Source organism: Magnolia sinica, chromosome 15 (assembly GCF_029962835.1).
Source record: "Magnolia sinica isolate HGM2019 chromosome 15, MsV1, whole genome shotgun sequence".
Taxonomy (NCBI): Eukaryota; Viridiplantae; Streptophyta; class Magnoliopsida; order Magnoliales; family Magnoliaceae; genus Magnolia; species Magnolia sinica.
Window position 1 is genome coordinate 56,706,121 of NC_080587.1, and position 72,089 is coordinate 56,778,209.

A 72,089-nucleotide genomic window follows, 5' to 3' on the forward strand; every position below is an offset into this window, starting at 1 on the left:
ATGTACACACATATATTTCTTTAAGTCTTTCGCTTGCTTTCTTCACTTATCCCTGAATTATATTTGCACTTTGGCTTATACTAGAATCACATATGAGATAAACATGCCACTCCAAATCAAGCCCAATCATGTTTAAGAACAAATAACTAACACTTAACCATTTCATGGGATTTAGAGGGACCTATCATGTAGAGTTTTGGCTAGGTCCTCTCTAGATTACTCAAGCACATCATCCTAACATTCATAATCATTAAACTCATGGTAGAATTGGTGTTAGGCCACCTAAGGATAATAGTCCGCACCTTTAAGAAGGAATCTCCGATTTTGAGCTCCTAGGGTTAGGTTTTTAGAAAAATTTGTTGAAAGACCTAAACAAACATACAAGCTTATGAGATTTAGGATAAACAACTATTGAAATCCTAAATCATATTTGAGATTTAATATGTACCTCCAACCATTGTCGGGAAAGCTCCAATGACGACACCGGCTACGGTGAGGCGGCTAAAGAGGGGATGATAGGGCAGAGGTACACCAACACCCACACCCCAAGGTCTCTCTCTTATCCTTTCTCCTCTTTTTCTTCTCCCTTTCTCCTTTTTTTCTCTTGCTCTAGGGCATGAAATTCGTATGGGAGGAGGGGGTGCCCAAATAAGGCCTTTATATAGTGCCAGATTTTGTGTAAATAGCCCTAAGGGTTGAGTTTTTACTATACTAGCCCTATAGGAGGGTTTTTCTAGCCTCTAGGGCCCACTACGGGGTGTACATATTGATATACACCATAGGATAGTTAGCCCTAATGATGATCTACGTATGGACATGTTCGGCCCGCCATTTGGATGCGCTGATCGACAGATATGATTAAAAGTATATTCAACGGTGACCGATGGTAGATCAGGGCTGCAGCTATACGGATATGGCCGATCGATAGAAATATCCTTATTCCACATGTGTAAAATCCTCAACTTTGCATAAGAGTGGACGACCCAATTCACTTAAGTTTCAACTTCTTCCTTTAGGGTATTTGCACTTCTCATGCACTCGTCCTTTGGCTCAAGTTGAGCGGTTCTGGACAGTACCTAGGTCCGACTCCCACGATGGACGTCAAGCCCAGTAAGACGGACATTATTCTATAGTTTTGGAACTAGTGGCCCACCAACGAGCGGTCTAAAGCTTGTTTGGAAAATCAGGACATTTTTGGAATGAATTAGGTATTGAGATTTCTCATGGGCAATGATTAGGGTTTGGATTAACTATGTTCATAGTGTGGCCTATTTATAGCTAGTGAAAGTGGAGATTTGGTCATGATTACTCTAAACCGTCAGTTTTAGGCTAAAAGAGTAACGGGGTTGATTTGGTCTATTAGTCAAGATCTAGGCCTTATCCGACTCGGATTCGGTTAGATCTTTTATTTAGTTATGATTGCATTGATTAGTTAGTGATGGATCGATTAGATTTGGGTTCTATATGAGTAAATCATGAGGCTAAACTTGATGTTCAAGTGATCGGACGGATTTGTTGGCTTCCTACGGTTGATTAATCGGACTTATGCAATTCTTTACTGGTACCACCCAATTATAAACTAATATTGAGTGTTAATGGTCAGTAAGTGATATTATTAGTTAATTAAAAAAATTCAAAGAAATCCAAAACAGTGAGAATCCAGGACGTTACACTAAGCCAGAAGAGGGGGTAAAAACATGAGATCTAAACCCTAATCTACACTATCAAGATCATCATCTACAAGCCTAACTTAGGCATCGAAGGGTCCATAGTCCCCCCCCCCTCTCTCTCTCTCTCTCTCTCTCTCTGCTCTGTACATATCTTCTCTATCTCTCATAAATCCATAGGAGGGCATAGTTCCACATCGATCTGTATCTATGTTGGCCGAAATTCGACAATAACAAGCTAGAATCCGACAACAACAGATTGGCATCGTCTGTAAAAATTTGACAAAGTCGTCTTTTCACTGTCTCCAGCTATAACTATCCATAATCGTCCATTCGATGGCAAAAAGAAAAGGGAAGGCCCCGACCGCGGCCGAGTCCTCCCACCGGGTCCCATCCGACGAGGATCAATCTTCATAGTCACCGCCTCAATCCCAGCCACCCTCATAAGTGGTGGTGCGAAAATCCCGAAATCGAGGAAGCCAACTCATTTCCCTTGAGAACCAAGTTGGAACCCTGGCCAGTAACGTAGATCGCATCATGAGGTTACTGGAGAGACAATAAGCGTCCCTAGCCAACCAATGAGAAGCAACAGAGGTGACGACCAAACAATCCCACCCAAAACAATCGTGCCCCGAGTAGCATCACGGGCAAGTATGGGTTTAGGGAAGCCTCGTCACCCTAGTGCATATGCGGGTGACCACAGACCTCGTTGAATCTAACATGCGCCATACCCTCGACGAGAGGCAACTGGCTCGAGGGAAAAACCCCATAAGCCATGGCGGAGAGCAAGGTCCCTTGAGGGTGAAAATCAGAGACATTCGGGACCAGCTTGGTAACAACGAGCATGATTACTGAGCAAAGGCCTTGGTATTTGTTTATGCCATCCTCAAATAGACTAAACCACTATTCACTGACGACATTATACATGCTCAGTTACCACCCAGATTTAGAATGCCCCAAATACAACACAACCCTATTTGGGTTCGAGTGACACGATCGATCACTTAAAGTCATTTAGAGCATGTATGGAGCTTCATGGTGCTTTCAAACCCGTGATGTGCAGGATATTCTCCCTTACACTCATTGGGGTAGCTTGAAAGTTGTACAAAAACCTGAAGGCAAAATCCATCGGCTCTTTTGCCCAAATCAACAGGGCCTTTGCCACACAGTTCACTGGAGGCAAAGATATATGCAAGCCAACGACCCACCTTCTCACAATAACTCAGAAGGATGATGATTCACTGAAGTATTACATCATTCGGTTCAACGCCAAGGCTGTCGAGGTTGAGGACTACTCCGACGAGGTAGCCCTCACGGCAATGTAATACCCTGTTTCTTTTAAACGGTGGGTTCCACCGTTAAACTGTCGTTACATATGATGTGGCCCACATAAGCTTTGGATGGCCCTCATTTTTTGGCTCATGCCGTAACCCTGTCTGGCAAAACTGATGAATGGTGTGGATTTATCACATCATAGAAGTGGGGCCCACTCTTCAAAATAATAATAATAAAAAAAACAAAAGCAAAGCAAGTGACGTGCGTCAAGTAACCCCCTCTCCTCCACGACTCCCTCTCTTTCCACTACTCCGCGGTATGGTTGCGGATGGGAACCCATCCATCATGATTACTACCATCATGGTGGGACCCAGTCCTCAATTTAAACCGTTCATTAAACTCCCAACCCACTAACTCACCTGACATTATTTTGTTATACCCTATTTTCTCATGCTATCTAGAGGAAACGAGAGAGAAAATCATAAAAGAAAGATTGTGAGAAGAAAAAGAACGATCAGGAGAAGGAAGAGTATCCGTGAGGGTTCAACATCGAGTTCGTGACTCACTGACTCAATCCCCAATGATGCGTTGTTGGTTTTTTTCCTCCCATCACGCAATTTTTCCATAACAGGTAGGTGATCTTTTCCGATTTAAAAAATTCATAAGAAATTGCCTTATATAATCTAGACATTGAAATATTCATAAGGCATTCCCTATTGAAGAATATTCTTTATGTGACTACTAAACCAATGCAAATATTAGTATTATTATTATTATTATTATTATTATTCTTTTTTTTTTGCATTTGATATTATCTAGTGGGATGATGAATATTTATGTGATCAATTATTTTTTTTATGCAATGATTCTTACGGGTGCTCTGATATTATTTGTTACAATGTTTCCTTGTAAGTTAGACGCACCTTATGTGAACAATTATTTATTTTATACAATAATTCTTACGGGTGCTCTGCCCAGGGTCATTCCTGAAATGATCAGCACGACACGGGTGCTCTGCTCAGGGTCATTCCCAAAAGGATCGGCACGGGTGCTCTGCCCTGGGTGATTCCCTAAAAGGATCAGTACACACAGGTGCACTGCCCTAGGCTTTTGTCTCTAAAAGGTTATACCGGTGCTCTACCAAGGGTCATACCCTGAAAGGATCAACACCGGTGCTCTATCGTGGGTCATCCCCTAAAAGGATCAGCACACATGAGTGTTTTGCCCACTCCAAATCTTAGTATTTTTAGAAAAGCTATGTTAAATAATTTATTCATTTCATATTCATGAATATTAAATTATTTATTATACATCCAATGTTCGTCTTATTTTGATTAAAATTATTTATTATACATCCAATGTTCGTCTTATTTTGATTAATATGTCTAGATTAAATTTGGTAATATTTGTGAGATTTTCAACTCGGGATTGATGTGATCTTATTGAGTTGTCAACTCATTATATTTTAACCGTTTCAGGTTATGAATATTTCGAAGATGCAGGGTACTGCTATTAGTAGTGGAGCATAAAATGTGGTTGGATGCACATGGCATGTCATTCTACATAGGATAAATTTTATTTTATTTTAGAACTCTGAATGTAGTAATGTTTGATTTGATTTTCTTATTTCAAATTAAGTTAAATAAGTATGCATCGATGAAATAATAAATTATGTAATTAGTTATCTTAGTTTGTGTTTGGATTTTAAAGTTTTGGGCTATGGTGGAAAAAAAAATGAAATGCATATGAAATGGACATACTTTATCTTTTTATTTTTATTATTTTTATTATATATATATATATATATATATATGTCACGGGTCTGGAATTTGGGTCCTGGACACCCTATTCGGGTACCCGAATTTTGGGGCGTGACAGCCATGATGGCCAGGCTTAAACGTAGGAGGTTTCTCTTCTCGCTCAGCAATAACCCTGGAATACTCTAGTTGACCTAATGAACCATGCCTAAAAATAAACCGACGTTCAAGAATTGTTCGGTGCCCGCAAGGACGCCAAGGGCAAGAGCAGCTCGGCGAAAGACAAAAAGAGAAAGGAGGCCAAGGAGGTACCTATTGCCAACCCTAAAAGAAAGAGAGACGATGACTAGCGTAGCGCTCCCCTGGCTTCTCAAATTCCAGACAGCTAGTTTCATCGATATACTCCATTAAACAACATTCCAGAGCATGTGCTTATGGAGGTCAAAAAGAAGAGAATCTCAAAGTGCCCGAATAAGATAAGGACCACTCTAGAAAAAGAGACGGGTCGAAATATTGTCAAATTCATCGCAATCATGCCCACAACACGACTGATTTCTTCGATCTTAAGGAAGAGATCTAGTCCCTCATCCAGAGGGGCTACATGCGCAAGTTAATCGCTAGGCACAAAGAAGATTGACTAGCTCCTTGGTAGGAGCAATGAGAGGAGCACAATGATAATGAGCCGGTTGGAGAAATCCACACCATCTTCAGTGGACCTGTCGAAGGAGGTGACTCGAACCGAGCATGCCAAGCTCATGCTCGGAGTGCGAAGCTCACCAATGAGGTCCATCAACTAAACCTTGCCAGTTGTCCTCGGAAGGAGTCCGAGATAGAATCATGCACGATCGCCTTCACTGAGGAGGATCTAGCACTCCCATGATGATGCACTCGTGGTCACCATGTTTGTGGCCAACCATAAAGTGCACCGGATTCTAGTCGACACTGGGAGCTTGGTAGACATCCTATTTGCATCTATCTTTGAAAAGATAAGGATAGGGAGGTCAAGATTACATCCCGTACGAACCCCTCTGATCAATTTTGCAGGAGAGAGCGTGACCTCCGAAGGGAGCATCTTGCTACCAATGGCAATTGAAGAGGGCTCTAACCAAGTCACCACCATGATAGACTTCCTTGTGGTGGACTACCCCTCAGTGTACAAAGCAATTTTGGACAAACCATCCTTGGACGTCATGCGGGTTGTAGTCTCCATCTATCACATGTCCATGAAATTTTCAACTAAGCATGTGGTTGGTAGAGTCAAGGGTGACCTGCATAGATCCTAGGAAGAGCACGATAACAACGAACAATTCAGATCACCTCCCTAAATCCCAGGGAGAACGTTACAGAAAGAGGATTGCCCGTGGAAGGTATTGTCCCTATACAACTCTTTGGGATAAACCCAACGAGGATAATTTAGATTGGGTCATTGCTCGAGTCTCAACTTTGAGACAAAGTGACAAACCTCTTGAGAGAGCATGGCAACGTGTTTGCATGGTCCCATCAGGACATGCCTGGGATAGATCCAAAAACCATGGTCCAACACCTAAACGTGGATCCCGACCACAAACCCATCCAACATAAGAGAAGTTTTTTACAAAGATGTATGCCACAATCAATGAAGAGGTCGGTAAGCTTCTTTTAAGTTGATTTTGTTGAAGAAGTCCACTACCCCGATTCACTCGCCAATGTAGTGTTGGTGAAGAAGGCCAATGGAAAATGGTGGGTTTATGTCGACTACACAGACTTGAACAAAGCTTGCTCCAAAGACATTTTTTCACTACTAAGGATCGGCCAGCTGGTGGACGCTATCGCTAGGTACACACTGCTGAGTTTCATGGATGCTATATCAGCATGCATGAGCACGACAATAAGAAGACTGCTATCATCATAGACAGAGGTCTATACTCCTATTAGGTTATACTGCTTGGCTTGAAGACCGCCAGAGTAACATATCAAAGATTGGTGAACTATATGTTCACTAAGCAGATTGGAAAGACTATGGAGGTCTATGTTGACAACATGCTCGTCAAAAGAGTTGAGGCCACAGACCACATATTCGACCCGAGAAAGATGTTCGTATCATGAGGATATACCAAATGAAGCTCAACCCGAATAAATGCACCTTTAATGTTAGCTTGGGAAAATTTTTGGGTTTCATGGTCCACCAGAGAGGGATTGAGGCAAAGCCCGACAAGATTCGAGCTCTCATAGAGATGAGCTCGACTAGTTCGACAAATGAGATTCATCGCTTCACGGGCAAAGTGGCAGCACTAAATAGGTTCGTCCCAAGCTCACAGATAAGTGTCTGCCCTTCTTCAAACAACTAAATGGGAGTAATAAGCCGACCTGGATAGAAGAGTGCAAGTAGGCATTTCAGTAGCTCAAAGCCTCCCTAGGGTCTCCATCCCTACTCTCGAAACCTGTGCAAGGGGAGGAGCTACTGTTATACTTGGTTATCTAGCCAATAGTAGTTAGCTCGACCCTAATTAGGGAGGATAGGCATGCTCAGTGACCTATTTATTACATAAGTAGAGCAATGGATGATACTGAGACATGCTACCCTGAAATTGAGAAGCTAGCCCTGGTCTTAGTCACATTGTCCCGATGACTCAAGCCCTACTTCCAGGCTCACACCATCATCGTCCTGACCAATCAACCCCTTCCACTAGTGCTACAAAAGCCAAAAGCTTCATGTCAGCTCGCTAAGTGGGCGATCGAGCTTGGTGAGTTCAACATCTAATATCGACCCCAGACGGCCATCAGGGGCAGGCTGTCGCCGACTTCATCACGAAGTTCACCTACTCTCTAAGCATTCCCCCTACAGATAAGGGGAAAGAGAAAAGCTCGATAACATTGACGCAAATCCTCTATGTAGATGAAAATCCTCTATGTATATGGGTCCTTGAATGCACATCGGAGTAGGGAGAGGTTAATTCTGACCTTCAGGTCGAGGTCGAGTATGCACTACGATTCAGCTTCCGAGCTTCCAAGAATGTGGCTGAGTACGAGGCACTCTTAGCAAGCTCGTGACTACCCAAGGCAATGAGAGCACAAAAGCTAAAAATATACATCGACTCGCAATTGGTGGTCAACTAAGTGACCACCGAGTACCAAGCTAAAGGAGAGAAGATGATTGCCCACCTAAGCAAGGTCCACGACCTGCTCGAGAAATTTGAAGGGTATGAAATTATATAAGTCTCGAGATTTGAGAATGCCAATGCAGATGCCTCGGCCATTGATACCAACATTGCCAGAACTGTCACTGAAAATTCACACATGGTGTGAGATTATCACAGCTACTCTACAGGCTATGAAATGAAGGCTATGTCCTAAAGGGAGTAATTAGGACCAATTAAAATTTATGTCTTTTAAACCCAATGACCTAATTAATCTAATATGCAAATTAAGTTAAGCAAGACAATTAAGTTTAAGGCTTCCAAGCCAATAGAGGGTCCAATCATATAGATTGCAATTGATGTGCCAATTAAGAATGTAGTCTATAAACATGATAGTTTACATGTGTGTGTGATGTGCTAACTATCGACTCCTAACATTCATCTAATTATGCATACATATAATTAAACATTCATCACATAAACATAATTAAATAAATACTCAAATAAATCATAAACACAAGCATATATAGTAGTTTGATTTTCCTACTCCACTCCCGGCAAACACATTCAACCCATGAGTATACCAAATTTCACTATCGGAGGTTTTAAATCAGGTGCACCTCTAACTTTTATAATCCTACATAAGGACCGGCTCCCGCAAGAGACTTTATGTGGTTTTTCATAGGCTCACCACAAACCTCGATCCTGCAAAAGAACTTATCCAGACCAATTTAAGATCTCACTTCTAGGCTCGTATCAGCCAAGCTTGGAAGTGGGGAACAACTATTGTGGGGAAAACTGAACTAGTCCCTCATATAGGAAGATTGACAGTTATCTACATGTGATATGTCTTCGAGCTGAGGTAGACCCTGAGCTGAGGTGACCAAGGTCCAAGCAGAAGGGCCATCAACACAGGATGAGTAGTTCCTCCAGCTTATAGATGAGCCGTTGAGCTAAGCTGTTAGAAGCTCGATAGGAAAGGACTTGCCTCGCTAGAAATATTTACAAGGAACTCATGGGGAAGGAGCTCAAGCCTCGAGCTCCCCAGCATCCTCAACTGATCAGGTCAACCACCATCAGAGGCGGTACGAGAAACCTAGAGAGAACCTCACTCTAAACTCGGAAGAGAATGATCTGACTTAATCTCGGGGAAAGATTACTCAGACATGTGGGCTCAGCAATGTCTTTGGAGACATGTCCACAGTAAGTTTTTCGTCAAAACAAAGACCCCCGTGTATCACATTAATGCATAACAGTTCAGAGCGGTCTCATAAAGGCTATATATATATATATATATACACACACACACACACACACTAAACGTTCTTGGCCATCTATCGAATACGTACGAACTTTTTTGAGAACCCATCATAAGTGATGTGGATCCAAAATCTGAACCGTTCATGTAAAGCAGCACCTCCTGAAACCCCCCAGGTTCAAGTTTTACTTTGATCTAAAACTTTGATGAGCCATGAAAAATGAAAACAGTTTCCTCCCTTGATTTGCATTTCTCTTTGCTATGGCCCACCAGAATATTAGATCAGGGTGAAAATTTGTCAATTGGGGTTTTATGGGATTCCACATCACATGGACCATTCAGATTAGACACTCATGGCACGTGTGCAAAAGTGCACACGTGCGTAGGTGCGCAGGGGAGCATGACTCTATATATATATACACCACCCTAAACCAAAAGAAGAGAGAGAAATAGTGAGATCCAAGCCCTAATCTGCACCTTTAATATCATCGGTAAGCCTGACTTGGGAATAGGAAGATCTACAGCCAGCCACTAACACCCCCGCAGTTGATATCTTCTCCGTCTCTTGCACGTTCATGTAAGAGCCTGATGGCCAGAATCCGGTGACACCGAGCCAGGATCCGACGACAACAATATAAAATTATTCCCTTTTATTCATTTCATTGACATTGTGTGCCCCACATGATACACGCTTTGTACGTTCAACATCCTGTCAAGATTGGCATACGATGCTGCGTGTAGTAGTGTATCTCAAGCGTGCGGTGGATCCAGGTGGGACCCCTGACTGTGGAGCCCACCATGATGTATGTGACTACATCCATGCCATCCATCGCTATTAAAAAGCTCGTTTCAGGCATGATACAAAAAATGAAGCAGATCCAACTCAGCTCAACCATAGTACAGGAAAAAAGTGGTAATTGACCGTTAAAAACTTCTTGCGAGCCACGAAAGTGTGTGGTCTCTTCGTGCAAGTCTTTGTGACCTTATCAACAGGTTGGATGGCAAATAAACATTCCGGTGGAATAGATGATGTTTTTAATGGTGAGGATTCAATGACGACTGTTTCCTGTGGTGTGGTCCACCTAAGATTTAAGTCAGCTTCATTTTTAGGATGATGCCCTAAAATAGCTGTCAAAATGGTTGGATGGTGTGGATGTAAGGCACGTATATCACGGTGAGCCCTACAACCATGTGATAATCCAGAACGTTCAACTGACTGCAACCGACAATGGGGACTACTGTATGAATGGCCTGGATCATGACGAGAGAGTGATCACCTATGGTACTGTTATGCAAACCTATCATTCCTGTTAAATTGCCACTCATGTAGAACATCCTCACCGTGCAACTGGTGGGCCCAGTAATGAAGATCGCTCATCTAAAAAATCAGGCTGATCCACTCATTAGGCGGCCCATGGTATTGGAATCATTGAAAAAATCAACGGTCTGACGCAAAATAGAGTGTTGCTGATGGACGCGGATTTCCTGTGAAAGCCATTTGCGGGAAGTTCCTGCGCAAGGATGCTGAGTGGGGTCCACTGCGATGTTTGTAAGAAATCCACCACGTCCATCCGTTTTTGGAGCTGATTTTAAGATATTCGGCCAAAAATGAGACGCATTCAGAATTAAAATTGGCCGCACGAGAGGAAAGAGTGTTGAAATAGTGAGCACCGTTGAAACATTATTATCGCCATATAAGTTTTGTATCAGGCTTCATTTTTTGCGTTTTCACTTCATCCCAGTTAAAATGACCTTATAAACGGTTTGGATGTAATATAAACATCAAGGTAGAGCCCAGGAAGGTTTCAACCGTAGGAATTTCTTTCCCCAAAGTTTCCTCTCGTGTGACCTACTTGAATTTTGGATCCACTTCGTTTTTGGTCGAATGTCCTAAAAGGAGATCGCAAAACGGATAGACGTGGTGGATTTCTCACAACATCACGGTGGGCCCCACCCAGCATCCTTGCACAGGAACTTCATGGGAAATGCTTTCGCAGGAGACCCGCGTCCGTTGCTGATGGAGCCTACCGTTCTCGTGTTACAGACGTCTGCACAGTACGCGGCTTGGGTAGTGAATATCTCACCATGCTGTTTTATCCACTCCGATCAGCCGTTGTTTCATCTCATTTTCAGGGATGTGTTCAAAATAGAAGCATTTCCAAAGCTCAAGGTGACAACACCACAGTAAACAGTGACCTTATGAACAGATAAATGACAAATTAACATTACTGTGGGCTCTTAGAAGGTTTCAACGATGAACATCATTATCTCGACTGTTCTCTGTGGTGTGGTCCATTTAAGATTTGGATATGATTTATTTTTGGCCTCACACCATAAAATGAACTGTAAAAACGGATGGACGGTGTGGATAACACGCATATATCAAGGTGGGCCGCACAGAGAACCCACACCGCTCTATAGCGTAGGGAGCTCCTCACCGAACGATCCGCGTCCGCCCGCACATGGGGCACGCTGCAGAAAAAGGCCGCCGCTTGCGTACTTCGCGTAGGTAATTATCGGAGTCACTTCTTTTAACGTGCGTAAAAAGATTTTGCATGAATGAAGTCTACACCGTCCATCAGGGACACAACGGCCTTTTTTGCCTTAGTCCCAAAATTGAGGCTGGATCAACGCTCACATAGACCAACCAATAGACAAAAGCATAGAACTATCCCTAGAACCTCTAAATTCACCTGTTATGACTTACTTTGAGCTTTGAAACAGTGTGAAGTTTTCTCAACTATTTCATTGTGATGAGATACATCAGATGAATGGATTGGATGGCACAGAAACAACAACGTGAACCCTACACAAAACTAATGGAAGGGCTGCTAATATAAACTGTTTCCTATTTTGTCACTCAATTTAAATATTTATGATCATGATTTTCTTGATCTAAGGCTAAAATGAAGCATATTACCTGATGGAAGGCATGGATCTTATGAGAATTCTATCTATATGTCCTTAGCTTAGTAATAATCACCTACTCAGATACCCACGTGGGTTATGCGAGCACAAATAGGAGAAAAAGTCCGCGATGAATCTTTAGCGGAGCGAGAGAAAAACTTTGATACTCTAGTAGAGTATGATGGATGATACTCAGGCGTAAATTAAAAATATATACGGAACATAGGAGTAATTATGATTAAACCATCCAAATTATGAGTGCTAATTTAGATATATCATAAACAAAAAATTACACTTATTTGATTAGTTAACCATCAGATCAGTCATCATATATTGGACGGTCTCAAATAAAAATATCCAAAGGTCTTATTTTAGCCTTCCAAGTGTCTTGATTTTGATACTGTGAGATTACAGTTAACAACTTACACAGTTTGACATGCCATGTGTAATATGTATTTGAGCCAGTGTATCAAGTGGCATACTCTGGCAGAGCGTGTTAGATTCAAGTGGACGCCGATCTACACGAGCCGAATAAGTTGCCTGAGGACCCGCCACGTGTTAACCGCCACGTGTTATTTGCACTAGGTCAAGGAGATGGAAATGATTTCGGGAATGTGGGATTTTAAAAAGTCGCGCACGTGGTGTCGTGACCGGGACCAAGCGGTTAGCGCACCGAAAGGGCCGGTGGCCGTTCGATCTGGATTCCAAGATCGGACGGCCACGATTTGGCATTTGGTGAACCGCAGGGCTTATAACAAAGCAGTCGTCTTCTCTCTCTCTGGTGTGAAGTGTTTCAGAAGCGTTTTGGATTTCTTCTTTTTCTCTTTTCTATTGGGAATGACTAGTGACGAATTCAAGGGCATTTTCGTAATTTAGATCTGCTGGTGTTGAAGAAAAAGAAGGTTTTTGTTTTATTTGAGAGATGGAGAGAGATTTTCTAGGATTGAATTTGAAGGAGTCGATAACGATGGCGAAAGAAGAGATAAAAGATGGACTCAAAGATCAAGGTATTTGGATATATGGCTTTTTTTTTTTTCTTTTTTTTTTTTTTTGTTTTTTTGTTTTAGATTTTATTTATTTATTTATTTTGATTGATGTGTTAAGGTTTTTCCTTTTCTTTTTGATTTTTTTTTTTTTTGAAAATTTGGAATTGTGTTTTTTTTTTTTTTTAAATCTTTCTTTTGAAATTGTTGTTATTTATTTTGGGAAGAGGGGGTTTAGTTTTATGGGTTTTGCTAACGTGCGCGGGAGGTGAGGTGCTGAGATAAATCTCGAAATTTTATGGTTATGGGATTCTGGGAATTCTGGTGGTTCCTTGAATTTTGTGCAGGATTGGGCATTTTGGGGTTTGGTGTTGGAACTGTGACGTTGGATTTGAATCCCATCTTTTGGTTTGCTTCTCTATTTTTATTTATTTATATTCAAATTAATGATGATTATTATTATTATTATTAGTAGTAGTAGTAGTAGTATTGTTCTTCTTCTTCTTGTCGTAGTCTTCGTTGTTGTTGTTGTTGTTGTTGTTGTGTTTGCTAACGTGCGCTGGGGGCACACTGTAACACTTAACGCGTGAATCCTCAGTCTTAACAGTCATCGGAGCTGGAAAATATTTGTGATAGAAATTTTATTTTTATTTTTGAGTTCCGGTCTTTTCCCCATTTGGCAATCAAAGAGGGTATAACGATTTTTTGCGAGTATAAGTTGAAGATTTGAGCGGCGCCATGAGATCTGAGCCGTTCATCTTGTATGGACCACTATGATCATGGCCTAGTTCGAAAATCAGGCTAATCCGTCCAGTAGGTGGATCAGACGCTCTTCGATTTCTCCTAACCATCGATTTTCCTCGTACATGCGTTTAGCCCAAGTTTCAATAGATACGACTCACGTGGCACACGGGACGGAAGCCACGTTGCTATCTCTTTCCTTGTGATTCACATGCAGCGGATTGTATGCTAACTTTGCATGCGACCCCTTCTTTCTCACTAATTTGTCATCTACATAGGACATCGGATCCATCTAAAATGTGGGGCCCACCATGAAGATCCTACCAGAAAATAATCAGGTCAATCTGCTCGTTGGGCTGGCTACACCGTAGAAATCCAAAGATGGCTGGTGTGGTATGAGTCAATGTGCAGGTGCGGCCCCCATGAATGAATGGGCTTGATTTTCGCGATAGGTGAGTTAAATTCGGTCATGAACCAACAACACTTGTTGAGTCTGGGTCGCTAATTCAGTCAACATTAACCAATTTACATTAGCTAAGGAAGCAAGGGTTTATTTTAAAACCATGGTTTTTTTTTTTTGGTCGATTTCACCACCCATGGGTACATCTTGTATATTTTAGGGTGTGTTTGGTTGCACCAAATATTATAACTTCATGATAGTTGGTGCAAGGAAACACACCCTTACCTAAAATAACGATTTGAAATAATGTTACTACTGCATTATTTAGATATAAATTATAATAATTAGTAAATACCAAGGGGAGTCAAGTAAAGGCTTCATCGAGTCAACGGGTCAACCAGACACCTGTGGACATCAATTCAAGTCATGATTTCTGGTTTTTATGCTATGATACATTTTCGTTCAGATGGGTTCTAAAAATATATGATATTTAAATTTTCAATGGCAAAATTGGAATTATGTAGGTAGAAAAATGGGGTTGGGTTAAGTTAATTCATGACCACATTAACAAAGTTTCTTATCTGCTAGAATTTTATTTTATAATGGAAGTTGCACTCTTTATTGAATTGATCAAAATTTCTTCTTTAAAAAGATAAATTCGCTAGAAACGATATGTGCCTATTCCTTAATAACAATAACATCGAGGTTGATTGCAAGGGCCACTCTTTATGGATGGATTATAATCTAGAAATTTCATGATTAATCTTAGCTGTCACATTAGTGGCATGTGTACAAATGGTTAAGAGTAGATGAGCAAAAAGAGAGCAATGGTCCACATTTTTTGGGAGAAAATTACAACATTCAATGGCTAAGATTGTTTGGTGATTGGTGACCCTAGTAATAGATCTCGTTCCCAAGAATTTCTCAAGAGATTTTCAAAATTAGCATTTGTTTGTAGATAGCTTGTGATTGGTGACCCTAGTAATAGATCTCGTTCCCGAGAATTTCTCAAGAGATTTTCAAAATTAGCATTTGTTTTTTAGATAACTTTGGAAAAGTCTCACAAAAAACATAAATATTTAAAAAATCAAGAAATAACAATTTATTTTATTTTATTTTAAAAGGACTTATGAGAGTTAATGGGTAGAAAACTAGAAATAGCACCACATAAAAGTAGTGGTGATTTGTGCGCTACAAACATATGAGAATGTATAGTGCTATCGATTGTTGAGATCTTGGTCTTTATTGTGAAGGGTTTATTTCACATTGGTTACAAGATCCTGAGCCATTTATTTCACCAATTGAATTTGGACCACTGATAATTTAATTTTTATCCTCCATTTGATCGACCATTTGTACGTAGGATAATTTGATCAGCATGATGATGGGCTCTAAATTTGGAAACTGTTGATTGACCTACGTGCACGCCACGTGTACAATGAATAAATCACTATGATCTAGAAAATGCTTGTGAAATATCACCATCTTGTCCAAATGGCGTTTAGGGATTTGGATAGAGAGATGAGTGGCTCTGCACTTTGACCATAGAGAGGCACTTGTGTAAGGAGAATTGGGGGGCAATGTTCTTACAGAAATCACAGTATTTTGAAACTATCACGATATTTTCCATTTTTTTTTTTTTTAACAAAGATTCCTTGAAAATATAGTGATACTTGCCACAATCTATGTGGAATCCATCTCTTGCTATGTTGGCTAGCTTCCATGTAGTTTCTTAGAAGGCAAGGGAAATTTTAGATCATACATGATTTGAGAAATTATGGGCGTTCCATGTGTTAGCCTCTGGATAGTGTCATTGGCTGTGGTTTGGTGATTTAGATTGTTAATTTTCGCGGGTCGTGGTATGGATGGGGGATGCCACAAAATTTCCAGGTTAGAAGATCTTAGCCCTTAAATGAGTGCATAATAAAATGTGGTAATAGTCGAGAAAAGAATGGAAAAAGATTGGATGTCTAGGATCTTAAAGCTTCAAAGGTTTTTGGAGAAGCCCCATCTACGAAAGGAGCATTAGGTCAGTGGTCTAGATTGATGGACCATGGACTCCATTTGTGTTGAATCGGCATATAGGTAAACTATTCAGGGCCTGGTGCATCAGGATCCTGTCATTTCTCTAGTAATTGTATCTCAACGCACGATTGTCTTTAGGCAACTGTATCTTATATCAATATTTTGATGTTTTTACAGATTTTATTTGAAATTTTTTTAAACTTATCTTAAAATAAAAGGTTTTTCTCTTTCTTTTCTTTTTTTAATAATAGATTAATTCGCTCTTTCCTTTTTTTTTTTTTTACATTCTATTACCTTTTATTCTTTCTTTTTTTTAAAAATAATAATAATAATAATAATAATAATAATAATAAAAGATTAATTCGTTCTTTCCCTTTTTTACATTCTATTAAATTTTAATTAAACATGGTCACAATATTACGAGACTAGGCTGGTCGCTGGCTCAACTCATACCATCTTGACTCATTGATTGACGATCAATAGAAAAGCTCTAATAGATTTATATATCATTTTTACGGTGTATTCTTCTTTGTTATTAAAAATATAAAATAAAATTCTTGTTTGGAAAGGAATATAAATCAAACCATGAAAATCATATAGTTCCAAATTTATGTTTTGTCGTTAAAGGGTCTTAAGCTGATTCCTTGGTGCATTTTAAGATCTCAGCCTACGTGAATGCATTTCATGTATAATGTTTTGACAGCATATGAGAATTTGAACATATTTCCAGCCTATTAAAAATAACTTTCTGGTGAAGAAAATCTACATTTTAAATTTTCCCGTCTAGATCTTTTTATTTGAGGGAGAGATATTCTATTATTTTAGGTAAACTCATTTCTTAGTAGTATAATTTTGAACACATTCTGATCAAGATTATGAAGATTGGAGATGGGTGGTTGCGATCATGCAGAGAATCAATGTTGTTTCATGTTTCGATATGCTGGATTGATAAGATTTTTCACTGATATTGTATTGTTTTAGCTGGAAGCATCTCACTTGATAATCTTTAGACAATATCTTTATGAATGACTCTGTTCTCTTTGGTTTTATTAGGATACTAGTTTTGTACCCTATGGCTGTGCAAAAAAGTTGTATTGGAAGATGGAGAGTCCAAATCATCGATTTGGATGAATTCATCACACTCCAACATGAATCCATGCCAAAGCCATATGGATGAGATGAAACCTGACCATCAGAACAATGGCCCTTCTTGTTATAACTGTCCATCTTCCAAGACATCGATGGTATTGTTATGATTGTTGGACTGGAGTGATTCTTGAAATTGATAAGTGATCCATGATAGGATCTACCAGATGGATTTTCTATTTTCATGATCTGTCACTTATCTGGTCAATAAATTTGGTAGGCCATTGACTGAATGATTAATATCATTTGGTAAGTTCGATTTCAGCTATTGATTTTGCCTATTGGCACATGAAGAGTGGGTTGAACTGAATGGACTGTCGAATTGAATATTGGACCATCCATATTATGCATTGTAAAACAGTGCAAAGTAGTTGCCTAGGATAATTCCCTGTTTACAAGTAAGAAAACAGAGGTTGTAGATCTCTTGGCTTAGCCTCTTAAATAGATATTGTTTTTCGCAGGTAACTCATTGATTGTAATCAACCTATTTAATGGACTATTAGATAGCACTTGATAGTAATTAATCTATGTAATAGTCTATTACATTGTGCCTGTGGGAGTTTCATGCTCTCAGCCCAGATAAAGGATGGTTGCATCAGGTTGGCAGTCGGTGTCAAACTTTTCCCATGACTTCCAACATGAATCCGAACAATATGAAACTCATACTAGAGTGTCTGAAGCTATGGGCCTTATAGCCCTTGATAGTGGAATGGTGTAAAAGGATTCATGTAGCGGACCCCAGTTAGTTAGCAGAAGGCTATGAGGATGATGATGATTGTTTTTCTTAGGTAATCAGACCCCAGATATCTGGGACAAGGCTATGATAATGATGATTCAAGTATGTACCGGCAATACCAAGCATGACAAATTGAAAGGTTTCTGAAGAACAAATGAACTTTTTTCTTGTTAAAAAAAATGAAATTGATGGACATAAATAATTATGCATAAGATCTGTCCAATGTCAAAGTTGACATGTTTCAAAATTCAGGTTGCTCCACATATGTGGACCACACATACATAGCATTGGCACCTTAATGTTCATTAATTTCAATGGAAGGCCTGATGAGCGAAACAACCGTATCTTCTAGCAATGTGATTTTGATGGTAAACACATTGAAAAACAAACAAACGAAGTACATAATACTTACATATGTTGCCAACAAATAGTCTTCAATTTGTTCTTACTTTTGGGGGGATCAGGTAGAGATGGTGCGGAGTTCGTTTTGAGGAGAGAGTCGGGGGAGTTTAGAGTAGTTATGTTAGGCGTTTAGTTGCAGATAGAGATTGGGAATCGTTGTTTTGATTTGAAAATAGGGTGGGAATGTTTAACATGTAGTTATATTGTAGTGATGATGATGATGATTTTGAGTATGTTATATTCCTCATTTTAAGTATAATATTAATAAATATTTGAAATTGGATATGAGTTATTGTCTTGGATTGAGTGCAGCTTGCCTATTATATGTGTATGTATATATGCATATGAAATGTAGGATGTAAGTTGTCATGGTCATGAATCAAATCAATTTTTGACTCATGTTCTGAAGAATGCCATTTGTCTTTTGGCTTTGCAGCATACATGGGAGGTACAGGGATGCAATGGACTTTCTCAAATAAGGTCTCAGCTCTGCCTCAATTCATGGCTTTCAAGGCTTCACAGGAAGAGAGGCCCAAGAAGATGATGTTCGATCACCACAGCTCTTCTGGATTTCAGCCAATCTTGACTTCATTGGACTCTAGTCAGAAACACTGTGGAGTGATAACTCAGGTTTGCTTCAACGACCTTTCAAAATGACACCATGGATAGTAGAATACATCATTTGGTTATAACCATACTGATAGGGACATCCCGCGCACGCCGTCTACACGTGCACGCACACCACCCCCCCTATGCTCGTACGCCAGAAGGAGGGCCCCACCATCGATCTGAATCGATGACAACGTCCAGGGAGGGCCTCCTAGCTAGAAGATGAAGTTCTGATTCAAAAGAGTGAGCCCGTTAATCAAGAAAAGCCCATCATGGGATCTCATGATCGTGGCCCACTAGTCAGATTGATTTCATATTTTAGGTTTTGCTTATTAATGCTATTTAGAACATCATGAACGCTCTAGATTTCTTTGATTAGTTTTTATTTTGGTTTACTTCATCGCCAAGTAATAGGTTGCGCACATGTCGCGAGTTTTGGGGTATATGGTTTTCTTATAAATAGGCACCCCTTGTAGCTTTTTTCATTCATTGAAGATTAATAAAAATTCTGCGTTTTCCTACTCTCTGAGTTGTGAAGCCTAATTGGGTGCGAAGCTCTCCCTTCATCGAAGGATTAACTACCATGGTGCGAAGCCACATCTATCCCGATTCACCCCCATCCATCACCATCTCTACTACCCATCTTCTATCATCCATTTTTCTCATCTCATCCTATCATCTACACTTTGAATTAATCATCTATTGCAGCAATTTTCCTCCCCACAGCAGAATTTCAGAATCTGGCCCTACAAGAGGGCTGAAACTTCGGCGGAGCACCATGTACAAACCATACATCGGATCGAGCTGAGATTTGGGGGTTTTGGAGTCAATTCCTGGCCGATCAGGGCCAAGGTGGCCTTTTTTGAATAGTGGGCCCCACACACGTGCGGCCGGGATCTCACGCAGGTGCGTCTGGGCCATTGTTGTTGTCCACGTGTGCGGTACTTTTCTAGTTCGTCTCTCTCCTCTCTTTCACTCTGCTTTCACTCAAAATCCCTAAACCTAACCCTAAATTACTCAAATTTCCAATTTTATGCCCCTTTTCTTACCCTAGGGTTCCTCGAATTGGAATTTCTGAATCCCTTGGATTAGGGACTGATTACTATGCATATGTGGATGATTATTTTTTATCTTTGAGTATCGTTTGGTTCATAATTTTTATTGATCCAGCCCTACCATGTGTAGGCCTGGACCCGAATAGATTTTCCTTAATTGAATATTTGGACTTTCATGTGGGATATGAAATTTGTGTAATTATTTCTGAACTAACGTGATCTTAAGCCTGAAATCTCGCATATCATATTTAATTTTCATGTCCTGCATCAAATACAGTCATAGGAGGAAGTATCAAAAAAAAAAAAAACTTTGTTTTGTTCACATTCAGGTGGTACCCACCATGTAGATGTCCTTGCCAAATGATCAGGTTGGTCAACTCATTTGGCAGGCATAAAAAGGATGACAGTAAACAAAAGTGAAAGAAAAAGCTTGTTGTTTGTCAACCTTCATGTACACATGATGAGTGGAACAAACATGAATTGGGCATACCTGATTCATGCTCAGAAGTCCCAAGCATGCTAGAACCACACATATGGCAAACCTCTATATTTCCTTGAGATGGAAACTGATCTTTCTTTTTCCCACATAAATTATTATTATTATTATTTTTTTTTTTGCCAGAAAGCCTTTAATCTTGAAAGACAAGGCCCCCATTTCATGATGCCAGCTTATCAAGTTCACCCCATTGATGGCCACGGGGTTTCCACTCACCGATCTCATGAAATCAGAACCTTTCCAGTTTCGAACCATTCATTCTCAGTTGCTATGTCCAGCCCTTTCTTTAAGATCCATGGTGCTACAGCTGGCCTGAACATGGTAGCTAATTCCGTGAAGCAACAGCCCCTGGGAGGAATTCCAGTGACGACTCCACATTCTGTACTTCCTGTCATGGGCTCTATGGTCGGGACGTATGCTCCAAGGTAATAAAATAGTCGGCACTTATATTTCTAGCTTTTATATCAAGCCCTCTGGACCATTCCACCATGAACATGATGGGCTGAGAACTCAGCAAATGCTGCTCATCAGGTGGGCCACAGGCATGTGATAAATTTACACACACACACACACACACACACACCAATGAACCACGCTACATACATGTGTGACCCATACGAAGAATGAACTGGCCTGATTTTTGGGGCCAGGGAATGCTCATAGTGTGGGCCTGCATGTTGGATGGCTCCGATCTCTCACATGTATCAATGTGAATATCCTTCATAATTATCTTTTCATTGTAAACTGTAGATTGAAACAGGGTGTCTTCTGTAGGAAAAATTCCAAACCCGTGGCGGCACCGCCACAACTCACCATATTTTATGGGGGAGCGGTGAATGTCTATGATGACATATCACCGGAGAAGGTATCACTACTTATTACCATTTCTTTCTCAATTCTGTATTATTCATCAATGTGGTGATGAAATTAAAATCTCCAACTTTCCTTTGGCGGGTTTTTTCGTTCAGGCCCAGGCGATTATCTCTTTAGCAGGAAATGGGTCTTCTTTGGCTGCAAATGCCATGAATCTGAAATCCAACCAAGTGCAGGCACTGGCTCCCAAGCATGTGGCACTCGAGGGCATTCTTGGGAACCAGTCCCATTCAACCTCACCTTGCTCAGGCCTTTCAAGCCCAATATCTGTCACCTCGCACTCTGCTGGTCAGTCATGTGGTGGATCCATCAACACCGATAATTTGATGGCCACAAACGGTTCTGCACCCTTGGCTTCCAGCAGCCAATCTGAGACTCCAAAAATAGCGACATCTGTTGGATCTGCTGCTACAACTTTGACGCCAGCAGGTATTAGTCCTTTGCATATCGATTTGAGGGAAGTTTGTCTCCCTAATCTGTCATTTTGTAACCTTCATTTTTCTGAAATCACATTTCATTATTGGAAAATTGTTAAGCCCACAAGAGTTTAGGTCTTGCCCATCTTCACACAGGTACATGTACGGTCCATAAGGTTGGACGCACTCTGTAGATTTTTTAGCACATCAGGTGGGCCACAGTTAGATCAAACTATTAAACGGTAAAGCACGTTCTTTCTTGCTATCCATTGGTTTATACCCTGAGGCCCAGCTGGTATGGCCTAAATTGGGCAAGAGCATTGAGACAGTCTGGCCCAGCACATGAAATGCTCAGATCTTTCACATGTGGGCCACATTGACGCATGCCAGTGTTAGATGGGTAGGGCTGTAAACATTTGATGGCTTAGCAAACCTCTCGTGCTTGATCTGGTCATATTAACCATCGACAATTTTGTGTCTGCAGCAGTGCCTCAGGCTCGTAAAGCATCATTGGCTCGGTTTTTGGAGAAGCGCAAGGAGAGGTGATATATCTGACTTGTTACATTAGAATTACTGTCAGATAAAAGTTCCCATGGAAGAATTTTACAATCCTGATACAAGCACTGCAGTGTCCTCAAAACCTGAATCCATACAAATGAATGTGATGCACATGGATTGGTGATTCTAGACTGTTGACTATGGACCCCACTGTGGGTGGACCATACCACATGATCTCCCCATTGGAATGATACTAACCCTTCAATTGGAGGCTTGCGTGTCAGACAGTTAAGAAGAGAATGCCACAATAGTCCTAATCCCCGCGGGAAAGGGCCGAAGATTGGATGACTAGAATCTTCCAATCTTGGGGATTTTGGGGCATGGTGCATCCTATTGCGATCATCTAATCAGCGGTCTATTGCGATCATGGTTGTAAGACTTGTTTGAGTCGGGTGCAAGTCGGATGTGTTGACCTGGCCTCAGTGGGACCCGATCCGGTTGGGCATCCCAAGTCTCCCCCTGGTGTCACCCCTGACTCGGGTGAGTCAAGCAGATCCAGCCCCAAGTCAGGTGAGTTACGACTTGACTCAACAGCTGAACGAGTTGATCTGAGTTGCCAAGTCCTTCAACCATGTCAGGATATCACTAATACGCAGATCCATAGCTCAACTGGCAGACCGAGTGGAGATACCTCGTTTCAACACTTGAGGTCTTGGTATCGATCCCTAGTGGGGGTGGCTAACATGGAGTGTGTGTACTAACATGCTAACCCAAAAATAATAATAATAATAATAATAAATAAATAAATAAATATGTCAGGATATCACTCGATCATCAACCCTAAGTATTTGGATTCAAGGATGCATAATCCCGGGCCAAGCATCATATAATTCTTCTCTAGATGAAAATTTTCTCGTTCATTAACCATGCATTAACCAGTTATTGTCAGCACATGCATATATAGGAAATGATCGGGTATGAATATTATCACCATCTAATCTTCATTGAATGAGTCATGGCAAGTAGGCCCATCTTTCACGACATGTCCCATCAAAATAAGGAGTTTGATTGCCCTGTGATAAGATTCAGCAGTAGTGAACTTTGATTATAGCTGTTTCAGGCAATATTCATATCCCTATCAATTGGCTTATGGCATTTTTATCATGTACTTCTTCCCCATGCAGGGTGATGAATACTGCGCCTTATGCCCTATCCAAGAACAACACAGAGGATGCCCTTGGATCCGACGTCTCTGGTTTCATCAGCAAAGCCCAGACATCCCCAGTTGCACTGCCCAGTGGCAAGGATCAGCAGTGGTGTCTGGGACTGCACAAGAACGATGCTATTGGTGCAAAATTGCAAGCCAAGTCAGAGATGTAATTCACAAAGGAGTTATTTCTTCTTTGTAGGTTCAAATTATCAATTTTGTTCTAATTTTGATTCTTTTCGATGTCAAAATCTCCACGAAAGGTCTTCCTTTTAAGTATATAGTTTATAGGTTTAATTGGCTTTTTAGAGAGCCTTTTTTATTAGAGCACTCTATGTAACATATGTGACTTCTGTGATTTTGTAGAAATAATACAAGGTAAGCATATGTTCCAATATTCTCTTTTTCTTCTTTTCTCTTTCATTCTCCACTAGTAGAGATGGAATTTATTGAAATTAAGGGTGTAAAAACATCTCAACCATCCCATTAGGACGATCTTTTCTGATCTAAACTGACATATTTCTGTTTGTGGAGGTTTCTAAACAAACAAGGTAGTTTTGGCATAGTTTTGTTTTGTCCCACATTTGACAATTAAACCCATTTTACGGAATATGCATTGAGATGCATGGGGGAGTATTTGCCAGTGTGACTTTTTCACAGTCCGTGCGGCACAGCGCATGGTGTGTGGTGTTCCCTTGTTGTGTGTGTGTGTGTGTGTGTGTGTGTGTGTGTGTGTGTTTTATTTCAAATTTAGAGAGTCGTTGCTCCTTTCTTGAGTTGACAGACAAACATTTTCTCTTTGCATCTCTTTCATTACAAGTGTGTTTTACTTCAAAATTAGAGAATCATTGCTCCTTTCACGAGTAGACAGACAAACATTTTCTCTTTGCATCTCTCTCTTTCGTTACAAGCCCTTTTAAAATTCTTGTGCAACTAGTGTCAACTGTAGATTCCTCAGTCTGATTTAGTCATACAACTAGCGTCAGAAATATACATCTGTGGTGGGTTGATTGATCCCAGGGACTTTTCTGTTGTCTAAAGAACTAGTCCCAAAGATAGTAAGCTTGGCTCTGCGATCTTGCAGCAGTCTTCATCTAGACATTGTGGTGAATTTTACTCTTCCTTGAAGTGACAGTAAGGCATTTCTAAACTTCTTTTTTTTTAAGTCATCTCAAATTAAAAATTTTAGGACCTTACCTATGGCTTTGAACGCATTTGTGAAGATCATGAATCAAGATTTGGTTAGGGTAAATAAATTTGATGGGATAAAATTCAAAAGGTGGCAACAAAAAGTATTCTTTTTGTTAACCTCCTTGGTGATAGACCATGTATTATTTGATACACGCCTTCATCGTGAATTAGAACTTGATTCATTGTATTCATGAAAGAGCTGGAAGGATTACGACTACCATTGCAAAAATGATAATTTTGAACTTGCTGCTTGATAACCTATATGACATTTATTCCAATTGTCATACTACCCATGAACTTAGAAAGCCTTGGACAATCATACAGAATGATGAGCTGGTTCTAAGAATAGAATGATAAACTGGTCCAAAAAAATACGAGATTAGCAAGCACTTCAAGTATTAGATGGTGGATGAAAAACCATTGTTTGCTCAAGTTCATGATCTTCAAGGTATTATTTACGAAATAGCTTCTAAAAGTATGTGTAAATGAGCAATTCCAGGTGACAGCGATAACTGAAAAGTTACCTCTTCCTTGAAAAGATTATTATAATACACTTAGACATAAGCGTAAGAACCTATCAATGACTCAAATAACGCTAGAGAATTTGGAGGAATCTTGAATTAGAGATAACAAATAAGAGAACTCACCTAAACCTACCCATCTAACTTCCCAAAAGAAGCATATGAAGTACAATAAAAATATCCAACATCAAAAGATATTCAAAGACCAGGATAAGAAAGGTGATATCTACTACCCGTGGCAAACTTGGCCACTATACCAGGTAATGCAGACACAGGAAAAAGGTTACAGACCAAAATCAGGGCCAACTTAAATCAGTACAAGAACCACATGCTAATGTGACTGAAGAACCATATGTAGCACTTACCTAAAAAAAAAAAAAACATTTTTAGTGTTGAGAAAAGTGCAGGGTGCATGGTTGGTTCATATAAGAGCCACACCTCATTTGACACGTGACAATGCCTTGTTCAAGACTTATGAACTTTGTGATGAATGATTCAAAACTTATTTTAGGGGTGAATGTGAATACATAGGTCATTGGTAAAGGAATAATTGGGTTGAGGTTTACTTCAGGAAAAAACATCATCCTTGATGGAGTTTCTCATGCACATCATATGAGGAAAAATCTAGTATCCAGGGTTCTACTGATTAAGGTTGGATTTAAGGTTGTAATAATATCTGAGTGGTTTTGTTTTTTCAAATAAAAATGTATTGGTTGGAAAAGGCATGCCTCTGAAGGAGTGTTCAATAAAGCATTATATGTTAGAAAAGTAAGTGTTTCTTGTACACAACGGAGGATAGAAGAAAACGATAACGAAACAATCAGATCTATCGGGTTCAAGGCTCGACTTGAATAGTCAATTTCTCAAGACAGATTTGCTGCCCTTTTTCTGGAAGTTCCAGCAAGTGTAAACGAAGGAAATTTGCAAATTGTCTTTAGGATATAGTGAACTCTCAATCCGATTTTCAACACGAAAATTTGCACATTTAAGTGTTGAATAGATCTCTAGTTTTGACACCGATATGCCTTAAGATGTTTAGTAAAAACTCAGCAAGAGATCAGATCGAGAGTAATTGCATAGAAGATGATATAATCTTAAAGATTAAGAGTATCTTCTTTTGGATTATAGTATCCAGGATTTATATCAATTGAAAGGTTACGGATTTCTTCCTGAAGAGGTGTTAAAGAGTCTCTTCAAGAAATTCATACTCATTTACAGCAAATAATTGCCTTTCCATGAAAGGACATGACTCTTTGTCCTATGACAGTTATTTCTGTACACATTCAGACAGGAGCAGTTATCCAACAGGAAAAACTGTATTCACATAAGCGACACGTGGCATAGGTGCCACATGTACAATCATGTCACAATTACTCTCAATCATAAAAAAGGTAATAAAACATCAGGGTAGACCCCGGTTCAATACCAGTTGAACCATGGCCCAAAAAAGTTTGAACCGTGTGCCAAAAAGACTAAGGCTCTTATTGTTCTTTGTGACGATACGCACGTGCGAAGTACTAAGTGCGCCTAATAAAGTGCTAAAAGTGCCCAAGTAGCCCTACAACCCGCGCCACGTGCGCGGACGGACGATGCGAACCGTCCTCAAGGAGATTTGAACCCTGGTTGCATAAGCAAAAACTCATTCTCTTATCGACTGGCTATACACACTATTTATAAAAAGTTTAAATAATTAATATATTTATTTACTTTCTAAAAATAACTTTTATTTTTGAAAATTATTTTTATTCTAAAAAACACAACATTATAAATAAAGATGGTATTTCTTCTGCTTATACGATTGAATCTCCATACGTATGGCATAGTAGATGAGAATATGTATAGTTTAAAACTCTAAAGCACATGAGTAAAAGAGGACTAATTTCAACTATTAGTGATGAATGCAAAAAAAAAAAAAAAAAAAAATGTAAAATCTATACTCAATCAAAGATAGTCAAGAATTTTTATTTTTTATTTTTTAGTGTTGAAAGAATACAAATACTTTAAATCTTGTGCACTCTAATATTTGTGATCTAAAAAACACTATGACTTAAGGGATTATATTTCATGACGTTCATAGATGATCACTCAAAGTGTACACATGTATAGCTATTGAAAAGTAAGGATGGGACTTCAAAGAATGTAAAATTAGAACTAGAAAACCATTTAGGGATAAGATAAATAATATCCCAGGAGATGGCAAAGGTGGTGAATTCACCTCTAAGTACTTTCTTATTTTTCTGTGAATTCATTGGCTTAATTAAACACATAACAGCACATTATTCTCCCCAATAAAATGGGGTTGCTGAAAGATTATTATTACTGTTATTATTATTTATTATTATTTTTTTAAACCTTAGTTGAAATGGTAAATACTTTATTAATCAATTCACATCTTGTTAAGAATATGTAAGAAGTCCTCTTTGTCTGCATATTATATACTTGATAGAAATACTTTAAAAAAAAAATAAAAATAAATAATAATAATAATAATAATAATAATAATAATAAAACAACAAAACATCACAGGAGATATGGAAATGTAGAATTCCAAGCCCTCAATACTTCTGGACATGGGGATATTTGGCATATGTTAAAATGTCTGACCCAAAAAGATCTAAATCAGGACATAAGACATGGAAGTGTGTTTTTGTAGGGTATTCATTAGGCAGTGCTTCATACTAATTCTTAAAGTTAGAATTTAATAATATTATAGAATTAGTGGGTTGAAACCCTATCCTCAACCTCAATTATATACCTAAAAATGGATTAATGAACCTTCACTAAAAAACACAAAAACGAACTTAGAAGAAGTAAAATAGTTAGGATAATAAGTAGTTTTGAACGTAATTTGAGGTTTACAATCTAGTAGATGATCTTGAAACCCATGGGAAGCCTTGACCTTATACAATGCTCCTTTCTGGAAGGAAGCTATAAATGATGAAATTTGTTTCATTATTTCTAATAGAACATGGATTCTAGGTAATATACCTCCAGGTGCAAAGTCTGTAGAATCTAAATGGATTTTTGAAAGAAACATAGAGTGGATGACTCTGTAGAGAAATATAAAGCTAAATTAGTCGTTAAAATATACAAATAAAAAAAGAATATAGACCTTTTGAACATATTCGTCTAGTACTAGATTAATCTCAGTTAGGGTCCATTTAGCCCTAGCTGCAGTTCATAAATTGATAATTCACCAAATGCCTATAAAAGGCATTCTTAAATGATGATCTAGATGAAGAGGTCTATATTGATCAGTAGAAAGTTCCGTGATACTAAGGAAAGAAAATTAAGTGTTTAAGTCAGTAATGTCATTATATGGATTAAAATAAGCACCTAAAAATGATAGGATAAATTCGATCAAAAGATCTTGTCTAATGAATTTGAAATTGTTGTGAGCGTGTGTTTATTAAAAATGTATTATTAGTCCAATCATTATCATTTGCTTGTATGTTTATAATTTATTAATTTTTGAATTCTGATTTAAAAAGAATTGTAGAAACAAATTTTTTTTTATCATTATTATTAAATGAAAGATTTAGGTAAAGTTGGTCTAATATTGGAAATGAAATTCATCAAAACTGAAAATAAAATTGTTTTACCAGGATCTCATTATATCGAAAAATTACTCACAAAACATAATAAGTTTGATTGCAAACCTATTGGCTCTTCATTTGTTCATAGTATCAACCTAACTAGAAATGAAGATTGTACTGCCACTTTAGTATGCAAGTGTGATGGCCAGTCTAATGTATACTATGAACAACACGAAGCCCAAGTAGTATTTGTAGTTAATGAACTAAGTAAATACACTTGTAACTCTAGAAAAGAATACTGGAATCCAATATCTAGAGTGTTGAGATATCTTTAAAAAAATAAAAATAATAAAAAAACAAAAAAAAAAATATTAATCATACTATTTATTTCTCTGGTTACTCAAATCCTTAAGAAGTTTTAGTAATATATATTGGAACTCTAATATTGATTAATCTAGATTCATTAAGTGCTCATATTTTCACATTAGATTGAGATGTGTTTCCATAAAAAGTGAAAAACAAACTATTAAATCTAATCCTACCACGGAATTTGAAATTATAAACCATGGGCATAGCTAGACAAGAGGTAGAGTGCATTAAAACTCTAATGAACAACCTACCATTGAAGGTAAAAGTAAAACTTATTCCTACCATTATTTTACACCGTGATTGTAAAATAATTATAAGCAAAGCTCAAAACAAAATATATAATGAAAAATCAATTAATGCATAATACAAGACAATTGTTAGAATACAAGATCACTACGGGCTTTGCCAAATCTTATTAAAATCTTGTTGACCCCTTAAGAAATGTTCTTACTTAATAAAAATTATAAGATACATAGAGAAGAGTGAGATTAAAGCCCTTAAAATGAATCTCCAATATCAAAGAATCCAAACTTATGATTGATATCTTAAGAAATTAAGTTTTAAAGAGCATTTAGGTTGAAAGATTGTTTAGAGCATGGATGAAAAAGGAGAATTCACATTTTCACAATTCTATTCCTAGGGTATAGTAGGGTATAGTAATACTAATTCTATAATGTGGAGAAGGTTGGATTCAATTTTGACGTAGGGATGAATGTAATGAGGTCGATCACCATCTTCCTCAAGGATAACTACTCCGAATTCACGGAGCTTCTCTGCATTCCTCATAAAGACTTCTCGAATCCATGAGGAAAGAAAGTAAGAAAATAGAAATAAATTCTAATAAATTCGAAATTTAATTAATTGATCGAAATAAACAAGTTGACAACCCTTTAAATAGGAATAATAAGTAATAGGAGAGAAAACAGGAGCAAACTAAAACTAAAACTCCTAAAAATTCGTAACTTACTATAAATAATAAATTTAGTTTTATAGTAAGTATCTTATGTGTCTTAACCCCATTATTCTCCTAATTATTGTAAGCACTTTTCATGTTGGACACAACTCCTAAAGCCCAACAGATGAAGAGTTATAATCAAACTAAAACTTACTAAAAATAGTAAAAACAAAAATAAACATGGAATTTGACCGTCGATAATGGAATCTCATAAATTCAGCATGGGTAACCTGGCTATGCCAGGTCAGTCGGCTAAATTAGCTTGTCCTATCCCAAAATCATATATGGTACGTCGAGTAACGCATTCCGATTTGCGAGATATGCCTGTTTTATGGTTCTGACGGTCTTGATGATTTTTGCCTCTGATCGGGCCTTCTCTGATCCATCTTGGACACGAAAGTATCCCCGACCCACTCTACATCAAATTTCTTAATGAATTTGTAACTATTATAGTGGGACATAAGTTACGTAATATTCTTGTACACTCACTTATATGAGTATATAAGTAGGGCCACTTCTTATAAGGCTAAGAAGAAAATCTCTGGAGTACTCATGAAATAGGATATATATAGTATGATGCAGGACAATTAACCACTTGCTCTAAAAACTCAAATTGTTAGAGTATGGTGAATTAATCTCTTTATCTCATAGCCCAGGCCCCATATCGCATAGGTTGGGACCTCGGCCGAACCCCCCTCGTGGGCCTCAAATCACTTGGGTACCGCCTCACACGAGCCACCCGAATCATACGGGTGAGACCCGCCTCTCACTAGCCACCCGCCTCACATGGGCCGCCCACCCCAAATATGTCTCCGCATCTCACAGGCTACCCCACTTGAGCCCCGTGTGAAAATGCCCTTGCATTATAGCGGCTAAGAGAGAAATCTCTAGAGTACTCATGAAATAGGATATATAGTGGCTAAGAGGGAAATCTCTAGAGTACTCATGAAATAGGATATATATACAAACATGCACACAAAAATGGGAGATTGTAAAATATATATGAAATAGGATATATATACACACATGCACACAAGAATGGGAGATTGTAAAAGATACACATATATCCCTCTATATACCTATCTACAGCATCTCTAGTTGTACATAATGTTCGAAATATCGATATTGCGTTATGTATTGCACCCTTAGGATACGGATACGTATCGGTTATTGTATATGATATATCGGTTATATCTTGTAATGTATCGTTGTTGTTGGAAACATGGGAAAATTGGTTGAAATTTTTAATGAAACTTCAGTGATTATTAAAAAAAATATCAATATACACTTATAAGTTATAAATCAAAAAATTATAAAAAATTTAAAAAAAAAAAAAAAAAAAAAAAACAACAAGTGCACATGATAGGTTTTCTTTATATGGGGTCCTAATGTATTTGATGTCTAACTGAATTCATGTAAGTATATTCAAAGTCTATTTTATATAATTTATAAATGTAAGAAAACGTGTGGAAACACAAGTAATATATAAAGCAAAAGAAAAATTACTAGATCAGGTTACATACATGTTTAATTTTATGTTTGGACACAAAAATTGCAACCAATTTGTGAAAAGTTGAGAAATTTTGAATTTTTTTTTTAATTTTCTATAATTTAGCCCAACCTCCTTCGAATCTTGAAATCGAAACTCCCAATGCATGATTTTTCATGTAAAACATGAAAATAATGAATTTGTAACAATTTGACATTAATTTAACATATGGTTTATAAAAAAATAAAAAAGGATGCGGAAATTAAAAAAATCCTCACTGGATCGAACATGTGGGATATATCCCACTACTTGTGTGTTTCATATCGCATAGGCAGAATACAAGATATATCGTGGGATACATCGATTGATATCGTCAATATTTAAAACAACGGTTGTACATATACAATTGTAAATGCACATTCAATACTCTAACATGTATATCTAATGTAAGGATCTAGTCTAATGAGGCCACTAATATTAAATCAATGTCATCATCACAACATTTATCAAGGTAGGACCAATCCCTCAACAACATAAATTTGATGAAATATGGTTGGTGTGTTATGGAAATTTTGTGCAACAATGATCAAATCATACCTAATTCTGGTTGATCAAACCATCTAAGCTTACACCCAAATCCATAACTTAACTGGCAGACAGAGTGGAGATACCTCGTTTCAACACTTGAGGTCTTGGTATCGATCCCTAGCGGGGGTGGCTAACATGGAGTGTGTGTACTAACAAGCTAACCCCAAAAAAAAAAAAAAAAAAACACAAATCTATCTAAGCTTAAAAGCCTTGGGTGTCTTAAATCCAAATATGCACTCAGAACATTTTAAGAAGCATAAACATCTTAGAACAGAATCATCAATAATAAATAAATGAAATCACACCACAAATGTTTAATAACAAACATAGCATACAAACTCCCACTAACCAAATACATCAGAAGAGCTGAGGTGAGCCCTTTGTTAGTGAATTTGCAATCATTTACTTTGTGCTAATGTGTTAAACACCTGATAGTTTTGAACCCTAATCATTCCCAATAAGAAATTAAAATATATAAACTTAGATATAGATATAAATATAGATCTCTTGTAACATTTATTTGCATGGAAGAGCAATCAATAGAAAACCTAACACCTCTTAGTTTTAGAGAAGAAAGAAAAGGAGAGAAAAATATAAAGATGAAAAACAAAATCAAAAGGTTCATTTCCTCTCATTCTTGGAGTAGAACCTAAGGACCACGTAGAAAAACAACCTGTAAAGGACTCCCCATGCAAGCAAGATTGCAATGTCCATCCAGATGCTTTCTATTTGAATATCCATCGTCGAAAGTATGTCTTGCCCGATCAACATGCACGGTTTGGGTATCTTGAAGTGAAGGGAGCTGAATTTCAGATTGCCCAATGGGCCCGGCGAGAGATCAGTATAGTTCCCTTTGTAGCATCTATCACCCTTGAACTCGTTAGTTAGTAACGCCTCGAAGGGGTATTTGATCGCCGATATGTAGTGCAACCACCGCCAGTAATTTGGTATCTGGGTCCTCTTCAAGAAGAAGCCGCATGTAAGGAAGAAAAGTGCAGTAGTGGCAATCACGACCGCATATCCGGTGATGTAACTGGGGACAAGCGCGCTTACAAGCATCACGTAGGCATTGGTGGTGATGAGCGACGCGTAGAGGATGATCCAGAAATAGAATAGGCTAGACTGCAGCTTGAGTATGTACTTGGTGATGACGGCAAATGTGAAACCTTGGATGGCGAAAAATGGAAGGTAGACTATCAGTGACGAGATAACGTAGGAGGATGCGCGGTATGCATTGTGGGATGTCTCTCGTATGAAGATGAAGCGCTCCTGGATGAAGGTGGGGACGGCATCGTTGGATGAGAAGAAGACGAGGCAGACGGCGAAGATGTAGAAGTTGAGAAGGCGGTTGACTGTCGTGAATTGATCGTCTTTGAGCTTCTTGAAGAGGGTAGAGAGGATGAGAGCCATGACAGTGAGAACGATCTCCCGAGAGAGGAATAGCTCCGGCGTACGAATGACATTGAGCATTGTACGTCGTGAGAGGACGACGACCTCACGGAGCCATGGATTGGCAAACTTGGGGCCATGATCATGCTCGTCGAGCACTTCCACCTCAGAGTCTTCCTCATAAGAGTATGGGTAGGGGTCTGGCGACGGGTTAACGAATGAGGGTGTTTTGGGTTGTTGGTAGATGGGCATTTCAATGGTGATTCGGTCATGGGTGACGATTTGGGCTGCGAGAGGGGTTTTGGCCGGTGTTCGGCCGGGAGTTTTGGCAGGCGTGCGGCCAGGGGTCCTTGCTGGAGTCCATGAGGGAGGGCGACGAGGCGTTCCTTTCACTTCATTGTAGACCCACATTGAGAATTCCTTGTAGAAATGCGACGCTAGACGCGGGTTTTGGATTCCGGTCTGCATTGGTGTTTGGGACTTGCGTTCCAGCGAGTAGTCAAAATCATCGTCGTCATCGTTGTCATCAGCGTAACTGTCCAAGTTGGAAGAGTCCGGACCAGGTGTCTGATTCCCAGTAGAGAATGATGCTTGGCTTCTAAGTGGCAATTGTTTCATCGGCGACTTACGGTATGGGGTCCGACGGATCTTAGGAGTCCTTCGGATCGGCGTCCTCGCCTCTTGATTGGGCTTGATCCCGTCCCGTTGATAAAGAACAAGCGGTTCAAGTCCCAGCGTGGATTCATCGTACTCTTTTATCACATCTAGTAGGTATTCCATGCTGTTCTCCCCCTCAGGAACTTGTCGCCCGAACCCAGCTAGGTGTGCCGGAAGGGCCGTTGAGCTTCCTAAGTAGATCATCCTTCCCCTGAATTCATCAACCAACATGGACCTCTTATAAATGCCACAAACATATATGGAATGAATTGCTGGATAACTAAGATATAACTGATAGGGCCCGAATCCAATACAAAGCTTTGTAGGTGTGTTTAAGTGCTTCCAAATGAATCCGAGTATATTTCACTTAGATGAACTCATACACAATTACAAACTGCATTTCGACAGACTTACATGCATTTAAACACACTTAATTGGACTTAGACACACCTGTATCATACAAAGCTTTCTATCAGATTCATCATCTATGCAATAATATGGCAATGTAGAGGATTAAGGATAGTTTGCGGCGCACCTTGCGAGGACTATGATCCGGTCTAGCAGCATCTGGATTCTGTAGGATGGCTGATGGATGGTCATGAGCACAATGCTGCCGCCCCTAGCGATGTCCTTCACCTTGTCAACCACACTATAGGCGCTGGTCGAGTCAAGACCTGATGTGGGTTCATCAAGAAACAACACAGACGGCTTGTGAATGATGTCGATCCCAATCGAGACCCTCCGACGCTCCCCGCCGGAGACCCCTCGCCTCCCTTCGTCACCAATGTATGTGTGTGCTGCATTCTATGACACTTAAACATATATTAGTAGTGTAGAACGCAACAATTAAGGGCATGTTTGGATGCACCATCAAATTGAATTCTGATTTACTTACTTTCAAGTAGGACTTAGAAACATAATGGTCATTTGAAGTGTTTGTGATTCACTTCATCCGTGCATCCAAACAGGCAGTTACATAGTGAAGTATTAAAGGGGAATACAGACCTGCAAGCCCAGTTGTTCAAGGAGTTCGTAGACCCGCTTCTTCTTCTCGGCAGTGGAGATGGAAGGAGAAAGCCTAACCTCAGCTGCGAACATGAACGTCTCGAAGACCGTCAACATCGGGAACAGCTGATCATCTTGCATCACATACGATGACACCATCTTCATGTAGCTTGTGCTCACCTGCACAGCCCCATTAAGAAGATTTAAGCCGTTAATTTCAAAATGTCCCAATGTGGGCCCATAACTGCAAGTTTTGTTAACCTCCATCTAACTACAGTAGACAGTATCAGAGGCGCTCCACTAATTGAAATGGCCCCAAAACTCACAAATGATTTCGAAAAGGATAAAACAAGGCTCATGCATCAAAGGTTATGGAACAAACCGGCCTCCCGTCGATGCTGACCGATCCCTCAAGGCTTCCTTGCGCAATCCGGCCCGCCAAGGCATCAAGGAACGTTGATTTTCCGGCCCCACTGGGCCCCAAGATGGCAGTGATCTCACCTCTGAGGGCCTGACCAGAGATGTTGTTAAGGAGAAAAGCTTCCTTCTTAATCCACTCACCATCTTTCTTCTGTTTTTTCATGACACTATAAGAGAGATTTTCAAACTCAAGGCCATGGCCTGGGAAAACCTTCACCGAGGGCGCCGGAATGTCTACGGGCTTGTCCATGCCTAGCAAGCTTTCCAGGCTCTGATTCATGTTGGATCGAACGAGCGCCATTTCCCCGAAGCTGGCGAGCTCCCTCTGATGATGGCCCACTTGTTTGGGTTTACAGGTGTTTCTTTTCGACCAGTTTAGGGGAGCTTTGGGTGTAGATTTAAGGGAAGAGAATGGTGGTCATATGATGAGACGACAGAAATGAAGGGCTAGGATTTGTTGCATAGTGGGAGGTAGAGGACAATGGGAGAGAAATGAGAATCTGACGGTGAGAATAAGGGCTGTGGCCTTTTCCATTCTTTGGGTTAAACGTTGATTTGCTTTGATTTTGCAGGAAAAAGATTTTGTTGTGTTTTGATTGATAGAGACATTCAAATAAGAAAATGGTACCTTGCTTTTTAAAAATTTTTTGCTTCTTCTGGCCGCACAAATGGACCAAAATCATCTGGACCGTCCATCCAGACTTAGGTCCCTTTAAATTCTTGGATGAATTGGGTCTCCTTCAACGTGGTTTCCTTCTCTTGATCAATGATGTTTGGTTAAAACCCAATCACCATCTGATCAAAGATAGATGACCGTAGGAAGAAATCGCAATGAACTAAAATGACGATGGCCCCGCTTCTCATCGCCCGTCGAAACCGCACCGTTAATGTGCGGCCTCAGATCATTTCCTATCACAGAAACGAAGTTCGCTATACAAAAAATGCATCCTTCCATACATCTACACACTCGCACATGTAAAACATCTAAACCGTCTATCCCCCAGTGGCACCTCACTAGCGTTAGATAATGTGATCAACAACCTCCATGGACTGTCACATATACCACACAACAAAGAAGCTACTCATACATGTGGCCTACCTGACAATGAACAAGGTCGAGCTTTTGGCCAGACCATCCACGCATTGGGTCTGACCTGATTTAGAGATCAGAATACATGGTGTCATGTTGGATGCGTGTGTGCAGAGGGGCAGATGGGTCCATCAAACCTCTAATTGTAAATCAGCAGTGAAATTTCCTCATCTCTCATCAACATTGCTGATACCATAACCACAAAATAATAAACAGAGTGAGAGAGAGCTCATGCATTATTCTTGCTAATAAAAGAAAATTACATATATATATATATCTGTCCTGTCATGTCATGTACAACAAACTTCTAACAATACAACAAGAATGTAAAAATGAGCTCCAGCCGCATGTTCGTCACCCTCACCGTGGATAGTCAAAATCACACCACCCGCATTCATGTGCTACAGCGAATCAAAGCCATCTGCATTCATTACAGTCCTGAGTTAAAGCTACCTTAAACACTTGTATTCTAGTGGAGTGATGACTGATCATCCGTATGCATGCAACAGAGCCACTGTCTACGCATGTACTTCTCAATTCAAACCATCCAAATGATGCATCCCATCTTTAGCTCTGACAATTGAATTTCGACTGCTGACATCTTCTCATCGCAACCATTCACTCATGGCCACAAATGTACCACATAGACGGGATAATCTGTTTGTGGCAGTTTTGGGTCATATGCTAATGACGACGAGGCCCACAACTTGGATTGAGGCACATGCTCAGTGGCTATGAGCGGGAATGCTTGATCACCATACCATCTTGTTAGCAGATATCAAATAACAAATGCAACAAATACAGACTCACCAAATCAGGGTATCCTTTTGTGCTCTTATTTGGCTGTTTTTGAGTGCTTTATAAGCCAATCGATGACGACATCTATGTTGATGGAATCCTTGCATGAGATCATGTAGCAGCAAACCTCTCTGTCCGTGATCAATCCCAGATCTCTGAGCAGGAAGAAAAGAAATCAAGAAACCAAAATGAGTTTTGAGAATGATGATCGAACAAAACTGAGAATCAGACTACACTGGTGTTCAAATACTGCAAAGGTGGCATGCATGCAAGCCAATCAGAACCGTCCAAATCATGGGCTCCATTGTATATGGTGCATTGACTTTGACATGGGATTTCAGCTTACTTTGCGCAAGTGAGACCCTAGTTTGGTGGTCCAAAATCATTTGATGGTTCAGAACACACGCACACGCGTGCGGGCGCACACACCATGACCATCCATATTCAACTGCAGACAGGCAAAAGATTGGATGGCCAGAATCATCCGATGTGGGAGAGTTTTGGTGCATGAAGCATTGGTGCTGAGGCCCATCATATAAACAGTTTGGATCACTGAATCATGGGACACCACTTGTACATCTACAAACCGAAAGGAAAAAAATCTGAAAAGTGATCAACAGTACAAATTCAATGGGTGAAATCAAACAGTTAAGATCAACTAGCCTATGATCCATCCATACTACAGACCAAGACTTCAACCATCTGAATTGGCATGCATGTATGCTACATGTATGGTGGATGAATTCCCACAACTAGGTGACTTGTGGCAAACACAGGTAGCAGTCTAGCATATAGTTACATAAATCGACATAAATTGCTGGACTGCGATTTATGTTGAGCAACCAAAATTGCAGTTCGATTTACCATAGTTCAAGAATCCTCATCAAGCTGGATCTATGCACTTCCATCTGTAATTTGTGTACATTAAGGAGCTCAAATGGCACTATATGTACTAGCATGGCAAATTGAGACAAGATCCAATCCATCCATCATGAAGGTCCCACTATGCTGATGTCCTGGCCCAAGAATCTGGTTTGTCCACTCGGGCCAAAACTTTTCTACCAGTCCACTTTTTCTGACATAGTGGCCCACCTGAAGAGTGGAACAGCCTATATGGTTAGACAGACCTGATGGTTGGCTTGGATACCGCCTACTACCTACAACGTTTACACGTGGTGGTGCATGGTAGATTGTATACCATGTAACATTCATGTGCACTTAGCAAACATCTAAGCTGTTTGATATTTGTGTGGATCTAATCATTTTTGTAGTTTAGATTAGAGAAATGCTCCAGTATGCTCAGAGCACTAATAGTGCTCCTAGTTGCATCTATCACTTAGAAAGTCAAATCCCGTGTTTTAAATAGCTTACACTATGTACGTAGAGTACCTTAGCCTTCGCTACATGATATTGGCACACTAGATGGCTCACATTACAAGTTTACTTTTCACTACAACATTAAAATCAATTAATGTGTTCAGTGATTTGTTACATTTTATTTTATTTTTTTCAATCCAAATTAGTTCATTTTTTCAATGCTTTTAGTCAAAATAATGTAAGTACAGTATTAATCAATTTCATTGTTTTTTCTTCACCTTTATACTTAATCATTGCCCTTTCCTATTACTTTAGGTTGCATTTTGTTGCACCAAATATCATTAAATTTCACTACTAATCAGTCTAATTTGGTGAAAAATATCATGAAATTGGTGCAACCAACTTCAACCTTGTTTAAAAATCTAGAAGTAGCATATACCGTAGCTTAAGCCTCACACTCAAGGTATTCAAAATAGGTAACGGCCGTTACCGTTAGGTAACGGTCATAACCGTTACAGGTTACGGGGTCGAAACGGCCATAACGGCAGTTACAGAAAAAACAGGCCATAACGGCCCTGTAGCAGTCCTGTAACAGTTTTTTCAAAAAATAAAAAATGGACGTAATGACCGATATAGGGGCGTAACGGCCATTACGGCCGTATCATAATGGTAACGGTGGTGGCCGTTACAGCCACTGTTACCGCTTTGGAAAATCTTGCTCATGCTTCAAAGGGGTGAATGCTATGCTATACACACTGTTTGCTATTTAAAACAGTAGTCTAGTCCAATCGATTGACTTGAACTGCCTATTTAGTCCATAACACATTTAATGGGCTACTCCGCAAAACTCACGCTGATCACATGATCCAATCAATCCTTGATTTGTCCTTAACATTTTTTAGCATTTCTTTTTCCAACCCATGGATGGGATGGTTAGGATTTACTGACAAAAGTGACTCTTTAGAATCATAAGTAATCTATGATGGGATCCGACAAATAGATCGACCAAATTGTTGATTAGAACTATATGTGTAAATGAGCTTGACTACCCACATTAAAGGCTAATGATTAGATAGTTATGATTGTCAGATTAGTGTGATATTTGCATGGTAGCCCAGAAAATCTGTGTTAGACCTAATGTACAGTCTAGACCAAGCAATTGGATTGTCTAGGTGTCCTAATGCAATTTGGAGGACTATAGCTTGTGGTGCTCTAAGAGCACTGGAGCATGTCTCTTTAGATTATATTTAAGGATATTGCTGAATTGTCCTTAACTGGAAAGAAAATAAACCATTAAATTAGGTAGATATAAGCAATAAAGACTAATGGTTACTTTCATATCGGTAATATGCATTTCTTTTCAGTTCAAACTTGCAATAGCTCTCTCCCTCCCTCCCACAATGCCCATATGGTTCTTATTTTTCACATATCGTTGGATACACTGGTAGAGTGTATGGTTCATCTACACAGCCATCCATGCTAGTACCTACCAGATGGACAATCCTGATTGATACATGACCATGCCAATGTACTGTGGAGAGATGGTTCTACCATATTCCAGTGCTAATATATGAAATGGATTGAAGGAAGTACAGCATTGTACTAGCCTATCAAACTAGGAGAACCGGACTACAAATTCGAACTCAAATAGGTCAAACTGCGATTCAGCTAAATATGGTGCAACAAAAAGTTGATAATTGGCTATCGAGTTTTGAAAGCTTACAGCTGATCCACCAATGCTTGCTTGGATAGAGCTTCCGATTTATCAATCTTGTTTCCAAGGACCAGCAGTGGTATCCCATTTAAAGATGGCTTCATCAGCAGATCATGCAGCTCGCTTCTGGCAATGGGGACACTGTCCCTATCTGCAGCATCGACTACATATCTGTCATGGAGAAATGAAAAGAAAATTAAATATCATGTAAAACCTTAATTAAGGAAATTGTATGATGCAAGATTTGGACATGTAGCTGGGTTGAATGGTCCTGTGTCGTACCCGGGTTACAATAATAGATTGGCAAACCTAGAAATTGGCGCTGGGAAGGATTATGTAAATGCAGGACCAATGTTTTAAATAGCATTGCTACATAGCGTTTAGCACACACTGTAGCGTAGCATAGCCTCCACGCTATGTAGCATATAAAAATAGTATATTTCCACTGCCGTGTACACTACATAGCATAGCCTCCATGCTACATAGCACATAAAAATAGTGTATTTCCACTGTTGCATACGCTATCTAGGGTGTAGCATACACTGGCGTATGTAGTGTATGCTATTTTGAAAGGTGTACAGTACATGACATTCTCGATTTTAGCTTTTAAAAATAAATTTTGTACTGGCTGGGCTTTTATGTTACTTCAGCACTAATTTTAAAACGGTCGTGACTCGTCTTCCTCACATGTGGTAGTGAAGTAGGGCTATCCAGATCATCCAAATTGTGGGTCCTATTGTCCATGGAGAATATCTCTTTATGTACACCTATCAGACAACCTTAACCATCTATACAAGGGCCTCCCAAGTGTAGGACTGAAAAGTTGTGAGCATTTTAAATGGTGTAGAACTCACATTGAAGAATCACAGAAAAAGAGGGTTTCAAAAGAGGTTTCCAAAGCCCACTTTTGAAATCCTAGTAGTTGACCACAAGTACCCCTCCGCCCCCCAAAAACACAGTTTCGATTCTCTAAATCTAGAGAACTGTTGGAGAAAAAATCTAAAGTATAGATCAGCCCTGTGAGAAAATTCTACGGCTAAAGTTTCATGGGTGTTGGCACCCAAACAAGAAGTACAAGATTTCCCCATTTCAAGTCCGTACAGCTATTGAGCAGAAGATTTGCATTTTTTTGGTTGATTTAAAGCTAAATATGGGTATGTCTCTTACTCTTTCTCTAATGGTTAATTAAATACTGATCACGGATATATTTTTACTTTAATTTTCATTTTTGGGCAGCTGGTTCTGTGCAACATTGTAGAGTAAGTTTGTTCTACAACTATTTGTTCTGTGGGTTCCACTGGTGTATGCATGACATGGAATCGGAGCTGTCCTGTCCATCATGTGGGCCACCACTCTATAGTGGTGGTTTAAATTTAATTACTGCACATTGTTTCCAATGGTGTATAGTGTACCACACATCTATGTTGCTTGTCCATCGTTTTCTATTTTGTGGTTGTCCATTGTTTTATTTTATTTTATTTTCTAATTTTTCTATTAATTCTTACTATTTATCATATTTTCCCTATTATTGAATTAAAAAATAGAAGTATCAAAGTAGCTGATGCTACACAGGGGCTGAACGCTACATGCTACATGCTACATGCTAATATGCTATTTAAAATATTGTGCAGGACCATGGTCCAGTGATCCAATCCAGTTATTTGATGGGCTCCACATGAATGGGTAATGGCCTAAAAATATCCAAATATATTTAAACCCTTTGATCATTGGACCACTTCTGTTGGTGGACATTGATTGTCGCTTGGACTATTTCCGTTGGTGGATATTGATTGTTGCTTGGACTATTGCAGGTGGCACTTGGTACTTGGTAGACATTGATTGTCACTATACTATCTCCTTAATTATCTATTTATAAAATGAAGGGCTTCAACAAAAAGCTTAGGATCTTGATGTAGGACAATTAACCACTTGCTCTAAAAGCTCGAACTGATAGAGCATGGCTAGTGAATCCCTTTATCTCATAACCCAGGCCCCAAATCCATAGGTCAAGTCCTCGGCCAAACCCTCCTTGTGGGCCCCAAATCCATGGATTCTGCCTCACACGAGCCACCCGCCTCACACGGCCCCCAAATCCATGGGTTCTGTGGGCCACCCACCTCGAGTGTGCCCCTGCATCCCATAGGCTATCCCACTCGAGCCACGTATGAAAATGCCCCCGCATTAGATCTTCAATCGGGAAGCATATCTAGGCATCCACCGTCCACAATGGTCCATTAGATCAATGACTTGGATCAACAAACAATGTCACTGACAGACAGTCCTGCACTTCATCAAAATGTTTGCCAATGAGTAGGACGTTGAATGTCTCCTGAAAATTGATTCATGCATGGGCTGAGAGCTGGACTCTTTGCATTAACGGTATTGGCTTGCACGTTTACGTTGACAAATGCATGTGAAAATGAAAGAAAATAGGTAGATAATTCTGTAATGGAGGACGAAAAGATTGAGAGGTTTTAGCCTGACTGAAATGGAAACAACCCAAATACCTCTGACCTACAGAAAGTGAACAATATTGGATTGGCAGCCTCACAAAGAAGCCACATTACGTGGGTTCTCTAATATGATTGCAGAAACTCCAACTGCATAATCCAGTGGGAAAAGAATAGTTTCTAAGGCATGCTAAGACCACCTGTGTAAGATAGCCCATGTACATGCCACCACATGTGCTAGCGTGGCCCAAAGGTGTGAGATTTAAACTGTCCATCAGGTGGGTCCAACTGTGTAGACTCGCTACCGAAAAATAAGGGTCGACCACTCATCTAATGGGCTACAATATGAGAAATAGAATAACATCTTGGAAAAAACTCGGCAAGGATTTTTCATTCATCAAGGCCTCCAAGGGTTGAATGCTTTTGGTTGGATAGAAGGGAAGGACAGTTATAACCATCAATTATTTGAGGTCAAGAAATATGGTTGTCCCCAATGTTTGTATCTTATGCCTACAGAATGAGGAAATGCTCAAAAACCTTTTCATGCATTATGATTTCTCAAGCAAAATATGTGATCATGGTAGGATTGAATGGGTGATGCCATTGCAGATCAGGAATTACTTTAAGGCTGGTATGGTTTTCAATGGAACTTTTGGTAACAAATCAGAGACTAAGGAAATTCTTTTTTAAAGGTCTAAAGGAAGAGTCATCAATCACACTAAGGGGCTTAAGATCTTTCTTGGGCTTAGGAGGATTTCTAGTTGTGTTGGGGAGAGGCCTAGGCCTTGCATTTTTGGATCATCTGTCTGCCTGTAGCCTTTGGTCTTTTGGTTCTGTGCTACTCTCTAATAAATTCCAAGATATCTCCAAAAAGAAAAGCTTTTTCAGCCACCCATTAGTCTCATAACCGTGGCCCACCTGAACCACCTGAAGGACGGCTTGGAACTCACACGTGTGCCATGCTTGCGCAAACAGTGGCATGTAGTGGACTGCCTTTATTTAGCCATGTGGATATAGAAAGGTTAATAGTTGTTTTTGCTTTCTTTCTTTTTTCTAACAATGATGATGGAATGCATTCACAATCTTGTTATTAATTTCATTGTAAAAAATGGCAACAACTGAAAGTTCAAGACATTTCTATAGTTCATTGGAAAAAATTCCCAAATAATTCTCATGAAGGCCCAGATTTTTTTTATGGAAGTAGAAATACAATGAAATTTTTTTTTTATTTAAAAAAAAAAAGAAAAAAAAAAAGAAAAAAAAGAAAAAAGTCGTCTCTTGATACCTCATGAAATTTTAAACACGGTAAAAATACAAATACTTTGTATATTGCAGGGTCAGATTTGAGAATCTAGACCTCAGGTTTTGTTCCGATATTTGATGAATCCAGAGTTTCATGTCAATCTTTTTTAAATGAGTATTTTCAGATTGAACATTCACATGCTTTTGCACATTTTCCCTAATACGAGGAAAGGCCAACTGCAAGCACCCATCTAAGAACACCAAGCACAAGTTCTCTAAATGTGCCCACATGTCACACGTGTGTGACATCAGGACCATTCATCAGGCGAGCCCCACATGAATGATACGTAGGCCAGAAATCACTCATCAGTGGCCGTTGAATGTCAGCCACTTCTTTTGGAAGAGATGCCCTTTTAACAGTACATTTGTTCAGGCAGGTATGGCCAACCAGAAGAATAGACATGCTTGAGTTCTGCGCAAGTGAAGATTCCACCATATATTGCACATGCTTTTCACAAGAAACAATGTGGAGTGCTTGTGCTCTTTTGAAAGATGAACACTTTATTAAGGCACGAGCCAAAAAGAAAGTGCCCAGCATTTGCAGATGGGAGCTTGCAATTAGCAATTCTTATTTCCATAAAAGACAGGAATTTGAGTGCAACGAACAAACCTAAGCTATCAAATAAAATTCAGATAACTAAAACATAGATTGGCAAGGAAAAGAGCATTTACAAAATTGCCGAGACACCACGACAATAACGTTCCCACATGGATCGAAATCTCCGCTGCCCTCCAAGGTCCCAAAGTTTTATGGTCACATTTCCCTTTGTAACTTTCCGCATGTTGAAACCCACCTAATTTTCAGAGGTCAGAAGAGCTTTTAGCAGTCATTACCAGGATTTCTCAGATTCTAAGTAGCCAAGAGCTTATAATTAGGTGTATTTTGATAAACTAGATACCTACAGTTGGAATCATGTCCTCGCTGTAGCCTCCTGTCTGATGAAAATAAAAGAATCTTAGTTGAGACGAAGATATTACAAACCTCTTTCAAGTATTGCAAAGAAAGGTGCACAGAGATGTAAGATTTACTCACTGCAACTGCGTTAACAAGAGAAGTCTTTCCAGCATTTTGAAGGCCAATAAGGGAAAGCTCCATTTCCTGCTTGAAAAACAAACTGAAGTTTTCATGCAGTTAGAATTCAGAAAACATTTCAAAATGAATTGAGGTTTTGTAGATAGTTAAAGACAGTTGGAAACCAGCTGAGCATTGATGACACCCAAATACCTGATCATCGTTTAAAAAAAAAAAAAAGCCCAGCTGAAGAATTACATACAAGTTTTATGTAAATGTGGGCCTAAATTTTGTGGGCTCGGATCTAGATATGGGCTTTTTTTCCCATCAAAATGAATTTAACATTAATCAATGCTGTCAAATGGCATAAGCAATCACATGTGACCCAAGAGATCTGTGAGCATGGTTCTGAATGTCGGTATCCGGCGGCATATTGGCCAGGCCGAAAAATTATATGATACGGCATCACGTATCAGTATAGGGGCCATATCGGCCCATGTCGCTCAGAATTTTTTTAAGCCAAAGAATTAAGGAAAATATCAAGAAAAAAAGAAAAAGAGAAGAGAATAATGAGATATTTAAGAATCAATCCTTTTTTTTTTTTTTCTTTTGTATTTTTGATGCAGGACATGGAAAATTAAATATGATATGTAAGATTTCAGGCTTAGATCCTACCAATTCAGAAACAATCACACAAATTCCACGTCCCACATGAAAATCCAAACATTCAATTAAAAAGGGGAATCTATGCAGGTCCAAGCTGACACAGGCTAGGACTGGACTAATAAAAATTATAAACCAAACGATGTCAAAGGGAAATAAAATCAACTACTCATGCATAAATATCAGTCCCTAATCCAAGGGATTCCCTAATTTCAATTCAAGGAACCCTAAGGTGATAAAAATAGGTAAATCAATTAGGGATCATGTAATCTAGGGTTAGGATTCATGAAAAACGGCTATGAGAGGATAAAAGAGGATAAAAACCTGAGTCAAAAGATGATCCCGCGTGTGAACAGTAACAATGGCCCAGACGGACGTGCGTGTGATCCCGGCCGCAAGTGTGTGGGGGCCCACTATTCAGAAAAAGGTCACCTCGGCCCTGGTCGGCCAGAGATAGACTCTAAAACCCCCAAATCTCAGCTCGATCCGATGTACGGTTTGTGCGTGGTGCTCCGCTGAAGTTTTAGCTCGCCTGCAGGCCGAAATCTGGAAACCTGCTGTAACGAAGAAATCTGATGCAACAAAAGGACAAATTCGAAGTACGGATGGTGGGGGAAAATGGAAAAAAAGATGATGGAAGATGGGGGTGAATTGGGATTGATGTGGCTTCGCACCACGGTAGTTAGCCCTTCGAAAAGAGAGGGCTTCGCATCTACTTTTGAATTCTTCCACAACTCACGAAAAGAGCAGAAAAATAAAGCAAGAATTTTTTATTAACTTCAATGAATCAAAAGAACTACAAGGGATGCCTATTTATAGGGAAAATCCTATACCTCAAAACTCGCACCATGTGCGCAACCTATTACTTGGCGATGAAGTAAACTAAAATAAAAACCAAACAGAGAAATTTAAAGCGTTCACAATGTTCTAAATAATAACAATAAGCAAAACCTAAAATATGAAATCAATTCGACGAGTGGGCCACAATCATGAGATCCTATGATGGGCTTTCTTGACTATCGGGCCCACTTTTCCAAATCAAAACTTGTCTTCTAGCTAGGAGGCCCTCCCTGGACGTCGTCATCGAGCCAGATCAATGGTGGGGTCCTCCTTCTACGTACGTACGTGCGTAGGGGTGGTGGTGTGCGGGCGTGCGTGTGCACGATGTCCTCATCAATTTTGGACATGCATATAATAGTTAGAGTTGGGCATCGAGTCGAGTAAGACCAAGTTAGGGCTGACCTAACCCGACCTGGTTTTGAAATAGACATAAACCAAACTCGACTAGACTTGGTACCGAGTCCAACATGCCTAACCTGATCCGAGTCCGAGTCTAGCCCGGACTAACCCGGACCAAGTCTGACCCGATCACAGGGATCGAGTCAGGTCGAGTCATCATCGATTCAGGTCGAGTCGACCTTTTTTGAGGGCTTTAGGGTTTAAGGTTTAGAAATGGCTTAGCCCGAGCCAACCCGAATGCACCACGGCCAGCTCGGCCACACCCAAGCCAACCCGAACCAAATACAAGCACTCGACCCATTCCGATTTGTCCATTTAACCCTACCCGAGTCCAATTTCATAAAGCCTCCAAATTAGAATAACCTAGCATGATGTATTTCATAAGAATAGATAAAAATCATCAAATAAACATCTTTATGAACACAAAATTATCTTGATTAGTTGATTTGGAGCGTCGGCTGGCTGTCGAGAGTCGGCGGTGAGCGAGTGGGTAGGTTAAATTTATATATATATATATATATATATATATATATCAGTGTTTTAAATAGCGGTAGCGTGTTGCGTAGCGTTCAACCCTCCGTAGCGTGTAGCGAAATAGCGTAGCATGTAGCGTAAGCTACACAATACTTCTATTTTTAAATTTTTATATATATATATATTAAATAGTAAGAAAAAAGAAAAATATATAAAACAATACTTCTATTTTTTAATTTTACACTCATATGCACACCACAGTGGGCCCACCATAGAAAACAATGCAAATCCACCCCTTCACACACCTCAGTGAGCCACACTATAGAAAATAATGCACATCCACCCTTTCACGCATCTCAGTGGGCCCCACGTGGGCCACACTATAGAAAATAATGCACATCCCACCCCTTTATGCACCTCAGTGGGGCCCACGGGGGCCACACCATAGAAAATAATGCACATCCCACCCCTTCACGCACCTCAGTGGGGCCCACGTGGGCCATACCACAGAAAAAAGTATAAAAAACAAAAAACCGATAGTAACCGGCATTTTAAAAGAGAAAAAATGAGGAAAAGACTGAAAATACCAAGTTATTTTCATTGTACATAGAAAAAATTCAAAAAAAAAAGGAACGAGCGTACCTATTTTTGTCTCAAGATGGGATTGAATCAGTGAAAACTACAAATGTTAAAGCTCCACAGAGATCGGTTTGCGTCTGGAAGCAGTTTTCCCAACTCAAGATTGAAAAGTGGGGAGAGGAGCAACGTCAGCAGCATCGGTTTGCACCTGGCAGCAGATTTTTGACCTCAGCATTGAAGGGTGGGGAGAGGAGCAGCGTCGGAATCATCGGTTTGGGCCTGTAAGGGGATTTTCAATCTCCAGATGGAAGGGTGGGGAGAGGAGCTGCGTCGGCTGCTATCGGTTTGGGTGTGGAAGCCTTTCGAATTTTTTCTTTTTTAACTTAAGTTGTGCTTGTGGTGTGAGTTCACCACTGTTTCATGTAGTGAAAAAACAAAAAAAAAAATACCAGACAGGTAGCGCATGCTACCTACGCTACACGCTACGTATCCGTAACGTACGCTACGACCCCTGTAGCGCACGCTATAGGGGATAAACGCTATTTGCAAAGCTACGATTTCGCTACGCTACGCTATGGGCGCTACTGAAAACACTGATATATATATATATATATATATATATATATATATATATATATATATATATATATATATATATATATATATATATATATATATAGGCACACACGGAAACGCTCACTAGTTCGTACGTAGTACATACCAACATTTTTGAGTCAAGTTATTAGGTGACCGGAACTCGACTCGGTTTGAGTTCAGATTGGGTGAAGTCTACTCACTTCGGATCAACTTACCCACTCGGTTCGGGTTGAGTCGGTTCTGAACATGTTAGACAAGTTGAATATACCGAGTTGACTTGTCCCATGCCCAGCTCTAATGATGGTGTATCAAACCATTCTTTGATGAGAATGTTGTCTGTTGGTTTGACTTGTGGAATGACATAGATGGATCAGAAAAGGCCCAGTCGACAACAGAAGTGATCCGGACCGTCGGACCTTAGATCGGGCATATCTTGCAAATCCGACTTGCGATCGGGCCTTTTCTGATCCATTTACGTCATTGAAGATCAACTGAATAAGCCCTAATTGAACACAAATCAAGCATGATTTGGTAAACTAGGGCATGTTACAATGAAATACAACAAAAGGAAGATGAAAATATCAAAAAGCAAGTGAAGGTTGTTCACTTTTCTTTTCGTTTTTTTTTTTTTTTTTTTTTTTTTTTGCATAATGGTCCATTCTGCTTCTATTCGTCGAATCATTCAAATAATTTGTTTTGATCCCAAAATGGGTCTAGATCTAGCCTAAAATAAGTTTGTAAGTTTCTTCCATGGTTTAAATGAAAAAAAAAAAAAGAGGGAAGGAGATGAGTGAAATTTAAAATAAAATAAAAAAAAAAATCAAAATTGGGCTTTTATGGGCGTATTGGCCAATACAAGCCGATATGGGTCAATTTTATTTTATTTTTTGTATTAGGCCGATACGATCCCATATCACTACCATCTCGTGCCGATATGGATATGATACAGCCGTATTGGCCAATATGATACCAATATTCATATCAATATATGTGAACATTATGCGATCAGAAAGCCCACAAAAACTTCCAAAAAAAAAAAAAAAAAATAGAGAGAGAGAGAGAGAGGAAATTTTAGTAATAAATTTTTTTATGAAAAATTATGTAAAAATACTACAAGTGTAAGGAAATTTTTTATAGGGAGAGGGAGAGAATGGAATATAAGAGTGAGTAAGGGTGTTAAGGCTAAGAAAGAATGAGAGAGAGAGAGAGAGAGAGAGCTAACTATATGAGAGAGAATGAGAGTATTAGAGTGAAAAAGGGAATAAGAGAGTTGAGAGAGAATGAAAGCATTAGAGTAAGAGAGAGTGAGAGTTAAATGAGATTGAGAGTATTAGAGTGAAGAGGAAGTAAGAGAGTAAGAAAGCAATAGAGTAAGGAAAATGGGTAAGTGGGAGTGCCTATTTATAGGTAAAAAGGAAGAGAAATAATGTCCTATTTATGGACACTATGCTATTGCATAATGAGCATAATCGCATAATTATAGCTTATGCAGTCACATACTTCTTTGTACAACCGCATAATGCCCAACAATACAAAAACTGCATGTGCCACCATGGCATATGGGTCCAGTCTCCAAATGGCATAGGCGATTGCATAATTACTTATTGTTAATAGAACTTTTTTTAATGGATTATTGTTAATAGAATTTGCAAGCTTGATTTCTAAAAGGGGCAAACAATTTGCTATTTTAAAAAATTAAACTAATAAAATAAACCTGCATTGCACGTGAGATGGATCATAGCTCAAATATCACACCAGATGGATGCTCCTAGGTGGCAGATTGTTCTATATAAGATGGATCTCCTAGTTCACATTCAACAAGAAAAAGTCCAATATAGACACATAGGATCCTCCAATTAGGAGGATTTTTTGGTGCATGAGCATTTGAAGGCGAAACGCATCATATGAATGGTTTGGATTGCTAATCCAAGGCCCACAATAACAATTTGAAAATCTGGGGAGCCATGGTTCAAATACCCATACCATTACAAGTTATCAGCCATCCAATCCTTGTCCTTTTACCTAGTTGATTGTGAACCTTTGCTTTGTTTCCTTAACTGATCTATTTACAGGACTACCCATCAACGGGTTATGATTTTGCCATGGATGATGTTTTTGGGGCACCCTACATCCACTACAGGCCCAATGAATCGAAAGTTGACAGGGGGAACGCCCACGATTAGTTTGCACTGGGGCATTTTGTGGCATCCACATATCTAGGGCATATGTCTCGAATGAATGAATTGGATTGCACAATCACAGCACTGTGGGCCCTCCACAAAGGATGTGGATTGCCTGCAAAAGGCTATTGCAGGAACTTCCTGTGATGGGAAGATAGGTGAGGCACACCATGATGTTTGTAAGAAATTCACCCTGTCCATCCGTTTTGCCAAATCATGTTAAGACATGGGGCCAAAAATGAGGCAGACCCAAAACTCAAGTGGGTCACATGACAGGAAAAAGTGGGTAGGGAAATGTCTACCGTTGAAACCTCCCTGGGGTCCACCATGATGTTTATATGCCATCCATACCTTTCATAAGGTCATTCCTACTGGGATGAACTGACAACACAAAAATATTAGCCTGATCCAAAATTTCTGTGGCCCAACGAATGTTTCATCGGTGGACGTTCAATCCTCACTGTTTCCTGCCATGCAGCCCACTTGAGTTTTGGATCTCCCTCATTTTGGGCCCATGTCCTAACATGATCTGGCATAATCGATGGACCGGGTGGATTTCTAACAAGTATTGGATGGGCCCCACCTAGCTTCCCATCGCAGGCAATCCGCGTCCCTCCATGAAAACAAGGGTTGGCATCACCTCTCCACTGTTCCCTGCAGCGTGGCCCACCCATGTTTCCAGTCGGCCTGATTGTTGGGCCTCGTGGCCAAACAAGCCAGGGACGCAATGATCGGAATGGATGTCCCACAAGCATTGCGTGGGGCCCATTTCAACGTGATTACAGTGAAAACGTTCAGATTGAATCATTTCCCATAAGTGGAAAGGGTGGTTCTGTCTATCAATCAGAGGGGGTGTAAATATCAACTCCTCTTAGTTGCAGATTCACAGCAAACACCCAAACCCTAAAATCAAAGACAAAATACCCAAAAAGGCGAGAAAATGCATGTGCTTTTGTTGAAATGGAATAAGAAAGTACAGGGAAAACGGAGAATTTACCTTCTCAGCCAGTTCAGAAGGGCATCCCAGAGGCCCATCGCTGATCGACGGTGGAGATGAAACCCCGATTTCCAGATGGAATGGGAAACGACGAGAGAAGTTCCAAAAACCCTAGTTCTGGTTAGGGCTGGTTTGGGATGGAGTAGAGATTGGGGATTTTGAGGAAGGTGACAGGCGAAGAAGGTTTTCCAGCCCTACACGCAGCGTAGATGCGCCCCACGCGTTTCATAGTAGCTAGCCTAGATGATGAAAATCTGGGCCGTGCATGAGATGGGCCTCAAATTCAAGATTATTCGTTGTGAAGATCTAGCTAGCTGGTGCAGTCAGCAGGAAGATCACACTCGTACGTTGAATCTGGGCCGTCGTAGGGTTGTCAAGTTCGATCGATCGGTGCGCCCGGTTACATACAGAAGTCATATCTAAGGTTGGGCCCACCTTATTGACGGCTCAGATTTGTCATTTATTTGGTAAGCTATGACGTGTACCGCGCCTACAGATGCCTGTGCAGATGAGCTTGTGAAGCTAGGAAACCTTGAAGAGAGGTTTTAGTCGTTTTCTGTTAAATACAGTAGTGAGGCCCACCTTCTGTGTCAGGAACATTGGGACGCTAACGTACTTTTGGAACCATTTGAGGAGATCTGGACCCTTCATCAGGCTATGGATCCAACCATGGAGGATCCGCTCGGTTGAAATTACGCTGGCCAGATAACTCTATCCATCCAATGGTCAGCTCCAAATGGGCAGCAAAAGACAAAAGAATGTAACGGGGCAGAATCAACGGAAGAAATGGCTTTGATTTGGAACAATCACCTGACTTAACGGTTCAGATGTCGTGAAATTTGCCACCCGTCTAGTTAATGGAAGCGGATTAGGTGAGGCAGGGGTTACAGCTTAGTGGGTGAGGGCCTTGGCCGTGGGGCCCATCTCGATGTATGTGTTGTATACATATCCACGCCGTCCATCCGTTTTTGCCTACTCATTTTAGGGCATAGTCCCAAAAAATGAGGGCGATCAATTCTCACGTGTTCCACACCGCGGGAAAACAGTGGTGGTTGAACGACCATCGTTAAAAACTTCCTGAAACCTACGGCACTTCACTTCCATCCAATCTGTTCATGAGATCACGAGGACCTGTATGAATGGAACACAAAATAGCAGCTTTGATCCAAAACATAGGTGGGTCTCAAGAAATTTTTAATGATGGGAATTCAATACCTACTGTGTGGTCCACATGAGATTTAGATCTGCCTTATTTTTGGCACCATGCTCTAAAATGAGAAGGAAAAACGATGAACGCCGTGAATATACAGCACATACATGAAGGTGGCCCCACGGTCAGGGCCTCACCCTCTGAGCTGTTGCCCTTGCCTCACCTAATCGGAGCCCATGGCTATCGGACGTGGAAGCGGATTGGCTGGTGTACTAGTGTGTTGACGTCACCAAGTTCCGTGTACCCCACCATGAGATACGTGTTTATCCAAACCGTCCGTCTGTCCATTTGGCGAGCATTTTAAGGATTGAGCCCAAAAATAAGACATATCCAAAGATTAAGTGGAACACACCACAGAAAACAGTGGGAGATTAAGGGCGTGTTTGGACAGGCAAATCCCATGGGATTAGATTGCATAACGGTGGATTACACCCTTTTTGAGAAATTACTAACTACGTCAGTGGATTGCTTGCAATCCCATGGTATTCAAAATCCAGCGAGTGAGCTGCTAGGATGTTTGGACGGGCAGACAAGATTTGCCCTATCCAGCCCCTTTGTGTTTGGATGGGCATGGGATTGCAACATATCCCATATGATACACCAGAATCATTGCCATTGGTGTGACCAATAGGAATCTTTGATTGCATCTGATAGACGGAGTGGATTTACATACATATACACAGTGGGCTCCGCATGAGTTTTATATCATCAGCCAGGAAACAGGTGCGCATCTCCGCGAGAAATACCACCAATCCCACAAGAAATCCAACAAGGAAATCCCAAATCCAGCACGGAATTCATCCAAATCCACCCTCCAATCCCATCCTTCTTCACTCCTATGTCGCCCAAACATACCTCAATACGGACGCTGCTGGATTCAAAAAACCTGTCCACCCTAATCCCTTCCAATCCCATCCAATATACCTGGCCAAACAGGCCTTAAATGTCTACTATTTCTTGGGATCACAGAAGTTTTGGATCAATTTTATATTTGGTTTTTCTTTTCATCCATGTTTGTGTGACCTTTACTAAGAGATTGCAAGGAGAAAAAACATTATGTTGGGCCCTATAAATGTTTTAACGGTGTGAATTATTGTCCCTACTATTATCTGTGACGTGGTCTACTTGAGCTTTGGATATGACTTATTTTTGGGCATGCGCAATAAAGTAATCTAATCAAATAAATGGACGGTGTAGATATAATAAATACATTATGATGACCCACAAAACTTTAATCTTCTTTTCGTAGTTGGTTCTATCGTGGGGCTCAAGGACTGTTGGGCTCTTCTGCATACGCCACGTGCTTACGCCAATGAGGTCGTTGGCATGCGGTACGGTGTGATTCCCTGCAGAAAGCCTTTTGCATGAAGTTACTGATCAAGGACGGTGGATGGGGCATACCGAGATCATTACCAGATATTTGCCTTGTCCGTCCATTTTGGAGATCATTTTAGGACGATCGACCAAAATTGAGGTGTATTTGACACTCAAGTGGGCCACATGAGAGGAAACAGTGGGCATTTAGGGAGCACCGTTGAAGAATTCTTATGGCCATGAAAGTTTTGTATTAGGCTTTTTTTTTTTTTTTTTTTTTCACTTCATAAGGGGGGACAATAACCTTATAAACGGTTTGGATGGCATATAAACATCAAGCTGGAGCTCACGGAAGTTTTAACAATAATAAAAAAAAATTCTCTAATTTTCTTTGTCCAGTGATCTACTTGAGTTTTTTATCTACCTTATTTTTTGTCACACTTATTAAAATTATCTAGCAAAATAGATTGACAGAATGGATTTCTCACATATATTTCAGGGCCCCACCCAACATCCTTGCTCAAGAAGTTCTTGTGAAAGGCTCTAACTAGAAATCCCCGTCCACTTCCACAAGACTTAGGACATTGAATCGACAAATGCCCACAAGAAATGCTTGATGGCGTGAGTGTGATGGTTGTTAAGTAGGCACTAAAAATTATATTCATGGCCATAAATCACTCAAAAATATAAAAATAGTATAAATTATGTGCCTAGTTTAGATGAGCCATAAAGCAAAAATAAAAATAAAAATACAATAATCTTATAACATGGCTATCCAATTGTTGGGCATGAAATATACGGTTGAGATCAAAATAGTCAAAGGTAATAATTCAAGATTTAATTCTTGTAGAATAAGTCAAAATTGTTCAAGAAATATCCGATTTGGTGAGTTGCAATCTATTAACCATGGATTTCACAATTTGAGTAGTTAGATTGAATTAATCTTCCAATGTGTATATATTAAAAGATATGATACAACATATTAAATGCATCTTCAATTTAAGTTTTTAATTAGTAATGTAAATACCTAAAAATTAGTCATTCTTAATTACTTATGTAATTACAGTCATCATCGTTCTCAATGTGACAATGACGGAACCTACCCATGTCTTTGCACCCCAGGCTAAACAAGAAAAATTATGTGGCTCATGATGACGCGTGTGACTAATCGACATCGCCCATCCCTTCCACAACCTCATTTTAATGCATGAACCAAAAAATAAGGCAAATCAGAAGCTTAAGTGGACCACACCAAAGCAAATAGTGGGATTGGAATGCCTATCATTAGAAGCTTCTTGGGAGCTTCAAAAGTTTTATATCAAGCTAATCTTTATGTTTTCTCTTTCTCTGTCCTTTTTACCTTATGAATAGGCAAATATAAACAAATATTAATGTGGGTTTTAAGAAGGAAACATCTCTTGGATCACTATTTCATATGGTGTGGTCCACTTGAGCTTCAGATCTACCTCATTTTTAGCTCATGCCCTAAAATATTATCATAAAATGGATGGACAACGTGGATAAGTCACAAACATCACAGAGGAGCCAAAGAACTTTGTTCACAAGAGAAGATAAATGCTATAATACTAGTGATCACAATAGGAAAGTATTCTTCCTAACCATGAGTAAGATTTTTACATGTTTTCTCTCAATTTTTGGTGTGTTCTCATGAACCCTTCCAACAAGGTTGTTAATCCATTTTTACATATTCTGATCTATCAATAAAATAGTTAGATCATGTACTCTAATGTTAATCCTCTTCTTAATCATGATTTAGACAACAAATTATTTTTTTCAAAATAAGTAATACTAATAATATTATTATTGTAAAAATGAATTGATTGGAAGCTTGATCAACAAGTTAATGTGAAGATTACCTGAGATCTCCACTACAAACGACTAGGATTAAGAGGATCTCATAGCCATGGATCCAACATCTTCAAATTGACCATGAAAGTTGAATATGTCATAAGATTTTCCTATATATGTGTGTGTTCCTATCTGTAACATCCTAGATTTTCACTGTTTTGGATTCCAAAAATCCTTGAATTTTTTTTGTGTAAATTAACTTATAATGTTACTTACTGATCATTAGCACTCAATGTTAGTTTATACGTGGGGGGAACCAATAAAGAACCGCACAGGTCTGATTAATCAACCGTAGGAAGCCAACGAATCCGTCCGATCACTTGAACATCAAGTTTAACCCAATGATTTACTCACATAGGACCTAAATCTAATCGACTCATCGCTAACTAATCAAGACAATCATGACTAAATTAAAGATCTAACCGGGGCCGAGTCAGATAAGGCCCGGATCCTGAATAATGGACTAAATCAACCCCGTTACTCTTTTAGCCTAAAACCGACGGTTTAGAGTAATCATGACCAAATCTCCACTTTCACTAGTTATAAATAGGTCACACTATGAACATAGTTAATCCAAACCCTAATCATGGCCCACGAGAAATCTCACTATCAAATTCATTCCAAAAATGCCTCGATTTTCTGAACAAGCTCTAGACCACTCGTTAGTGGGCTACTAGTTCCAAAACTATAGAGTAATATTCGTCTTACTGGGCTTGACATCCATCGCAGGAGTCAGACCTGGGTACGGTCCAGAACCACTTAATTTGAGTTAAAGGATGAGTGCATGAGAAGTGCAAATACCCTAAAAAAATGAACTGAAACTTAAGTGAATTAGGTCGTCCACTCTTATGAAAAGTTGAGAATTTCGGACCGTCAGTTTATAACCAAACTTTACCCATGGAGTAAGGATATTTTCCTGCTCATATCCGTATAGTCGCGGCCCCGATTGACTATCGGTGACCGTTGAACAGACTTCTAATCATATCTGCCGATCGGTGCATTCAAATGGCGGGCCAATCATATACATACGCAGATCATCATTAGAGCTAACTATCATATGATATATATCAATATGTACACCCCATAGTGGGCCCTATAGCTTAAAAAGACCCTCCCAGAGGTCTAGTATAGTAAAAACCTAGCCCTTGGGGCCATTTACACCAAATTTGGCATTATAAAAGAGCCCCATTTGGGCACCCCCTCTCCCTATACGATTTTGCCTTAGAAAAAGGAAAGAGAGAAGAGAGAAAGGGGAGAAAGAAGAAAGGAAGAAGAGGGGAAGGGAGAGTGAAGAAGGGAGAGAAAGTGGGCCGTAGTTGAAGGTGGGGCCCAAGAGAAGTCAATTCTTACAACTCCTTCCTTCTTCCTCAAGAGATCCCACACCTACCACTCAAAATTCGAATTCCAACCGATTGGAGAGGTAAACACCCATCTCCTCGAGATCCATTGTGTTGAGCTAGATCTTGCATGTAATCCTAACATGCAAAGTTCATTTGACTCAGGATCTCTACGAATCCACCGCGAGTTTGGCAACCCTAGATTGTTTCCTAGAGTTCTCAATGATTCATAGGTGCAGACTATTATCCTTAGGTGGCCTAGCATCAATTATAGTATGAGTCTAATGATTTTGTTTGTTTGGATGATGCATTTGGAGAATCTAGAGAAAAACTTAGGAATTGTTGGTAGTTTAGAATTGTATGAAATTGTGTCATGTTGATTTCCTCATATGATGTTGTTCTTGCCTCTCATATGATTTGGTATAAATTGATGATCTCATGCTTATGTCTTGTTTAGTTTTCTTCACATGATGTTGCCCTGTAGCATGTATGTCTTATTAATCCTTGTGCAAATTGGCTCTATGAGATATAGGAAGTGCTTAACTTCCTCACCAACCTACACAACGCACATGCATCTTTATTTATGATATTGTTAACCTCTCTTGCTAGGAGATTCTGAATTGTATGTTGAGGAGTATGAGAATATGATGTTGATTATGCTAGTTGATAACCCTGTTAGTTGGCATGTTATGAATCACCATCCAAACCCTTGGGTTGGTCAGGAATACGAGGAGAGCGAAGGCGGCCCCATTGGTAGGACCGTCTTGAGGCTAAACCCATGGATTTGGGCGAGTGCATGTGGGTGACAGTAGTTAGACTACATGGGTCGCTCATACCCGATGTTGTTCCGCCACGTACTTTCTTGAACTCATGTGGTCTAGTCTACTGGCTGACCAACCTTGTTTGTTATTCCTGTTTGCTCATATATGTATGGAACCTGACACATCCTACAACCGTTGTAGCCCATCGATAATCACTTGAAGCCGATCCACCGACTCGTGAGCCGGACATGGTGGAATGGGACACTGTGGCCATGCTGTCGGCCTACGCTGGGGTGACGAACCTCCCCGTAGTGACCACAAGCGATCCCAGTTCTCAGCACTCCCCATGTGCTTGAAGTCGGGGATGGGGAACCCGACGGGATCAAGGATTGCAGTGTCCTGGCCTCGCTCGTTGAGGGGCTTTAGCATCGTAACTAGTTGAGGCATTGATATGTGGGGTGTATCAGATTCCCCAACCTACTGGATGAATGGACTTAACTAAAAACTCAGCTAACAAGATCACATTGCATCGCACTAGTTAGGGTGGCGACTCGGCAGTCGGGGTCACTCTGAGGGAGTGTTGGTCATACGCGATCGTTAGATGAAGTCACTCGAGGGACCGTTATGGTGAGGGCATGCATCATATCATCCTCATGCATGCGCATTAATAAGATTAGTTAGGTGTTTATGAATGATTATTTTTCATTAAATTCATAATATAACTGATGCTTGTTACAACTTAAGACTAATAGCACCCACTGAGTTGATCACTCACTCCCACTCTAGGATGATGTTTTAAAACACCAACCAGACTCTCCCATAAATGCAGGTGACGCAGAGTACGAGGAGCCTGATGGCGCGAGTTTTGACGAGGAGGATGAGCTATCTTATTTCTAGTTGATGGGCGGCTCGCCCTAGTTTTGCGCGGACTTGGATTGCTAAGTAGGGGACTTGGTGAATCATTCTTTTGGACATACTTTGTTTGTACGTTTGTTGGGCAACACCCCATGCGACCCATTTATATTCTTTTGGACCTGTATATTTATATTTGACCTCTTTCGTTTCAGTAGACCAGTTGTGATTATATTTCATGTTCCAAGAAATTCCATGTTGTGCAATTAAACTTGATTAAACGCAAATTAGTAAACATTAGCATAAGTGATACCCGAGAACTTGGGAGTCGAGTGTATGCGCGTCCCCCGATTTTTAAGGTGTTACACTATCATGAGGCTTTCACATTCCTTTAAATATATCAATACATTTCTTAGGGTCTCTAAGTGCCGTTAAGCCAATATGCTTTGCGAGCAACTCTGCACTCAATATTTTTCGTCAATTGATCAACAACCAGCACTATGAGACAAGTAACTCATGGTTACTTTTCTATTCTCAACAATATCATACACATATAATGATATAACGATAATGTACCTCAAGGTATTTGCCCTTTGAGTTATTTACTCCACTTTGTATTGATTTAATTAAAGTTTAGTTATCACATGAAAAAATAAACTAACTTTAGTCAACTCTATATCCTTTATGAAACATATTATTTAAATATTAAAAATAGATATCGAACTACTAGCAATAAACTCAATTGTCTAGGTATAGTTCGAAACACATTGATGTTCTTACTAGACTAAGAAACAACACAATTTTCAAGGAGGAAAGCATGTCATGAGTTGGATTTATTATTTATCATTTTCTACAGCAAAACCTGCATTTCGAATAACTTCAAGACTCAAGCTCATCTAGTTGAAATATAAGTTTTTCAATGGCAACAAGTATTTTACATCAAGATTGCTTTAGTACGTATTAACAAGGCATGTTACATAACTAAAAATCTCCCGTTATACAAAATATAACATGCATCAACTTGTCCACTGTTTAGGTATAGGGAACATTTAATCTTTCATATCCTTTCTTTGGATAATCATTTCTATATGATTTCAATCTTCTTCTTCTTCGTCTTCTCTCTCTCTCTCTCTCTCTCTCTCTCTCTCTCTCTCCATAAAGTGGATATGGGTTTACAATTTTTTATTTGTTGATATCGATTTAGATCATCTATCAGTATTGCATATGTAGATATTCTCATTCATAGATATTCATATATATTATCACATCCATACAAGAGAAAGATAAAAGTGCATATAGTTAGAAGGCTTTTATTATTATTTTGAGTTCTTATTAAATTACAAGTTGTGATATAACACAAGCCTTTAATTATATTACATAGAGTAACCTTTAATTCTAAAACAATAATATTATAAGTTGGACCACACTTTGAATTGGTCTTGCCCCCAAAAACATCTCCAATTGGGCTATCCTTGTTGGATCAATGGCCGTAAGGCCTTTCTCTCATGACAACATAGTGGAGACCCTGGTTATCCCCACAATGATATGCTAATATATATTTGGACACTTTTTTTTTTTTTTTTTTTAACGTATTATTATTATAAATATTGTTTTCTAAAATCTGTTTTGAAGCATTCAAATTAAAGATTCAATGTAAATTAGCATTTCCAAAGCATGACGACAGTGTTTCTCTTTGGTGCATTGAAGATCCGACTGTTAAGATGGTGGATTGGATTCTATGAAAGGGTATTATCAACCCCATACTAACCATCCAATCCAATTCATATAGACCAAATCATAGAAAAATTCAATATTAACCATCCGATCGTTGGATAATTTCGGATTGAACATGGCCCACATGGTGTTTTCACTTCATCCCATTGACAATAATCTTATAAATGGTTTGAATATCATATAAACATCAAGGTGGAGCCCATAAAGGTTTCAATGATAGAAAATTATTTCCCTAATTTTCCCTATCGGGTGACCAATTTGAGTTGTTCATCCACCTCATTTTTATCAGGCTTACTAAAATTATCTAGCAAAATGGATAAACGGAATGAATTTCCCACATACATTTCAGTGGGCCCCACCCACCATCCATACGCAGGAACTTCTTGCGAAAGGCTTTAACAAGAAATCCGCATCCACTTCTACCGTACTTACAAATGCATAGAAGAAATGCTTAATGCTCTGGCATGACTGTGATGGTTGTTCGTAGAGGTGGGCATTGAATCAAGTCGGACCGGATTGGGTCCAACTCGACTTGGTCCGAAATTTTCAATGCACTAACCCGAACTTGATCCAATCAGGGACCGAGTCTGGATCATCTGACTTGATTTATCCGAAGCACTGCTAGCCTGATCCAAACCAAGCCCGACTCGGTTAGGGAAACTGACTCGGATCGGGTATAGAGATTTGAAAAAAAAAACCACACAAAAGAAAAAAAAAACCCAACTAATCGAACCTCGCCGGATTCTCTGAAATATTGATCGTTTAGCCAAGAAGAACAAATTGGTGAAGACCCATCAAAGAACAAGGCATTAAAATTACAGAAAAGAAAAAAAATAAAAAAAAGGAAGGATGATTTTACCTTAATCATGTCTATTGGTTGGATGACATGGGTGGCGAGCATTCTAGAAGCTCCGCCATTGACGAATGGCTTCACAGTAGGCCAGATTCTGCTTGGTTTGGGGTTTTCCTCTCCCATTTCGTTGAAAGAGAGACTCAGCTAGAGGAGAGAGAAGGAGAAATAAAGAGAAGGCGCTCGCTCTCCTCTCCAAGCAAAAAGGAAGAGAGAAGGTAGGGTATCAGGTTAGATGATTATTAGCCACTGGCCTTTCAGAAAATTATGAAACAAACACACTGTAGCAGTACTGTGCTAATGGATGCAATGATATGGGTGTTGGGTTGATGAGTTGCCGGATCGAGATGGGTGGGTGCAATGCCGCTCGTTCGGGTAGAGAAAGAGAAGGTTTAGGGATTAGGGCTTCGTTCGGGTGAGGATTGTCCATGTTCTAGTGTCCATTTTATTTCTTAGGATCCCGCGATCCATCTCGTCAAATTTTGGCAACCCACAACCCGTAGATAGCATTTGTATGCGATTCTAAGTCGCATCTTGTAAACTCGAGCTGAATCAACCCAAGACCTATGTCATTGCAATCACGCCATCGCCATGGTTTCGACTTCTCGTCTCATGCGCCAATCCGACGCTTAGATCATAAGATGTGGACCGCTCATTATAATGGTCGTGGACCGTACGTTGCAGGACCCACCTATCCCATATGGCACCATTCCCTAGGTAATTATGAGGGTGATGACATCAACCTAGCTATAGCCACTCTACTACCCTACTCCATAGCTCATCCTTGCTAGGCAATTGTTGAGGGTCAAATATTGCATATTAGACTCCAGTTATTACCTGATTTTACGTGCATGACAATGTTTAACGTCATATTTCAATCATGTTTTTGTTGCAAGGTAAATTTAAGAGCTTGGATTAAAAAGGGTGCTGAAGGCATGAATTTGATGCTCAAGAATCACGAAGCCAAGGGACGGTTCTTAGGAGACCGAGATTGAGAAATTCACACGCCAAAGATCCGAGAAAATCAAGTGATTGAAGACAAAGAGGCCTGAAAATCATCCTGAATGCCAGATCACAGGGTTTCCACCATCCGTTTAGCTCGATATATCTAGCCTAAGGACCATAAAATAACCGTACATATAAAATTTTAGCCATTGGATCTTTGTGGAAGTGGCCCAACAGAAAGATTAGCCACAAAACCACCGATTTGGGGCCCACCTGATCTTTAGATATGCTTCAAACTTGGGCTCAACCCCTTAAATCGAATGGGAAATCGGATAGATGGAGCAGATCCCTCTGGATCATTATGATGTTTCCCACTTTGCATGGCCGGAGCATATAACAGAGGTACACATGCAGTGTATCGCACCACCAGACCGGTCAAACAGTGTTTGACCTGCACTTTTTATAAGAAGAGAGAAATTTCTCTCCCGGTTTCCCGGCATAAGGCTTTTTGAACGCGAGCCATCCATTGGGATATGATCGGGCCCACCTCCATCATCATTTATGATGATCAGAGCCATTCATCGGGACCATAGCCCCTGTTTCGACCACACCTTAGATCAGAGCACTCCTAAATCATAAAGACGAACGGATCTCTGTCCGCATCTTTTGTCATCGCCCCTTAAATTAGGAAATAGATTGCAGACGTTAAGGGGCCCACCACCACAACATATTAATCAGATCCACTGATCAGATCCATCCGAACAGGGGTCAAGGCACGTCCGACCAACCTCACAGTGCGAATGGGAGAAAAGAAACCTGAAAGGAAACGCTATCACACTGGAAATTCTGGGATTTTCAGAAGCCTGCGCACGCTGCAAAGAGCGCCTCCCTATCGCAAGGGAACGTGCTGACTTACGTAAGCCATGGATTTCATGGCATAGAGATTGTCCCACGATCAATCCGACCCATTTGATGATGCCGGAATGAAAGATAGATGAGGAGGGATGAATCCATCACAAGAAAGGAATTATCTTGTCAACTGAAAACAGACTGATCATGGACAAAAAGATGATTCATTAAGGGATCATCCTATGGCCAACAACTTGGATGATTTGGATGGAGGACGAGCTCCAAGAAAACCAGGCCAAGATCATCTCAACAGGGATGTTGCGCATGAGAAAACTAGCCCAAGATGCGTAACCGAGTTTCTTTTCTTTCCTTCAGGATTTACGCACTCCACACGACCGACTCCAATGCAGCTGACCTATGAACTCCATAAAAGATAGAGAGGCAGAAACGTGAGGGGAGCTATCCAGACATGAAGAGAGAGAGAGAGAGAGAGAGAGAGAGAGAGAGAGAGAGAGAGAGAGAGAGAGAGAGATTGTGTGGCTGGCGACAACAAGCTTCCTTCTCCTTCCTCTTTTATTATTTTCTTATGTTTTTGAAAGATTTTAGCTTGATCATGTCTGGCTAAACCTCTTAGCTAGGGCTAAGAGGTGAAGCTTGTAGCGTGATGGGATACTTTCTATGGCTTTGATTCATGTTTATGTTGAACTATCTTTACTTCTAGTTTGATTATAAGGAATGCTTTCAGTTTTTAATGGTTTATTGTGACTTAAATTACAATGGATCTGTGATAGCTTTGAGCATATTTTCTCATTATTGTGGTTGTGAGTGTAGGAACCCCGTTGTTCATTAATGTCCCATGGGCATGGTTAGATGATGGAACCCTTCCTGACGTTCATAACTCTCTTAGATTGGTTAAATTTTGTTGTTTGCTTTGTCTCGTGGGCATGGTTTTGTGATGGAATCAATTCTAGTTCTCATACCTCTCGTTTATTGAAAACTAGATCAAAGGAAGTTCATAGTTGGTTTTTAATAAAATATCGTCCAACTGGATAAAGATGGGACTCTAAATCCAGTTGTGTTCGTGAATTCAGCAAAGATGTTCCTGATCTCTACAAGTGGATCCTCTGGTTTTCTAATCCTCTGATTATGTACAAGGTTCAGTCCTTATGGATTCGACCTCGGTCTTATCGAGATTATTACTACATCGCGGCCCTATACTTGGGGTGGTGAACAAGATTTTGGCGCCATTGCCAGGGATTGATGGTTGCATTTTTCTGAGATTAGTTAGTTTTGGAATTAGGTTAAGATTAGGGTATTTTTAATTTTAGGTTTTTCTATTTTTAAAAACTAACCTAACTTTCCTGTTTTGCAGGACCTTGATATAGACTTTCTAAATTGGTAATCTCTTTCTAATGTTCTAATTTTTCTATCTTTTATTTTTAGATTAGGTTTTATTTTCTATTTTTAGAAACATTCTAATTTTAGGATTTCTTTTAATTTTAGAAACTAACTTTCTTTTTATTTTTAGGTTTAGAACTTTCCTAAGTTATTTTTTTAGAAACTTTCTATTTTTAGACAATTTCCTTTTTAGAAACTAGTTTACTTTCTATTTTTAGAAACTGACTTGTTTTGTTTTGTTTTGCAGGTTTTTAACTTTGGAACTTCTGATTTGGTAACCTCTTTCCAACTCTTCTTTCTCTTTATTTCTAGATTTCTATTTCTTTTCTTCTTTAGGTTTATGTTAGAATCTGAGATTGAGGGCTGCGAGTGTTTCATGCTTAAGTGGGTCTATGACAACACTCGACATCTCTTGACTGGAGGAAGATTAGTTGAGGGGTTAACTATCCATCGCAGGACTAGACACCGCTCGAGATCTCCAGAGTTAATTGAGGTTATGGCCACGAATTAACTGGCTAATTAACCAGAAGGACAACCTTAACCTTGGGTTGGGGAAGTCTAGGATGAGAATGAGGTGCATCAAGCACCCCTGCCTCGTACTTTACGAGATTATTTACAACCGGTGGGGGTGAGTATGCCTTCATGCATGATTTTTCCAGAGAATATGAGACACATGGATATTAAGCCAGGGGTGATCCAACTCCTTCCAAAATTTTATGGGCTTGAGTCAGAAAATCCATATTTAATCTGAAAGAGTTTGATGAGATCATAGCCACACTATACTTTCCTAACGTGTCTGACGACACGGTCAGGCTGAAACTCTTTCCTTTTCTTTGAAAGAGAAAGCTAAGACGTGGTTACATTCACTACGTCCTCGATCTATTGGTAGATGGAATGACATAAGAAGGAAGTTTATAAAGAAAATTTTCTCATACCATAAGACGAACACTCTTAGAAAGTCGATCATGAACTTCGCCCAAAGGGAAGATGAAACATTCTTCCAATGTTGGGAGTAGTTCAAAGATCTTGTCAGTTCATGCCCATAGTACAGTTTTGAAATGTGGCGCATCATGAACTTTTTCTATGATGGACTGACATCTCCTATATGCCAATTAGTCGAGACGGTGTGTAATGTGGAGTTTATGAATAAAGGTGTTGATGAGCTGTGGGACTACTTTGATAAGCTTTCTGAAAACATACAATCATGAGATATCTCCCCTAAACCAAGCACCATGTCTAGGCCGACTTAATTAAAGGAGAGGGGTAGAATGTATCTCCTGGAAGAGGATGATGATATCAGTGCTAAAGTGGTTAATTTCACCAGAAAACTCGAGGCCATGGAATTAAAGAAGGATAAGGCTAAGGAAACTGTTTGTAGTATTTGTACTTGCAACATTCACACAACTGACAATTGTCCAACAATACCTGCCTTTCAAGAGGTGTTGAATGAGTAATCCAATGCCGTGAACAATTACCAAAGACCTTTTAATGAACCTACCTCCAATATATTCAATCCTAGTTGGAGAAATCATCTAAACTTCAGTTGGAGGAATGGACAAACTACTACCCCTCAAGGTTTCTTCAATAAAATTTCACATCAAGAGAAACCTCAAGAGGACCCGGTTCTAAAATATCTTTAAAAGCAAGAGCTTTTCAATCAGGGTATGCTACAAGCTTTTCAAGACCTCACAAAGGCCATATAAGGACTTGACACTAAAAGTGCGATTGGGAATAAAGGGAGCCTTCCAACTCAACCTCTTCCCAATTCAAAACCACAATATGAAGTTAGCGACCCAAGCCCTTCAAATCAGATGGAGCGAGCTAAATCTATCACCACTTTTAGGAGTGGGAAGACCATTGACAAAACCATTTCGGTTAGGGCTGAAAAGCCTAAGGAACCGGAAGAGGACAAAGATGATGGATCTAGCCATACTCCACATGAATTAGAACCGGAACCTCAAGGGAAGCCGGTTGCTCCATTTTTCCAATGGTTGGTTGCACCAAAACCTCTCTCTAACTCTCAGGACATTCTAGAGGTGTTGAAACAATTGAAGGTCAATATTCCTCTACTTGATGTCGTAAAACAAATACCTTCATATGCCAAATTTTTGAAAGACTTGTGTATGACCAAAAGATGGCAAAATATTCAAAAGAAAGTTTTCTTAACTAAGAAAGTGAGTGCCTCTTAAAACAAAATATGCCACAGAAATTCAAAGATCCTGGTAGCCCAACCATTGCTTGTGTAATTGGGAATTACCACATTGAGCATGCACTTCTTAATTTAGGAGTGAGCGTAAATCTGATTCCTTACTCGGTCTACAAATAGTTAGGTTTGGGTGAATTAAAACCCACCTTAACCATACTACAACTTGCTGATTGCTTTGTTCGTGTACCAAGAGGGATAATTAAGGATGTGTTGGTCCAGGTTGATAGATTCTACTACCCTGTAGATTTTATCATTCTGGATACCAAACCCATCAGTAACATGAGCACTCAGATTACCGTCATTCTTGGTCACCTATTCCTTACCACTTTAAACGCAATCATCAATTGCAGGAATGGTGTCATGAGCATGTTCTTCGGGAATATGACATTAGAATTAAACATCTTTTTCAACACGGGCAGACGGTTAGATGATGATGATGATTTTTATGATATTAACATGATTAACTCTTTCGTGGAAGATAGAACGCCTCTGACCTTATCCTCTGACCGTCTAGAGACGTGTTTGACCCACTCCCATGATTTTGATGATGACATGATTAGGGAGATGGTTGTCATGCTTAATACTGTGCTGGTACTTGAAGTTAACCAGTGGAGGCCACAATTTGAAATATTGCCCCAAACCGATGTAGTGCCTCTACCGTCTAGCCTCAAGGCACCAAAGGTTAACCTAAAACCTTTGCCCTCTGATTTAAAATATGTCTATTTAGGTCGAGATGAGACATACCCGATAGTGATTTCTTCTCACCTTGAGCAAGAAAAGGAGTATGCTCATATCTACTTTCATTAAGCATAAGGGAGCCCTTGGATGGACGATTGTGAACCTTAAGGGAATTGACCCTTCGATTAGTACTCACTATATTTATCTCGAGGATAATGTAAAGACCTCTCGGCAATCACAGCGTAGACTAAATCCAAACATGAAGGAAGTGGTTAAAGCCGAGGTTCTTAAACTATTGGATGTGGGTATCATACACCCTATATCCGATAGTCAATGGGTGAGTCTAACTCAGGTGGTTCCTAAGAAGTCCAGAATCACCATCGTAGCCAATGCCAATAATGAACTCATGCTAACTTGTAACGTCTCGAAAAAATTCGTACAAAGACCCGATTACCACCTCAGGAAGAAATCACTAAGGAACAAATCCTTTAAAAATTAGTCGAGGATTATCTAAGTGCCAAACTAGATTATCTGTGGAATTAGCACTAATCATTTTAAATATGATTTGCAAGACCCAAAACGAGTAGAACCGCTAACGCTATATTACCTAAAAACTTAGGATCCATCTCAAAACCCAGTTGCTCTAGGGAGCATCATGAAACTTCATATCGGACCTGGACCGCACGTTAAAAGTCTGATTGCCCCAAAACTATACGGTTATGACTGCATTACTAGACTTGACAACCACTTCAGAAATCAAGTCCTAATAGTACCCATAAATGCACAACTTGAGCCCGGAGTGAAGTGTGTGAGAAACGTGAATATCTTTAGGAAATGAACTAAAACTTAAGTGAATTGAGTCGTTCACTTGCAGGCCAAATCTAAGGATTCAGACCGTCAGAATCTGACCCAATTACACCCTCGGATCAGGAAAAATTTCCAACACATGTCAGTACACGTGCGGCCCTGATCGAGTACTGGTGACTGTTGAACTGAAACTGGTCCGCCACGGTCGATCTATAAATTCGATCGGATCAAAAACTTAACTTGACCTAGATCCAATGTTAGGGAGCTTAAGACCGACCGCATGCAAAAAAGGGGCCTCCGGAAGTGTACCATTGGACCGAAACTGTCGCCCTTTGGCTATAACCTAAGTATACCTTGGACCTGGGGCCATTTCCATCAGTCTTGGGCTTATATAAAGGCTTAAAACCCTCTCTCACCCTTCACATACGAATTTCTAATCCTAGGTGAGAGAAGAGAAAAAGAAAGAGAAGGAAAGAGAGAGAAAGTGTGAGGGAAAGCTAGGGTTTACTGTAGAGATTCTTCCTTGCCGCTTTACGTATCGTATCACCGCTACCGTATCACTATACCAGCGATTTTGGTTCCATTTTTGGGTAAGAAATCCTAACCCTAACCTATTTTAAGTTTTCAAATAGAGTAAATACTGAAGTAGCTAACTTATTTCATGCTATAGGTTGCCGTTGTGCCATAGGCGAGGACTTAGTGTTTAAACTGAGTTCGTTACGAGTCTACCGGCGTAAGGTGCAGACTATAAACATTTAGGTTATGGTTTTCAAGGCTTTTAATGTCAGTCAATGATTTATCACTGACTTGAGTGCTATCACATATGCGTAGTTAGGATGTTTCAACATATTACACATATATGTAGGTTAGGCTATTTCGAATGCATTCTAAGTGTTTGTTAAAATGTTTGAATGAATATGGAATTATGATTTGTGCTTGCTATGATTATTGATTACTAATACATGATCGTTGTGCATGTGGAAACTCCTATGTAGGAGGATTTGCTATAACATGTGTTTTAACTGATTTATTACATGTATGTAATATGTGTAGACTAAGTGTTTGATAAAATGCCCGAATGAGAAAATTCTGGTTTAAATGTATGTAATGAGGGTGTTGAGATGGGATTCTCAATCCCCTTATCTATGGTTACAGTTTCTTTATGTAACCTACCTTACTACTATGTGATTGATGGATGAATTGCCTATGTATTGTAACATGTGTAGTATGTGTTATGTTAAAATGCTCAGATAAGATTTATATTCAGCTTTGGTTGTCACATGCTGGCTTTGGTTGTTACACGTGAATGTTAATGTTTGAAGTGTGATTGGGGCTACAATGTAGCCCAGGCAATCGGTAACGGTTTATGATCGGTGGCCGAATTGATTTAGCCATGACAGATATGTTCGACGAATCTGAGTCTACGTCGTTTGACGGCAGTGGTTAAGCCATGCGGAATGCTTATGCATGTCATGTCGATTAAGTCGACGTACGCTCATACTAGTCAAGCTTGTCAAGTAAACCAATTAGCCCGATGTATGTTCACCATGTATGGACGCCACTGTTTGAATTTAAGGTACTAACTTACCAATGCCAAACCCGTTTAACCTTGGTACCTCGATCCGCTAAGACTCATGAGCTGGGCATGGTGGTATGGGACACCGTGGTTGTGCTGTCGGCCTACGCTGGGGTGACGAGCCTCCCCGTAGTGTCCAGTGAGCAACCCAGACTCGTGAGTCGAATACGGTGGTATGGGACACTATATTCGAGCTGTCGGCCTATGATCAGGTGACGAGCCCGTAGTGACCTTAAGCATACACTAGAAACTGCATTGAGGTGGCGAGCCTTTCCGTAGTAAACTAGAGTATAAACCAGGCCTACGCTGACGGTGATGAGCCTCTCCATAGCGACCTGGAAACCATCTATCGTATGTGACTACTAGGATTAACGACCCTAGATGGATCAATATTTGAGTTATGATATAAAGGGAGGTGCTTTAGCTTCCCAATCCTACTGTATGAATATGTCTAATTAAGAACTTGGCTAACACGACCATGCATTGCACTACACGGTGCTTTGGTGAGGAAGTGCACAGAGGAAGGGGTGCATGCCGTGACCGTAAGAGGAAGATCGTAGAGGGAGTGCAAGCGAGGGCATGCATCATTAATACATATTATGTTTGCATTAACAAGAGTACATAGGGATGCTTGATTGTATTGGTTTATCATTACTACTTGATTGAATTGATAATGTTATCCTCTGCCTTATAGCTCCACTGATTTGATCACTCACTCCCACGTTCTGGGATGGTGTTTTAAACACCAACCAGACTCTGTCTTAACTGCAGGTGATGGCGATGCTTATGAGGCAGAGCCGGACTATTACAATGATGAGGAGGAGTTCTCCTATATGCAACTCTCTGGCAGGTCTATGTAGACCTAGAGTTGCGCTGACGGGGCTACAGGGTTTTGCATAGAAAACATTACACATTCTGATTTTGTATATTTTGAATTAAAGTTGTAATTATTTAACCTAGTGACATTCATACTCTGAGGGCTTGCTATTACATTTGTACAGTTTATATACATATCACAGTCTTCCACTAGCATACTTTAATTGCCTCTGGAGTATGATATGCTGTTTTGGTATAATCCCATTCATGTTTAAGGCACTAATATGGACAACATTTAATCATTATTATCTACGTTGCATAAGTGATGTGTTGAAACTCAGGAGTTGAGCCTGTGCTCGACCCCCAATTTTCAGGGCATTACACAACTAGAGTTACTACTGGTTGGAGAATGTGCATTGACTACAGGAAGTTGAATAACATCACGAGGAAGGACCACTTTCCTTTACCCTTCATCGATTAAAATTTGGAAAGGCTAGCTGGTCATTCCTATTACTGTTTCCTTGACGGGTATTCGGGCTACAATCAGATAGAGATAGCCGCTGAAGATTAGGAAAAAACTACATTTACATGTCCTTATGACACCTTTGCTTACCCAAGGATGCCATTCGGACTATGTAATTGTTTCAAACAAGAAACAAATGCATTTCATTTTGAGAGATTATCTTATTCAAACATGACAGAGAGAGTGTATCAAGAACAATGATCGTATTATTGATATAAAGTTCATTTACATCCTCTGATATCCCTTGATTTTGAGGTAGATTATT

The 72,089-nt window shown here is 39.8% G+C and overlaps 3 protein-coding genes across 4 annotated transcripts; 1 reads left to right on the forward strand and 2 right to left on the reverse strand.

Moving 5' to 3' along the window:
* The first annotated feature begins 12,739 nt into the window (after window positions 1-12,739).
* Window positions 12,740-23,964, forward strand: LOC131227137 (protein TIFY 6B). 2 transcript variants are annotated; one of them, XM_058222856.1, is made up of 7 exons: window positions 12,740-12,987; window positions 18,850-19,043; window positions 20,700-20,998; window positions 21,324-21,438; window positions 21,542-21,875; window positions 22,347-22,404; window positions 23,545-23,964. In XM_058222856.1, exons 1-7 carry the CDS (start codon window positions 12,903-12,905, stop codon window positions 23,738-23,740), a joined length of 1,281 nt encoding a protein of 426 aa, XP_058078839.1. In that variant the 5' UTR covers window positions 12,740-12,902; the 3' UTR covers window positions 23,741-23,964. The 2 variants fall into 2 exon arrangements, with proteins under 2 accessions (XP_058078839.1, XP_058078840.1); XM_058222857.1 differs by having other exon boundaries at window positions 12,741-12,987; window positions 21,348-21,438.
* Window positions 23,965-32,703: 8,739 nt separating this feature from the next.
* LOC131227147 (ABC transporter G family member STR-like) lies at window positions 32,704-36,799 on the reverse strand. The gene is made up of 4 exons (XM_058222870.1): window positions 35,650-36,799; window positions 35,268-35,447; window positions 34,798-35,066; window positions 32,704-34,473 (listed from the first exon to the last, which is right to left on the reverse strand). The coding sequence occupies exons 1-4, from the start codon at window positions 35,986-35,988 to the stop codon at window positions 32,838-32,840; spliced, it is 2,424 nt and encodes an 807-aa protein (XP_058078853.1). The 5' UTR covers window positions 35,989-36,799; the 3' UTR covers window positions 32,704-32,837.
* Window positions 36,800-36,949: 150 nt separating this feature from the next.
* Window positions 36,950-52,288, reverse strand: LOC131227148 (ADP-ribosylation factor-like protein 8c). Its single transcript, XM_058222871.1, has 7 exons — window positions 52,100-52,288; window positions 45,392-45,473; window positions 45,262-45,294; window positions 45,031-45,152; window positions 40,616-40,777; window positions 37,588-37,730; window positions 36,950-37,198 (listed from the first exon to the last, which is right to left on the reverse strand). Exons 1-6 carry the CDS (start codon window positions 52,135-52,137, stop codon window positions 37,613-37,615), a joined length of 555 nt encoding a protein of 184 aa, XP_058078854.1. The 5' UTR covers window positions 52,138-52,288; the 3' UTR covers window positions 36,950-37,198; window positions 37,588-37,612.
* Window positions 52,289-72,089: the final 19,801 nt, after the last annotated feature.

Excerpts from the sequence above, each read along its gene's own strand:
- LOC131227148 (XM_058222871.1), bottom strand. The coding sequence starts at position 52,137 with ATGGGCCTCTGGGATGCCCTTCTGAACTGGCTGAGAAG. Across the intron at positions 45,474-52,099 it reads CTTCTGAACTGGCTGAGAAG|TTTGTTTTTCAAGCAGGAAA; the intron begins GTAAATTCTCCG and ends TGAAAACTTCAG. Across the intron at positions 40,778-45,030 it reads CGTGGTGTCTCGGCAATTTT|ATATGTAGTCGATGCTGCAG; the intron begins GTAAATGCTCTT and ends TCTCCATGACAG.
- LOC131227147 (XM_058222870.1), bottom strand. The coding sequence starts at position 35,988 with ATGGCGCTCGTTCGATCCAACATGAATCAGAGCCTGGAAAGCTTGCTA. Across the intron at positions 35,067-35,267 it reads TTGAACAACTGGGCTTGCAG|AATGCAGCACACACATACAT; the intron begins GTCTGTATTCCC and ends TAAGTGTCATAG. Across the intron at positions 34,474-34,797 it reads CGGATCATAGTCCTCGCAAG|GGGAAGGATGATCTACTTAG; the intron begins GTGCGCCGCAAA and ends TGATGAATTCAG.
- LOC131227137 (XM_058222856.1), top strand. The coding sequence starts at position 12,903 with ATGGAGAGAGATTTTCTAGGATTGAATTTGAAGGAGTCGATAACGATG. Across the intron at positions 19,044-20,699 it reads ACTGTGGAGTGATAACTCAG|AAAGCCTTTAATCTTGAAAG; the intron begins GTTTGCTTCAAC and ends TTTTTTTGCCAG. Across the intron at positions 21,876-22,346 it reads TACAACTTTGACGCCAGCAG|CAGTGCCTCAGGCTCGTAAA; the intron begins GTATTAGTCCTT and ends TTGTGTCTGCAG.